The sequence below is a fragment of the Phocoena phocoena genome, chromosome 19 (genome assembly GCF_963924675.1).
Source record: "Phocoena phocoena chromosome 19, mPhoPho1.1, whole genome shotgun sequence".
NCBI classification, from domain to species: domain Eukaryota; kingdom Metazoa; phylum Chordata; class Mammalia; order Artiodactyla; family Phocoenidae; genus Phocoena; species Phocoena phocoena.
This window is the reverse complement of record NC_089237.1, coordinates 1,411,127-1,481,254: the sequence shown is the minus strand read 5'-3', so window position 1 is coordinate 1,481,254 and position 70,128 is coordinate 1,411,127. Positions and strand designations below refer to the sequence as shown.

At 55.3% G+C, this 70,128-nt stretch overlaps 1 protein-coding gene across 2 annotated transcripts; it reads right to left on the bottom strand.

Moving 5' to 3' along the window:
- Nucleotides 1-31,275: 31,275 nt before the first annotated feature.
- AXIN2 (axin 2) lies at nt 31,276-56,716 on the bottom strand. Of its 2 annotated transcripts, XM_065896971.1 has the most exons (10): nt 55,902-56,716; nt 47,755-47,916; nt 40,412-40,514; nt 38,059-38,199; nt 37,446-37,972; nt 37,070-37,267; nt 36,576-36,800; nt 36,065-36,160; nt 34,737-34,904; nt 31,276-31,402 (listed from the first exon to the last, which is right to left on the bottom strand). In XM_065896971.1, the coding sequence occupies exons 1-10, from the start codon at nt 56,714-56,716 to the stop codon at nt 31,276-31,278; spliced, it is 2,562 nt and encodes an 853-aa protein (XP_065753043.1). The 2 variants fall into 2 exon arrangements, with proteins under 2 accessions (XP_065753043.1, XP_065753044.1); XM_065896972.1 differs by lacking the exon at nt 37,070-37,267.
- Between the last annotated feature and the right edge of the window lie 13,412 nt (nt 56,717-70,128).

Below are 70,128 nucleotides of genomic sequence, written 5' to 3'. Positions count from 1 at the left end.
CTCTTGCTACTACAAAGCCCACCCACCTCCCAGAAAACCTTGGTCACTCAGGCTGTGCCCCCGTGACCCTGATTTGTGTGCGGTGTCCTCCTCTCCTGGGGTGAGGCTGTGTGACCCATGAGCAGTTGGTCTCATCTGTCAGGCGGTATGAATTCCTCCATCGCATTACGCTAGGGCATCGCGTACCCCTAGGCCAGGAATCCCTCCCTCACCGATGGCATGAACAGGAGGCAGTTAAAACACCGGTCTCTAGAGAAGGTTCTGGGGTCTCCTCAGCAGCAGCCTTGGTGGTGCTGGGAATATCAGTGCACCTTTGCTCGTCTTGGCCCCGGACCCCAGCTGCCCTTCTCCTCATGAAGCTCTTGGACATGGCCACCTCCCCTCTCCCGAGAGCTCCACATCTCTTCTCATCCACTCTCCCAGCAGCCCAAGGAGGCAGGAGGGAAAGGTAAGCACCAACCCCTATTTGACAGGTGAGGGCCTTGGGCTTGAAGAAGACTGTGGTCTTGGTGGAGGTCACACCCGTGACGTGGAGGAACTGGCCGTGTCGTCCAGTGTTGGCTCTGGGGACCCTTCATTGGTTCCTGAAGGGCATTTGGAGTTCAAGGCCAAGACAAGCAGAGGTGACTCATTCACTAATTCTTTCACTGTGGCTGCTCTTGGGGAATAAAGTCAGAGAATCTCACCCTCCTCTTCTTTGCAAAGTTCCCAGCCTTCCAGAGGGGAGGAAAGACTCAGGATTAGAACGTGTTGAAGCTAAAATACAGCTCCCAGTACCTTACTCTGTTCCGTTTACATTGTGTATTAGCTTCCATGGGCAGCTGGAACAATCACACAGTGGGCGGCTTGAAACAGCAGAAATGTGTTCATTCATAGTTCTGGAAGGTAGAAGTCTGAAGTCAATGTGTTGGCAGGGCTGTGCTCTCTCCGAAGGCTCTAGAGAAGAATCGTCCCCGCCTCTTCCAGCTTCTGGTGGCCCCAGCGGTCCTTGGCGTTTCTTGGCCTTCATCAGCACCACTCCAGTCTCCGCCTGTTCTCTGTGTCTCTCTGTGTCCTTTGCTCTCTTTAGAAGCCAGTCGTTGGATTCAGGGCCCACCCTGATCCAGTGTGACTTCGTCTTAATGAATTACATCTGCAAAGACCCTAATTCCAAATCAGATCACATCCCGAGACTCTGGGTGGACGTGAGTTTCGCGGGGGACACTCTTCAACCCACTGCCCGTGGTCCTTGTCGGTGTGGTTGATCAGCAGCTCTTGGGTCACCCCCACTGACTCCAGCCAATCCTGCAAGCGGGGTGCTGTTCCTGGTTCCCTGAGAACGCTCTCATCTCAACACTCCTAAACCCACCCTCTCCCTTCACAAGCCGCCCCTTCTCCTGCGGGGTGCTGTTCCTGGTTCCCTGAGAACACTCTCATCTCAACACTCCTAAACCCACCCTCTCCCTTCACAAGCCGCCCCTTCTCCTGCGTTCCCTAGGTTGGTGCATAGCACAGCCACGTATCCAGACATGACTCATGCCAGAAACTTGGAGGTCAGTCTCAACAGCTCGTACCCCTCACTTCCTCTGCCTCCAAACCTAAAAGCCACACAATCTCCTATGTGTTTATTCGCACACCTCTCACCTCCTCTCCACGCGTCTCATTTCTGCTTTCTGTCGTCATCACCTTTCACCTGGACCCTGCGAACATTTCTCACCCCCATCCGCCCTGCACCGGAATCAGCTAAAATATAAAACTGGCCGGGGCGTTCCCAACACCCCTTTGAAAATCCCTTGAAAGTGATGGACCCTCAGCTTCGGAAGAAGAGCACATGGGCGTGTATCACACAACTTCACACGGAATTTCAAGGGCCTCACAGATCCCATTACCCACAGGGCAAAGCTTCTCAAACCTTACATCACCTGGGGATCTGGGGAAAACGCTGGTTCCATCTCCATGCAACTGGGCAGGCCCAAGAGTCTGCATTTCTCCCAGCTCCCCGCTGAGGCAGATGTCGGTGGTTCTTGGACCACAATAGTGACCAGTTATTGTATCATCTTTAATCCCTCCAGCGACGCTCTACGGGTGGCATTATTAGGTTAAAAAACTGAGTTTTACAGACTTATGGTTACCAAAGGGGAAAGGGTCTGGGGCATAAATTAGGAGTATGGGATTAACAGATCCATGCTACTATATACTAAAATAGAATAGATAAACAACGAAGATTTACTGTAGAGCACAGGGAACGGTATTCAATAACTTGTAATAACTTATAATGGAAAAGAATCTGAAAAAATATGTTTATATAACTGACTCACTTTGCGGTACACTTGAAACGAACACAGAATTGTAAATCAGCTATGCTTAAATTAAAAAAAACTCGGAACAAAACTGAGTTTTAGCCAGAGTAAGTAAACTGCCTAAGATCGCACCACCACCACGAGCAGAGCCCAGATCTGTCCATCTCTAGGTTCTCTGCCTTTAACCCCACACGAAAACACCCCGCAAACCTTTCCCGTCTCTCGTCACCAAGGCAGACGGACTGTCCTCTCCTTGGGTGCCTCTGGGCCAAGAACTTCCTTAAAGGCACCTGTAAGGTTTTCATCATAAGGATCTGTTTACACGTCTGTCTTCTGTGGCTTTGAACTCCAGCCCTTGACTGGGGCTCCACAAAGCTTTGAGTGACTGGGTTGGTCTTGCCCCGCCAACCCGACCCCAGGCTGGGCACCCACTCTGGAAACTCAGCCTGAGACTGCTTTTACCTTCTTGTTAGGTCAGCGGGCACCCCCTGGCTGCAGGAGCCCGGAGAGGAGAGGCCGGGCGCTCTCCATCCCGCCAGAGGTAATTGTGTCTCTCGGCCGAGAGCCGGGCCCCTGCTCCTTGCCAACCATTCACGGGGGAGAAATGATGGAAAAGCTGGAGACACTGACTCGTGAGGAAATAAGAAAAACGCGCAACAGTCCCCAACTGTGTTTAGCTTGGCTCGCACACAAAGCGGGGGATGTGATAAGGGCTCCAAGTCAGAGGGCGGCTACATGGGAGAATCGTGAGAGTGTAGCTGGGAGGGACCCTGCGTGGGGGGCGGGAAGCGGGACGGAGGGGACCAAGCTCGGGATCTGAGCTCCGGGGGACCAGAGCCTAAGGCTCCCACACACCATGCTTCCTGCACGGGGGTTCTGGCCAGGGGAGTAAACGTCTTCCCTCCAGCAAACTCTCCAGCGCCCACCCTGGACCCGGCACCCCACCAGGCTGGAGGGGCAGCTGGTGAGGAAGCCAGGGTCCGCTCTCAGGCAGCTTCTAGTGCACCAGCCAGCAGCGGTTCTTGAGGCCTCTGTGCCGGCCGTTCCCTCTTTCTAGAATGTTCTTCCCCAGATATCCAGATGGTCAACTCACCACCGTCGTGTTGGGATGACGCCGACTTTATAACCGACCCTCTTTTTAACATGGTCAACCGCACAAAGTCCCCCCCGACTGCAGCCCCCCAAATCCCTCTCCTCTGTTCTGCCCACGTGCTCTGCGCTCCGGAGCGCTTGGCACTTTCAAACACACGTGTAGCTACTTGTTTATTCTGTCTATTGTGCTTCCTGACTCGTCCCCGTGGGAAGGACCGGGGCCCTCTCACTGTCCCCTGAGGCTGGGGGTCTGCGGAGCCCTCAAGGCAACAGGACCACGTGGACCGAGGCTCTGGCTCGGGGGTCCCTCTGGGGGTCCAAACACCCCTTCGCGTCTCTTCCATCCTGAGTCACCTCCTCTGAGCCTCCTTTCCTCCAGCTGCCCGTCAGGCGGGCTGGGTTGCCCACAACTGTAAAGAAAGAATTAAAAATCATCCGGCTACTGGGGAGGAGATGACTGTGGGGGCTCCCTGCCACGTGACCAGCCGCCCACACTGAGTTATCGTGGGAATGACGCAAACACCAGTCTCGCCCCCGAGCGGGAACACGTGTCCGTCGTGTAGTAGCTGCTGCAAACGCCCCATCGGGGGTTTCATACTCTACCGAGAATGGAGGGGGTCCGAGAGGCCCAGGCTTCACCTGGAGTGAGTGGTGTTTTAAAAAGAAGCAATAAGGGCTTGGTGGCGCAGTGGCTGGGAGTCTGCCTGCCGATGCAGGGGACGCGGGTTCGTGCCCCGGTCCGGGAAGATCCCACATGCCGCGGAGCGGCTGGGCCCGTGAGCCATGGCCGCTGAGCCTGCGTGTCCAGAGCCTGTGCTCTGCAACGGGAGAGGCCACAGCGGTGAGAGGGCTGCATACTGCAAAAAAAATACATAAATAAATAAAAAATGGAGCAACAAAACCAATTAAATAAGCCCGAATCACCAGCAGGGGGTCAGTGTGAGTTCTAGGGGCCAAAACTCAGGAGGTCAAATCCCAACAGCCTCTCAGGTCTCTGTGACCTCAGTTGAGTTGTTTAAAGACGCTGAGCCTCCGTTTTCTCATCTGAAAATGGGTTCATGACAGGACCGTCCTCACTGGCCGGCATGAAGCTCAGAAACGAGTGTCAAGCGCTGAGCACAACGCAGGCGTCGGGAGCGCAGCTGCATGGAGCGGCACGGAGAAGAGGAGGGTGGGAACGACAGGCACTGCTACCGGGGGCTCAGTGAGTGGTTGGGAAGACGAGGCAGGGCCCAGGGGCTTCGGGGGATGCTGCCGCCCGCGTCAGGGTACCCACCTCCTGATTTGGTCTTTGAGTCAGTCAGTGGCCTTCTCCAGCCCACCGAGAAGAGTCCCCCCAGCCCCTCCCTGCTTCACCGCATCTGGACGGCCTTTCTCTTCCTCTGGGGCAGGGACCTCGTCTCGTTCACGTCCCCCAGATCCTGGTCCAAAACCAGCACTGTGGCCAGCAAGCGCCCACTGCGTGCGTGTTAACGTAAAGTGAGACCCATGTAGACAGCTCATACGTACCACCTAAGCTGAGTGCTTCGTCATAGACGGAGGTCAGCTGAGGCCCCTGCAGGTTACGGGCCCAGCCCAGGACCGCCCACCCGTTTGTTCATGAGCAGAGCCAGGCTTGGCATGAGCCCCCTGACGCCTGGCTGCAGCCTCACCCACCAGCTTTTGAGGTCCTCACTGGAAGGGTTCTGCTGGCCGTATGCCCCGGCACCCAGAAACCCAAGCATTGTGGGTTGTCAGGAGGACGGAAGGATGGGGTTTACCGTGAAGGAGACCAGAGCTCAGTGGGAAAGGATCTACTGTCCTCTGAGCAAGAGAAACAGAAGAGAGAATTCTAGAGAACCCAGAAGTTCAGAACAAGAATGAAACGTTCGAGTCTTGGTAAATGCTGCGTGTCGCCATCCGGGCCGGGACTTTTGAGGCCTCAGGGGTTTTCCAGGGGCAGGTGGGGGGTGGGAGGGGGGACAGGAGTGTGTGGGAAGGAGGGGGTCCCGGTAGGGAGGCCTCCAGGCTCTCTCCACCCCTGCGCTAGCTTTAATCTGAGGGTGCTGCCTTTATCGGTTTTATTTGTGTATATTTCTGGGTACAATTTCCTTTGAACAAAGGGATCTGTGACTCAAAGAATGTTTGAAAACCACTTACTATTTCCAGTACAAGATCAAGGCGAAGAGCAATCAGGAATGGCTGGGAGAGACGGGGCAGGCTTCCAGGAGGGAGAGTTGGAATTCGGACAAGGAGAGGGGCCCTGGGTCAGGCCGATGACGATAGGATGGGGCATGGCGACCAGCCAGGTGACCGTGGGATAGCCAGGGGCCTTCTCGGATAAGAGCAAGAGGCGTCTTGATAAACAGCCAAGTGGGGAGGGTTAGAGGGGTTGGGGTGAGGGCTGCCCCGCTCTCTCTTTTGTTAGGAACCCCGAGTAGCAGGCCCAGGTTTTAAGGTCTAGGGCAGCAATTCCCGAAACCTGGTTCTAGAACGTTCTAGGCATCTCCCACTATCTTCATGAAGTCTACAGCACATGGTGTCATTGGAGAACTTCCAGCAGAGCCCAGTGCTCAGAAATGTCCTCCCTCCCCTGCTGTGTCTGACCCCCTTGCTCCTGGGTTTCACGGCCTCTGGTTTCAAAGGCGTTGATCCATGTTCACATACAAACATCCAACCCAGCAGTGGTACCCTTGGGCATTCAACCCAGAGACGTGAGACTCACGTTCACCCAAAAACCTGCACCCGGAAGTCCCTAGCAGATGTGTTTATACCAATGCAAAACTGGAAACCACCCAAATGTCCTTCAGTGGGTGAGCTGTGGTACATCCATTGCCTGGAATACAACTCGGTGATAAAAAGGAATGAATAATTGATGTGTAAACATCTTGGACGGATCTCTAGGGAATTATGCTGAATAGAAAACCCCCAGTTTTAATAGGTTACATGCTGTGATTCCGTTTACATGACACTCTTGATATAACAAAGTTACAGAGATGGGGAACAGATCACTGGTTGACAGGAGTTAGGTATGGGGAAGAGGGTTAGCCTGGCTATAAAGGGGTCGGGGGAACACCAGAAAGCCTTGTGCTCCAACAGGAGCAGTCCTGTGTCTTGATGGAGCTGGTGGCTATACCAACCTACACATGTGATAAAAGTGCATAGAACTACACATGCACAAAATGAATGCATGTGAAACTGGCAAAATCTGAATAAGCTTTAAGAATTGTACCAGCGTCACTTTTATCATTTTGATATTGCACTATAGTTATCCAAGGTGTGGTCATTGGGGAAAACTGGGTGAAGGGTACACAGGACCGCCTGTGGATTCCTTTCTTTCTTTCTCTTTCTTTTTCTTTTTCTTTCTTTCTTTCTTTCTTTCTTTCTTTCTTTCTTTCTTTCTTTCTTTCTTTCTTTCTTTCTTTCTTTTTCTTTCTTTCTTTCTTTCTTTCTTCTTTCTTTCTTTTCTTTTTTTTTGCAAGTTCTTCTGGATCTGTAATTATTTCAAAGTAGAAAGTCAAACAAAAACCCCAAGTATCACTGGGAGGGGTCTCTTGCGCTTCAGTTAAGTTGTTGGAAATCGGTCAGATCTTCGACAGCAGAGGAGGTGGCAGGGAAGGGAGGGCCGCTGAACCTCAGCCAGCATCTCAACTGTTTGCTCTGGCTCCAAAGCAAGTGTCAGGTTGCAAAATTAAAGCCAAACAGAACAACACCAACAGGATGTATCCTTGAAAAAGAAAGGTCCAGTGGTGTGCTGGGGCAGTCTGGTTGCACTTCTCCCCCATTTCATGTTCCTTGAGTCATGCTGTGGCTTAAAATCAGCCATGGTGGGAGTATTTACACCACAGAAATTGGCAAACACTACAAATCAGGTTTGTTTTGTTTTTAACGCAGGAAGCCAGTTGTTAAATATTCACCAGCACCCTGCTGAGAATACCTGGCCAGAACTGTCTTAGACATGAAAGGACACATATCAGCATCTACAGAGAGGCCCTGAGGCAGGGTGTCCAGGACTGGTTAGTGTGGTCAGCTGAATAACGGCCCTCTGAATATAGTTCCATCTGTGACTGTTGTAGTCACGTGAGCTATGTGAACTGCCACTGGACACTTCATCCTCTGAACCCCCGTTTCCCTTTCTGGAAATAGGTATGGTGCTAATGCTGGCTGCCCTGCCTACTGATGGCTTACTGGAATGAGATAAGAGGTGTAGAAATGAAAGGGCTTCGTGAACAGGCGGAGGCTCTGCTCCAAAATAGACCATCAGTACCCGATGCTCTGCTGGTCCCACGCAGCTGGTGTGTTTACGAGTGTGTCCCTGAAGATTAAGGGCAGGGGCAGATACTCCCCACGGACGTTAAAAGCCACCCTCTAGAGACCCTAGGTATAAACTCACCGAAGAGGCCATAATGCAGGTGTAACCTATTTGGTCTACGTGATGCTGGCAAATCGTCTCCTATCTCCAGACTCAGTCTCCCCACGTGCCAAATAAAGGCGTTAGTTGGCTGACGTACTTCTGTGAGTGCTGAGAGACACAAACCATGACGTCTACACTCGTAACCCCGTCTGAGCACCACTGAATTGTCCCTGCGAGCACTGCGTTCTGTCCTTAACCTGCTTCAACTCCAGTGTCCTCACAACAACCTATTTCACAGGTGAGGCATGAGAGGCTCAGAGAAGTTAACGTTCCCGATGCCACAGGTCACAGAGCACTGGGCCAGGACTTGAACTTGGGCCTGCTTGCTCTGACACCTACGTGACTTCCACTTTCCAAACTTGCCATGAGATATGTTCATGTTGTTTTGTAGGGAAACCAGATTTATTTTCAAAACACTTGAGAGGGTCAAGACTGTGGTCATATAACAGGGTGAAGAGTGAATCCCCCCGACGAACAACACCCTGTACATAAACTGCATCTACAATCCAGGCCTTTCCAGGGGGAGGGGGAGGGGCCTCGGGGAGGACGGACAGACACCCAGTGGCTCCTGCCAGGCCGGTGAAAGACACAGAGGTGGAAGAAGAAAGAGTAGGAAAGAGGTTTCTTCCCTGCTCAAGTTAGAAAGCGGGGAGAGACAGAGACAGAGCTCGAAAACCACTGGAAGTTCCCTCCTGTCAACCTCTCCCCGTCTTAATTAAGCAGCCAGTCCCCCCCCCCCCGCCCCCCCCCCGCCAAAACTGCTTTGCACTCAGCACGAGCCACTGCCCAGCAGGCCCCAGCTAAGCCTTCAAGTCCAACTGCCTCAGGAAATGCCAGCAGCCCACAGGTGTGGGCAGGGGGCCCTTCCCGCTCTCCTGCACCAGGCAGAACAGCCGCGAGGTGGCCCGAGAAGCTGCGAGAACATTCCCCAGACCCTCCCCCACGGGCTGGGACCCCCAACAGCATCCCACCGACTGTGACCACCCCTAGGGGGGAATGCATTGACCAGGGAAGCCCAGCCTACACCTGCGAGCGCCCATATGGGTAAAACTCAAACAAAACCTCCTATACTTAGCTCTATGATATGCAACGCACACGTGTTTTCTACCCTCTTTTTTTAATGCTGGTGGCAGCCTTCGACATTCATTTTACTGCTCATGGATGGCTTTTGAGTTTCTTTTTGGCTGCATTGGGTCTTCCTTGCAGCACACGGGCTTTCTCTAGTTGAGGCGAGCGGGGGCTACTCTTCGATGTGGTGCGCGGGCTTCTCACTGCGGTGGCTTCTCTTGTTGCGGAGCACGGGCTCTAGGCACGTGGGCTTCAGTAGTTGTGGCACACGGGCTTAGTTGCTCCGCGGCATATGGGATCTTCCCGGACCAGGGCTGGAACCCGTGTCCCCTGCATTGGCAGGCGGATTCTTAAACACTGTGCCACCAGGGAAGCCCCTTGAGTCTCATTTTTGAAAACCCAGCCCACTGGATGGAGGCACCAAGTCCTTTCTTTCTTTTCTTTTCTTTTTTTTTTTTTTTTTTGGTTAAATATAATTTTTATTTTTAAAAAATTCAACAGCTATCTTTATTTTAAAATTGCACCCAAGTTTGATTCTAAAAAAATGTTTCAGTTATGTGTACTTCCTTTTAACAAGCCAATCTGTAACTTTTTTTTAAAACTTATGTATACATTCTTTTTTTTATACATTCTTTTCCGTTATGGTCCATCCCAGGAGACTGAATCTAGTCCCCTGTGCTCTACAGTAGGACTTGCTGTTTCGCCATCCTGTATATAATAGCTTACATCTGCTGACCCCAAACTCCCACTCCATCCCTCCCCCACCCCCTCCCCCTTGGCAACCACCAGTCTGTTCTCTGTGTCTGTGAGTCTGTTTCTGCTTCATAGACAGGTTCACTTGTGCCATATTTTAGGTTCCACATATAGGAGGCACCCAGGCCTTTCAAGGAGGCCTGGCCCGGTCCCCAGGCTCACCGCTCCATTCCAGGGGCCCCGTGCTCCTGCAAACCCTGGCGGTTCCTGAATGTCTCCAGTCCTTCCACACGTCCGGGCCTTTGCCCACGCTCGTTGCTGAGCCTGGATGCCCGTCCTTCTGCCTGCTGATGTGTCCTACAGTTGCGACCACCTTGATGAAGCCTTTCCTGAAGCTCTCATTTGTGCCATGGGCCGTGTGCAAGCACCTCTGTTCTCCACTGATCACACGAGGTGTGGTCATCCCATGGGGCCCAGGCGTGAGCCCTCTGGGACCTGTTCCCCCTGCCTGGCCAGCATCCCACAGATCAAAGTTTCTCCATTAACGTTTGTGAATGAGAGAGAGTGGCGGGTTGCAGAGGGAGGGCCGGAGGGGTAGGATTCGGACCTCCTCCAACGGCAGGCCCAGCTCCTAAGGAAGGGGAGCAGGATTTATGGGTTCATCGCTGTGTCACGGACAGCGCCCACCTCTGTCTCCAGGTGGGGGCATGAGTCATCCTGCAGGTAAAATGTTTAAGAAAACCCTTAGAGATGCTTTGACAAACCTTCTTAGAAGAGAAAAGCACAACCCCTTGACTCAATCCAGAAAGGCAGGAATGAGGTAGAGATAGGGAGATTTGGGGGCAGGGGGCAGTGGGAGAGAGGAGAGAGGGGGCCCCATTTCTAGAGCAGTGATGCCTGACCTTGACTCTAGAGCCCCTCCCCCATGCCCACCCAGCCGAAAGACCCAGCCTTTAGTGTCAGTGGTCCTTCAGGGGACAGAAGGGAGATGGAAGGGAGACCTTCCCCACCGGCACGTGACGATAATAATAGGACCCGTCTCACAGGGTTTTGTGAGGACCCAGCGCGTTAACAGAAATAAAGCACTTAGGAAATGGCCTAGCATGGAGAAAGTGTTCCGTTCATCGTATTTCATCATCACATCAGCACTTCAAAGTGAATATTATTATTCCCAGTTTATAGAGAAGGAAACTAAAGCGGGAAGTTCTCCAGGAGAATCAGCTCAAGGAGAAATACATCACAGAATCAAGTCAGCGAAGAGTATTTCGTGAGCCTCTCTCACATGAAGGGCCCTGGGAGCGTTCCAGGAAACTAAAGGTCCTCCGTGCCCTGAAGGGCAGAGAAAACCCTGAGGGGAGGAAGGGGCTCATGGCTGTCAGGGAGAGCTTGACAGGAGCGACCACACCTGGAAAGTTCTAATCAGGGTGTGTGATTAGGTGGAGAGAAAAAACCATCAACAGCTCAGAGGCGGGGAGATGCTTTAGTTAGATTTACCTCCTCCACCCTCCAGCCCTGCACGAGAAGGTGCTGATTACAGAAAATAACATTGCTCTGCGTGAGAGCAGGTCACAGGACCCATTTATCACGGGCCTCAAAGGAGGCTTTTGATTTCCAAGTGAGGATGCTACCCCACCTCACTCCGCTAGGGTGGAAAAAAGTATCCACCCTCCATCCTCACCATTAGAGGTAAAGCCCTTCAACCTTGGGGGCACATTAGAATCCCCTGGGGGAGTCCCACTTCCCACCTCAATTAAGTCTGAATCCCCGGGGGTGGTGCCCAGGTATCAGCAGGGCTGATACCCATGGCTGCTCCAAAAGCAAGTTTGCAGCTCTGTTTCTTTGGCTTATTATTATTATTAATTATTATTTTTAATGGAAGTGGCCAGAACCTCTTTCCAGGTGAAGAACAGAAAGCAGGGAAGAACTGGCTTCTCCCTGTGACCTGCGTCCAAACCTCTTTTTCTCTTGCTGAGGGATTCTTCCCGGCAACCTCCAAGCAACCAGCCGAGAGATGCTGCCCTGCGTTTTCGGTCCTCAGCTATAGGACGAAGAACGCTTAGAGGCTTAGTAAGAGGCTTCTCAGCACTCTGGCCCCTGGGCTAGTAAGATCTAGAGTGAGAATCCGGTGGCCCCTTCTAGGACAGAGCAAGCCTCAGAACAGGGCTGGAGGACTGCAAAGGCGGCAGCATCTCTGCCACTACCTGCTGCCCACCAGTCCCAACCTGCGAGGGGAGCCTCAGTAAACACGGGGCTGCAGGATACAGCAGCTTCAGGCAGCGGGCCCCACCCCGAACCCCATCCCTTAAATCCACTTGAATTCGACTGGTTGGTGGGAATCTCTGTCGACAGACTATCTCCCAAGGCCCCTGCTCCCCGAGCTTTGTTCCTCGGGGACGCGACTGCAAGCTCGTCTGAAGTGGTCCTGACCCCCCTCGTGTTGGGGGTGGGAGGCTAGGCAGTGAGCGCTGAAAAGGACTTGGGTCACGTGAATGAGGCGAGGGGTGGAGGGGACATTGCGCCCACCTTTTCACTCTCTCCAGGAGATGCTGTGTGGCAGGTGGACCTCTCTGAACCCTAGCGTGGGACCTGTCAGTCATGCCTTCTCACCCCTGCGGTTACCTGGGTCCTCTGCGTTTACCTTTGTGAACATTTGTGTCTCTCCAGGGTCATCCTGCCGGAACCCACATCTCCTCCCGCCTCCCTTGCTCTTTCGGGGTCTTCACCTTCTGCTCCCGCCCAGTCCTTCCGCTGGGCTGGTCCCATCGGATGACTTCCCAGACCTAGTCCACTCCTTTTGCCCAACGTCTCACGGCCTTAGGTATTGCTGACCACACAATGTAGCTGTGGTGGTAGGGTGAAAATGACGATCTTGATAGATGGATGGACAAACAGACAGATAGATAGATAGTTGATAGATAAATAGATGGTAGATAGATAGGTAAATAGATAATAGATGGATAGACAGATGATAAATAGGCAGATAGATAACTGATAGATGGATGGATAGAGAGCGAGATGGTAGGTAGATAGATAATACATAGCTAATCAATAGATGGTAGATAGATGATAAATAAATGATAGATAATAGATGGATGGATAGATGGATATAGGTAGAAAGATAGCTAGCTAGCTAGTTAGATAGATAATAGATGGTAGGTAGATGATAGATAGATGATAAGTGATTGATAGATAACAGATGGATGGATAGATAGACATAGGTAGATAGAAATATAGATGATAGATAGAGATAGATAGATATAGGTAGATAGATAGATAATAGGTGGATGGATAAATAGGTATAGGTAGATAGAAAGATAGATGATAGATAGATATAGATAGATAGATACAGGTATCACCGAGTGCTTAAAGCGTGTTTGCTCTTTTTCCGCCATTTCTGCCTCCCCTCTTGAGGGTTTATGGTGCTGAGTTTACCTGGGGGGCTGGTGCTGTGTGGGTCAGCAGTGGCTGGAGGGGGCTACAGGGAGGAAGGTGTTCAGAGACGACAAATCACTGGTCTGAGGCCCCATGGAAGTGGCCATCCCCAGCCTTCTGGGGCCGCCATCCCTGGGGTGGAGAGAGTTAGTGAGATGGTCCCTGCCTCACCTTCCCATAGAAGCAGGACGACCAGGAGGTGGGACGCTCTTGCGACGGAAGTAGCTACAGCCCCGGCTTCTCCCGCGGCTGTGCTAATAAGGAGGCAATCTTTCTTTTCCTCTGTCCTTTGAAGATTTGGGTCTAATTTGCAAGGGAGCTGCTAGCCTGATTGTTCCATTTTAAGGACGTGTAGCCCTGGAGGAAAACACCAACTAAGAAAACGGATTATCTTACAGAGGCAGACAAAGGAAAGAGAAGAAATGGCGAAATTTATAATTTTTTAAAATTTGGTAAGAGAAACAGGAAAAATATTTGTGAATAGTTATGAGGTCAGGTAGGGAAGCGTTTCTAAGCATACACATATTAAGAACATATAGGATTTCCCTGGTGGCACAGTGGTTAAGAATCTGCCTGCCAATGCAGGGGCACAGGTTCGAGCCCTGGTCCGGGAAGATCCCACACACCACAGAGCAGCTAAGCCCGTGCGCCACAACTAGTGAGCCTGCACTCTAGAGCCCACGAGCCAAAACCACTGAGCCCGTAAGCCACAACTACTGATGCCTGCGTGCCTAGAGCCTGTGCTCTGCCACAAGAGAAGCCACCACAATGAGAAGCCCACACACCACAATGAAGAGTAGCCCCCGATCGCTGCTGCTAGAGAAAGCCTGTGCACAGCAATGAAGACCCAACGCAGCCAAAAAGAAAATAAATAAATAAATAAATATACATATTTAAAAAAAAGAACATATAATGGAAGGAGTGAAAGATTTGAATACTTTTTTTAAATGTAAAATTTTTCTATGTGAAACAGAACAATTTCTATAGGTAAAAAGAAAAATGTGTACAATTATAAATTATATAGGTTAACAAACAAAATATTAGAACATACATGACAAAGTAAATGCCCTTCATATATAAAGAGCTCTTAAAAGTGAATAAGGAAAAAATGGAAAATTCCAGTTAAAGAAAAATTCAATGAACATGTAATTTACAAATGAAGACATACAAGAATACAAAGTATATCCTGTCTAGTAATAAAAAAATACAAACTAAAATAACAGTGAAATTCTATTTTTTTCACTTAAGTAAATACTCAGTGTTGCTAAGAGTATGCGAAACAGGAATTCTGATTCAAAGCTACCAAAAATATAAATACATTTCTGGGGGCAGTTTGCTAATATGAATTAAACTCTTCACATCCCTTCACTTAGTCACTCTCACTTTTAGGAATGTCGCTTAAGAAAATAAATATGAAGCTTTGCATATGAAGATGTTAATCACAGAGTTCTTCATGAAGATTTTATTTATTTATTTATTTATTTATTTATTTTATTTTTTATTTTATTTTTTTTTTGCAGTACGCGGGCCTCTCACTGCTGTGGCCTCTCCCGTCGCGGAGCATGGGCTCCAGACGCACAGGCTCAGCAGCCATGGCCCACGGGCCCAGCCGCTCCGCGGCATGTGGGATCCTCCTGGACCGGGGCACGAACCCACGTCCCCTGCATTGGCAGGCGGACTCTCAATCACTGCGCCACCAGGGAAGCCCCTTATTTATTTTTTAAAAATTTGTATTGGAGTATAGTTGATTTACAATGTTGTGCTGGTTTCAGGTGTACAGCAAAGTGAATCAGTTACACTTATATATAATGTCCACTCTTTTTTAGATTCTTTTCCCATATAGGCCATTACAGAGTATTGAGTAGAGTTCCCTGTGTTCTACAGTAGGTCCATAAAGATCTTAAAATTAAGAACAACCTAAATGTCTGAAAATAGGAAATTGATTTAATATAGTTTAGCATAAATATATTGGATAAAATACAATACAGCCAACAAAACCCTATTTTCAAAGAATATTTGGAGATACACAAAAATGCTCACAATATACTATTAAATTTTTAAAAAGGCAGGCTACATTGACTTCCCTGGTGTTCCAGTGGTAAAGAATCCACCTTCCAATGCAGGGGACACATTTCCCTGGTCAGGGAACTAAGATCCCACATGCTGCAGAGCAACTAAGCCCATGCGCCACAGCTACAGAGAAGCCCACACACCACAACAAAGATCTCACGTGCTGCAACTAAGACCCGACACAACAAGAAATAAATTAAATAAATAAATAATACATCTTTTTTTAAGAATTGAAAAGTAAATTAAAAAGGCAGGCTACACACTTTGTATGCATTCGAAGGCAAATATGCCTTTTTAAAAAAACAAAAAAAACAAGCTAAAGGAGCTTGGGAAGCTCTGTGTATCCCTGAGCCAAGCATGGGGCCAGATAAACTGAGTGAGTGAGTGTTCCACCTGGACCCCTTACCCACGTCTTTTTCAGGGGAGGAATAGCCCTGTGATCGGCAGCTCACCAGAGTCACATGGAGTCGGGCAAGGAGATTCCCCACGGGAGGGACTGTGATGATGGCAGTGGCGAGAGGGGGAGGGGCTAGAGGGGCACTGAAGGGATGCCACCTGCCGTGCTGGGGTTCCCAGGGGCAGTCTAAGCATGTACTTGGTCACTGACAAAGCCGGGCACCAAAAACTAATTTTTAAATGTTTCCCAAAAGCTTTGAACTAGAGAAAGACCAGAAATGATTGATTTCTTTATATTTATTTTGTAGCTATTATATTGAATTTGCCCTTGAGTATTGTTTTTCTTTTGAATTAAATAGGGCAGGGAGGGGAGTGGGGCTCGTCTGGCCCTCATTATCACTCTGTGTCACCACCAGACTGCTGGGAGGGGTCTGATCTCCAGCCCACCCAGAGGAAGGGGGCTACTGGCTGCAGGACTGTGGCCCCTCCTGCCTGGGAAATGGACAAGGTCAGGAGAGCCTGCTGGTGGGCACCAAGGCTCCCAGACCAGAACTCAGTGCAGACCCTACTCAGTGCATAAGACAACTGTGCACCTAGAAGATATTCAGGAAGCTAAGAGAAATGAGTGAGTTCTGTAAGAGCACAGGATATGAGGTCCAAATTAATACTCAGTTATTGAGACTTCCCTGTGGTCCAGTGAAGACTTCACCTTCCAATGCAAGGCGTGAGGGTTTGATCTTCGGTCGGGGAGCTAAGATCCCACATGCCTTGCAGCCAAAAAACTAAAACATAAAACAGAAGCAGTATTGTAACAAATTCAATAAAGACTTTAAAAATGGTCCACACCAAAAAATCTTAAAAAAAAAACTCAGTTATTATCTATAGACTATCAAAGAACAACTGGAAAGTAACATTTTAAAATGCCATTTATAATAGCATTTAAAAAGAAAACCAAGAAATACCTAGGAGTATATTTAACAAAATATATCCCAAATATGAAATATGAATGTTTTGAAAACAACAAAACATTACTGAGAAAAATTAAAGACCTTAACAAATGGTAAATTATGCTGTGTTCATGGGTTGGAAGACTCAGAGTTTTTAAGATGTTAGTTTTACCCAAACTGATCTATGGATTCAACTCAGTCCCAATCAAAATCCCAGAGTCTCTGGTCGGAAATTGACAAGCTGATTATAAAATGTGTATAGAAATGTAAAGGACCTAAACGAGTCAAAAATATTTGAAAGAAGAATAAATTGGGAAGACATACCATCTGATTCCAAGACATTATAAAGCTACAGTAACCAAGACAGTGTGGGACTGGCATTAAAGGAAGACAAATTTATCAATAGAATAGACTAGAGAATCCAAAAATACACCCACAAATCTATGGTCAGTTGATTTTTCAATGAGTATGCTGGAAAAATGTCAACAGGGAAAGGAGGGCTTTGGAAAAACTGGGGATCCACATGAGAAGAAAAGAAGTGAAACGTAAATCTAAACTTACACCATAGACAAAAATTAACCCAACGTCAATCAGAGAGCTAAACTTTATAAAAGCTAAACCATAAAAATTTTTGGAGGAAAAAGTCTTTTTGACTTTGGCATAGGCAAAGATTTTTTTTTAGAAAAAACACAAAAAGCACTATCAAAAAAGGATAAATGGGGCTTCCCTGGTGGCGCAGTGGTTGAGAGTCCGCCTGCCGATGCAGGGGACGCGGGTTCGTGCCCCGGTCCGGGAAGATCCCACATGCCGCAGAGCAGCTGGGCCCGTGAGCCATGGCCACTGAGCCTGCGCGTCCGGAGCCTGTGCTCCACAACAGGAGAGGCCACAACAGTGAGAGGCCCGCGTACCGAAAAAAAAAAAAAAAAAAAGAATAAATGGATGTTTGACTCCATCAAAGTAAATACCTGGTCTTCAAAGATATTTCTTATTTTTCATTAAAGAATTGAAAACGAAAGCCACAGACTGGTAGAAAATGTTTGAAATACAAACATCTGACAAAGGACTTGTATCCAGGATATATGAAGAACTCTTATAACTCAATAATAAGAAAACGAATGACCTAATTTTAAAAATAGATAAAGATGCTATCAGATATTTCCCCAAAGAAGATGCATTAATAACCAATAAGCAGACTAAAAGCTGATCAATGTCATTAGTTGTCAGAGAAATACGATGGGATATACTATACAGGCACTAGAAGACTGAGAATTAAAAAGCCTTATCACTCCAAATGGCAGAGAGGACATGAAACTCTCACACATTTTCATCCATTGTTAGTAGAAATATAATATGACAAGACCACTGTGGAAAACAGTTTGGCCTTCTCTCATATGGTTACAAACATACTTATATAAACTAACGCAACATTTTAAATCAACTATAATCCAATATAAAGTAAAATTTTTTAAAAAGGGAAATTTAAAAAAACATATACAACTCAATGATTTCACTCCTTACTTAAGTGAAAACATATGTTCACACAACTTATCAATGGATATTGAAAGGAGACTTATGCATAATGTCCTCACACTGACAACAACTCAAATGTCCATCAACAAGTGAATGGACACACAAGTTGTGGTACGTCCATACAACGACTAAAACTCAGCAATAAGAAGAACGAACTAGACACATAACAGGGCTAAATCCTCAAAACTACCATGAGCAAAACAAGCGGACACAAAAGAGTACTTACTGGGTGATTCATTTATCTGAAATTCTGGAATTGTCAACTGTGGATGATTTTGTGCTCCCAGGGGACATTTAGAAATATCTGGAAACATTTTTGGTCTGTCTCAAGTTGGTGTATGCTACTGGCATCTGGTGAGTAGAGGCTAGGGTGTGCTAAACATCTTAAAATGCAAAGAATTATCTGACCCCAAATGCCCAAAGAAACCCGGGCAAAACCAACCTATAGTGACAGAAAGTGGATTGCTGATTGCTCCTGGCTAGGCAGTGGGAGAGGGAAGATTGACTGCAAAGAGGAGAGAGGATGTTTTATATCTTGATTGCAGTAAACAGAAGCATTTCATTTTATGCAAATTATACCTCAATAAAACTGATTTTAAAAAATGACCCTTAACACTACCTTGAAATACTTGTCTGTTGTTCTCACGCACCAGGTCACTAAAAAATGCATGGTTCTAAGTGTAAAGTACCCTGCGCAATCTCTTAGGTCTGAAGATACCCCTCCCATCCTACAAAACTGAACCTATGTTTCCTAACTAGAATTTGAGGAGGGTGAAACCAGGAGGAGAGGCAAGAACAAAGACGTCTGCGGTCAATCCATAGCATTATAATATTCGATTATTACACACACACATAGATGCGGATATGGACACATACACACATCCATTTCCACAAATGCCGTTTGCATGGCGCCTGACGTCAGGAAAATATATGTGTTAATAACCTTTGCTGCAACCCCACATTCTTTATGCTTTGATCTCTCCATCCATGGATGTTTTCATAAAGCCAAAAGACGCTTTAACCTTTTGGTGAGGGTGCAGGCTTTGGGAATGGAGGCAGGTGAGGAGAAAGCAGTTCTATGATAATCATCTCAGAAACGTTCATTTTGGAACCCTTTTCCGTGGTGTCCTGGGACCAGCTCACATAGGCTTGTGAAAGCTGACCTCAGGTTTCAGTCTCAAAGCAACCGTGGTGGGAGCATTTACACCATGGAAACTGGCCGATGCTACAAATCAGGGTTGACTCCCCGGAGAGCTGGTTGTTACACGTCTGCCGGCACGCCACTGCCTCTGACTCAGAAAGAAACGAAGTTCATACCAAAAAGAGGATGCCCACGGGGTGTGAACATGGACGCTGCGGTTTGGAATTTTTTGCCTCTTAGGTCATAAAGACAGTTGCAACTGCACTGAAGATCCATCTTCCTGGAAGACAGAGGGTGGGAGTGGGAGGTAGGGAGGAGCCTGGACCACATTCCATGCAGAGGTTTAAGTGAAAATTGTACTTGGTAGCATGGGGGTCTCCTGGTTAAGCAGAACACCGTGTTTATTTTACAAACCTGTTCTTTGTACTGCACTGAAGCTGGATGCAGCACAGATTTGGGTGGGATCTTGGCCGTGGCCTCAACGCGAGGGCAGAGAAGCCCTCATTTAGGGAGGGTCCCACCCCAGCCTCTGCTCACTGTGTTTTCCGACGGTTCATGATCCTGCAGTGAGGCCGAGGAGACAGGATTGCTCGAGGGACCACACGGTGAGCCCCAGGCAGAGCTGAGGCGTCCTGCGGGGCTTCTGGGGCCTGACTCACTGCTTTTCCACGCGAGTAAGGCCAGGAAGGAGAGAGCATCCCCAGGGAGCAGCTTCTGGGGAGCTGTGGCTCTGCCTCTGGCTTTCTGGGTGCCAGCCTGGCCCACGCGGAGAAGTTCATTTCTTCCTGGTGCGGGGAGCAGCGAGATGACCAGACGAGATCCCAAGTCCGTGCAGTCAGTGGCAGCCAACGGAGGCCTTGGGGGCGGGATCCATGCAGTCCTGTGGCTTGAGGGCCCTCCTAGCACGTATTTAAATCACCTTGAAAACGGGACCTCTATTTTTTTTTCATCAAGGAGCAGTTTGGTGTCCCGGCAAGATACTGGCCCATGTCCCTGGGCTTGGAAATCAGACCTGGAAAGCTGAAGACCTTCCTGCCCTTCTGAGGGCAGATGCCAGTGCCAGGTCCCCTCCGTCACGCTGGGACACAAGGAGGAGCGGAGGGGGGCGGAGACGCCCACCACCAGCAGCCCCGCTGGGCCACCAGAGCTGGGCACAGAGTCTAGCTGCGCCCCTGGCCTCCTAAAGGACCCTCGGCTACTTGGGCTCCCGTGGGACCTGGGATGGGGGGTGGGGAGTCTTCAGCTCCGTCCCCACCCTCCCAGCAGAACAGGATGGCAGGGCAACCTGCTCTCCTGCGTGAAACTGTTGGAGAAGACCCCCCAACCTCTCTGCTGCTGTCTGCCTCTGATAGCGGGATCTTAAAAACTTGATAAAAAAAAAAAAAAAAAGAAGAAGAAAGCAAGCATAAAGGATTGCAGGGGGGCAGGGGAGGCAGTTTGAGGAGTGGAGAGACCCTAGGTAGAAATCAATGAAGCCTTGAAGTCTTCTGCACTGAAAAAGCCTGCACTTCTCTGTTGTCTTTGGGAAGCCGCGGAATGGCTGGGAAACTGTTTTTAATAAACAAGAGTCCAAACGCTGAGGCTCCATCACCAACAGTCACGTCTTAAACTCTAAACTTTACATGAAAACTCTCGCAGTCCCTTTGAACTGGCCTCCCCTCTCCGGCAAGCATTCCAGTGTTTATGCATTTTTCGAGATTGCTGGCAGGATCTCGGGGCGCTTTGAATACTTTCTCTCTCTTTAGCAATCGTCTGCTTTCAGAACCCATTAATGCTCCACTCAGCAACATCAAGGTATTGCTTTGAAGTCCCTTCTGGCTACAGGCCTCTCACACTCTTTGGTTACTATGCAATCAAAGAATTAAATGGATTCTCAGGGAAAAAAAAAATCATTCTTTTCCTTGGTAATTAAACACTCCGGGTTGGACAGGAGTGCCGGCTTGCCAAGGAAGTGAGGCTCTGTAAAGACGTGGAGCCCAGCAGTCTTTTCTCGTGGTCCCTGGGGAGAAAAATAATCACAAGCACTCAGCTCGGTTCTCACTTCCCTTCTGCACAAGCAGCTTCCCTGGGCTCCGGGCTCTGGTCTCAGGACCTCCCTTCCAGGGCTGGGGGCGAGGGGATCCCCGCCGGGAGGCTCCCTTTGGGGGTGGGGGATGGCTGGGGTTGTGGGAGGGGCATCTAGAGGCCGAAATGGGCCTGTGAGAGATGGTAGGTGCAGGAGGGCAGGGACCGGGGCTGCCCCAAACCCCCTGTGAGTACTGGGAGGGGGAGACAGAAAGAGGAAGGGGAGAGGGGAGGGGGAGGGGGAGGAGGGGGAGGGGAAGCAGGGCACAGGGGCAGAAGAAAGCTGCTGCCACCGGTTCTGTGTCTCCATCTTCCATGTCTCCATCTTCTTCTCCCAGAAGAACCATCAACCCCCCACCTTTGATGGGGGTAGAGCCCCAACCTGGAAGACCCCAAGGTCCCCCTCATCACCTGCTCCACCTCTAGACCCTCCATTCTCACTTCTGTCCTACCTTCTGGCCTTGGCCAAAGTGGTCCCCTCTCCCATGACCACCCTCCCACTCTTTTTCTGATCAATTCCTAAGCCCCAGTGAGTCTCAGCCCCGAAGTGACCTTCCTCTGGGGAGGCCAAGCCAAGGTGTCCTCCTCTGCGTCTCCAGACAAGCTTCGTTCAGGCGACAGCTCACCCTGAATTACATCAGAACCAGGCCCTCCTCTAGGGCAGGGACCATGTCTTCACTGTCTGTGTCCCCCACCCCAGTACAGGTACAGAGTGGTTCTCACTAGGTGCCAGTGATGCTGGCCATGAGAAGGTCTAGCAGAAAAGAGCCAGCGTGGGCTTAGGTCCCAAGAGTCACTTTAAAAAAAGGCCATTACATACCCTAAGCCTCTGGTTGCAAGCATCTAAACGTGGCATCCTCTAGAACTTGAACTTGAGATATCTCTTCATCACTCCATCCTGTTTCTCAAAGTGGCAAGCGTCCCCCCCTCCAACCTCTCTCTCCCCATTTCGGACCATGTGGTGTGTGCTCTTGGTCTTGAGAACACATCCGCCCACTCCAGGGACAGGAGCTGTACTATTAGTCAGAAGTCTTCTGGTTGAGTAAAACAAAACCCAAGTCAAATTGAGTTAAGACAGAAAAGGGATGACAGGATTTACTGACTCACAAGGCCAAGTTTGGGGGCCGTTGAATCTGAGGATACAAGTGATGTCATGGAAGTTGGTCAGTCTTTCTCTCTGCCCCCCCATCCCTTTCTCTGTGGCTCTGAGTTCTTCTTTGTTGGTTTCAACCCTGGGGGTGGGGTTGGGTCACTCTGCACACTGTGGTCTCCAGGAGCTCAAGGATTCTGCGCCCATTGCAGAAGCCCCAGCAGAAGGAGAGCATTCTCTGAATTCCTGGCACGAGCCCGTGTCTGACTCTCACTGGATCCACATTAGTCACGTGTCCGTCCTCGGACCCGTCATGATAGCCAGAGGGATGGAATGTATTAATTGGCCAGATCCTGTGTCATTTGTATAGCTGAGGGGTGTTCCCCAAAGGAAAAACCAAGGTACTATTATCAGGAGACAAAAACATGGACGCGGAGCCAGCTAAAATAACAGCGGGGACAAATGCAAGAAAAACATCTCACCGGTGTCATTTATGGAGATTCTCCAAGGAAGTGGGGCCCAAAGGGGGGAAATCAGCCGGGATCAGAAACAAGACGTCATCAGATGTGGTACAAAGTGGGAGACGCAGAGCAGTGGAACCCGGCAAGCTGCCGAGGAATCAAGCAGGTGTGATCAAGAAGAAGGACCTCCCAACAGGTAAGGGGCGGGGCGAGGCAGGCAGGAACTGCAAGCCATTCCTTCCCCGTCCAAAAGTGAATTCCACAGTTCCTGGGGAGTCAGGAGCCTCTGCTGGGCTTAGCCTACCGCCTGCCTCCCAGCAGGAGAGCCTGTGAGATGGGCTCTCGTTGGAAGAGGAGGTCCAGGTGGCTGGTCTTCACAGTGACCAGGGAGGTCTGCAGAATGGCCACAAAGTTTGCTTGCGGCAATACAAGTCTTCACACGTGGGGATTTATCCTCAAAAACTGGGAGACGCTCAGAATACTGAGCAAGACATCGTGCCATATATCGGAAGGAAATGCACCAAAATATTATCAATTGGTGTCTATGGGTAGTGGGATTATAGATGGATTGGGAGGGTCTTTTCTTGTCATTCTATGTATTTTTCAAATTTTCTACCATGACTATTTATTTCTGTGGCTAGCAAAAAAAAAAAAAAAAGAAAAAATTTAAAGGAAAAATCTCTAAGTAACTCATATCAAATGTTCTATAAGCCAGACTTTTACTATCATAATCCACTCCCCCATTTAATTCATTTTCTCACCATCTCTCTGTCCCTTGCCCCGGGACCGGCGATCCCTCAGTCTGGATAATTGGCCTCCGGCTGACAGGGAAGCAGGTGGCCCGAGCAGCCTTGCCCCCTAAAGCAAGGCTGGGAGGCGTCTCTGCTTCTCCAGGTGGCCTGGCGCTGCCGCTGCTGAGGGGACAGGGCTCAGAGGCACAGCAGCTGCGCCCCTCCCCCAGCTCACGCCCCTCCCCGTTCTCTCACCCCCTGGGCGTTTTCAGGCGGGAGGAATGGAAGGCTAAGGCCTGCAGCCGTCTCATGTCTGCCAAGCAGTGAGTGTCATCTGGCGGCCCTTCCGCCCAAACCTTTTATGTTGACAAGCCGTGTCCATCAGAGGACTAATTGCCCCTTGCTGTCTCCAGCCCGGCCAAGGGCTCCACAATGATTCACAAACCATCTACACAACTGATGATTGCAAAAGACTTCACCTCTGTGGAAACAGATGCCCGAGCACCCACTGCCTGGTTGAGGATGGGAGCTGAGGCTCGTTTTACCGATGCAGGTCCCTGCCAGGACAGAAACCATCCCCTAAAAGTAAGACTCCCCTGCCACCAGCTCTACCTACCCCCATCCCTCCCAGCTGGCCCCCAGCAACCAGGGAGCCGACCGTTTCCCTTGGGAAAAATACAGTCACCCAGGCCTGTACCAAGCTCAGAATCCCATCTAGTCTCGGGCGCAGCCTTCGGGCCTAAAGATGACCACTGACGTCGTCTTCTCAACCTGGCAATCTGAGGAGACAGAAATTCCGCAATTTCTCCCAAGGGTTTTATATCTTGGTAGCCGAGAGGGTTTTTTGGAAAGATGGTGGCATCCTGCTTTTCGTCCTGTTGTGCCTTCCAGGAGAACAGAGGGAAAACGCCCAGATCCTGGCTTCATTTTCGGATGGTCAAGGATTCGGACAACCTGGATTTTCCAGCGTGACCCAGGCTGAGTGGAGATGAAAATCACAGGTGTGTGTAGTAGTCGGGATAGAGCGTGTGGACGAAAAGCCGGCGGTCTGCTGGGGTCTGTGACAGCAGGCAGGCTGGGAAGATGCAGTTACCAGGTTGACGGGCGGGCGGGGGGAGTGTGGAGGTCTTTCACGCGGTCAGAGGAAGTTTCTCCTTGAGACGATGCTTCAAGTTTTTCTCTTTGAAAGATGTGTGCTTTTCTTTTTCTGTTAGGACAAAATGGTAGGTGTCCCCATTCTATCGGTCGGGAGACAGCCATCACTCTAGGTATTTGTTATGGGTTGAAGTGTGTCCCCCCTACGGGGAAGTCCTAATCCTCGGTACCTCAGAATGGCACCTCATTTGGAAATAGGGTCTTTGCAAATGCAGTCAGATTAAGATGCGATGATGAAGGTGGGCCCTAACCTAAAATGACTGGTGTCCTGATCAAAATGGGACATTTGGGCTTAACCACAGACAAGTACAGAGGAAGGGCTGTGTGAAAAGACACAGGGAGATCGCCACGTGAAGACTGGGCTCATGCAACCACCAGAAGCTGGGAGAGGCAATGAAGCCCACTTCCCTCCAGGTTTCAAGGGGAGTCTGGTACTGCTGCCCCCTTGATTGGGGACTTCCAGCCTCCAGAACTGTGAGAGGATACATTCTGCTGTTCCCAACTACCCAGTTTGTGGTATTTTGTTACCGCACCCCAGACTAATGTAGCGTTTTAACATAAAGTAAACCCTGATACAGGGTAGGAGATGCTTAGAAATTTGGTGAACTCAGTAACAGGCCAGGCTGAGCCTGTGGTCACGACTTCCAAAGCTCCGCAGAGCTCACCTGCCCAGGCAGCGTTCCTGGGTCCACTGCTACGATCCTACACGTCCTACACGCACCACACACCCGCGAGCTGGTGGCCGGATGCCACCAAGGGGAGTCGGGCATCTCTCCCAGCTCCAAGCCCCTCGGGGACCAGGGAGCCGAGAAGGGGCGCCCACGAGGCTGCAACAAGCCCTGTGTCTCCACCACTTGGAAGTCATCCGACGAGCCAGAGGGAAGATACCTCTGCCTCCTACTGAGAGAAACAAAGAGGTGGAGCCCACTTCACATCCAGACACAGAGGCGTTGGGAGAATGCAGTGCTCAGCTTTCCAGCCTCTGCCGTACGAGAGAGCACGTCAGCAGCAAAACGGGAGGAGGACCAGGTGAGAGATTCACAGCACCCATCACAGCTGGACTGGCCAGGTTAAACGCCCGACGCCCCGCTACCTCTGAGTTTCAGACACGGTTTTAGTATAAGCATATCCCGACTGCTGTGTGAGCTACACTTACACCAAAAAATTATTCATTGTTTATCTGAGATTTAACTGGCGTCCTCTACTTTTATTTGCTAAATCTGGCAAACCCAAACAACGCCGTAGGGAGCCGACCCCCGGCTTCCTCTTGCTGGTAAGATCACTTGGAGAGGGTAGGAGACAAAGCCAACCCTCAACTTCCTGACCATCGGACTGTCCTCTGATCCTCTCCGTGCACCACGTCTGACACGTCCGGGGCTCCCGATGACATAATTGGCGCCAAAGCCGAGTTTGGGAAAACGGAGCGAAGTTGGATATGGGGTTCAGGAGGGTGGTGTGGTCATGGGACGTCTGGATGAACTTGCCCTCGCACTTTCTCTATCACTCCGGGTAACCTTCTATCCGTAAAGCTCTTGCACGTTGAGGTCTGAGCCACAGGCCTTGCTCTCCAAGTGGCTTATAGCTCAGGGGAGGAAAAAGAAAAAAATAGCCGATCTGAGCACTGGCTGAGCGAGTTCTGGGGTTCTGAGACGGAAGGCTGGGGAAGGGGGGAGCAACGGCAGGGGGACAGGGCTTCATTACAGGCAAGAGGAAGAAGGAAGAGGGCTGAGCAGAGTCAGGCCTGAACCCAGACGGCAGGGGACAATAGCAGCCGACGTGTACGAGACCCTTATCGTGGGCCAGACTCTCTCCTGAAAACCATGCACACCTCAGCAACTGCCATCAGCACACTGAAGGACGTTCGTGACTCTCGTTTTACAAAGAGGCAAAGCCAAGTAGAGGGAAATTCATTGCTCACGACTACCCAGCTCGCAAGTGGAAATCACGGCAGAGAAACGGGCTGGGCTCAGATTAAGGCGAGCCTCGACTATCCAGGCTTGAGAGGAAAATTGAAGCCACAAACCCGGCTTGAGTGTCGCCCGTGAGCCAGTCACTGGGGAGTCACAGTCAAGGGTTCACAGACAGGATGTGGCCAAAGCCCTAAAAAGGACCTTCCGGGCTTCCCTGGTGGCGCAGTGGTCGAGAGTCCGCCTGCCGATGCAGGGGACGTGGGTTCGTGTCCCGGTCCGGGAAGATCCCACGTGCCGCGGAGCGGCTGGGCCCGTGAGCCATGGCCACTGAGCCTGTGTGTCCGGAGCCTGTGCTCCGCAGCGGGAGAGGCCACAGCAGTGAGAGGCCCGTGTACCGCAAAAAAAAAAAAAAAAAAAAGGTTAAAAAAAGAGGAACTTTTTTTTTTTTCACAAAAGAAAGAAAACAAACAAACCAACAACCGCAAAAAACCCAGTCTTACTTGATTATTCAGATACACTGGACTACTTTCTTTGGGGTGATTTCCAATTTCCTTCCTTTTGACAATACGATTATGGTCCCTAAGGCTGGGGGAGAAGAAGACGGGATCCTTTTCCCCAAACCCCACATCTCCATGTGAACAGTACCCCTCGGTGAGGGTCCGCACAGATTTCCCAGGTACCGTGTAGGGTCAGACTTGATAAAAGAAAAGTTTAAAGACGCGCTGGGGCCAAAGCGAGGCTCCGGCTGAAAAGTCTCAGTTTCCGACTGCAGCAGCCTGCCAGTGCCTTGCCCCCCACTTCTAGGTTCTGTGCCAGGGCAGGAGAAGCCGGACGCCCACGCCCAGATGTTGCAGCAGGAAGAGGGACAGGGCTGGAATTTCCACGCGAGGAGCTAACTCACCCAGGGAGCGAGGATGGAGCTGTGAAACTCCAACAAGCACAGCCCAGAGTGGACTCAGCCCCGTGGTCCGTGCTGCCCCTCTGACGAGCTGGTCAGCAATTAACCAGGAAAATGAGGCCGGAGCGCCTAGGAAATGAAGATGAGGTTGGTGAGCCCGATTTACAGCTGGGGTTTCGAGAGGGAAGGTGGAAGAGGACCGGAGAGGTGAGGCTCCATCGCAGCCAGGCCCCCCCGGGGCGTGGACGGGGGGGGGGCGGGGGGGGGCGCTGGGGGCGGATCTGGGTGGGGGCAGCTGTGTCTCACCAGCTCCCCGCTGAGACCAGAGGGCCCGGAGGAGGCAGGGCTTGCGTTTTAGCTTTTTCTTTCGAATATTCTAGTAAAGCCATAGACCCTCTCGTCAGAGGAAGGCACAGGTGATTCTGCAAACAATGTCAAGCGTTCGGGGATCCCAGAAGCCCATCCCCGCCAGGTGAGGAGCCCCAGACGGTGAAAACAAGAAGCAGAGGTACGGGGCCCCTGCGAAGAGGTACAAGCACGAGTGGTCACCTCATCTGGTTTCTGTCCCACAGATGCTGCTGGGAAGGTGCCCACGTTTCCCCAGGAGGTCGTGGCACCGGGACTTGGGTTCAGGTTTGTCCGAACCCCAAGCCCGTGTTAGACCTCACTACTCTCATGAGATGAACCCAAAGGCCTGAAGACGAAAAGCCCTAACCCCCCACGCACCCCCAGGCACAATGGCTTGAGCCTCTTCATCCTTCCGGATTGGACAGAGCCTAACGATTCTGGGAGTGGGTCTGGGATACCCCGGTATGAGCCCCCATTCCAGCAGGAGGGGAAGGGTGCAGCCACCTGCATGCTGAGGACCAAGGTCACCGAATCCTGCAGCCCAGACTCTCTCGGACTCTCTCGCCAGCTCCCCTGGCAGCCGCCCCGTCACAACGCCACGCGAGGCTGCGCAGTGCAAGCCGGCCCCGCCCCCATCCCCGCGCGGGCCCCCATCCCCTGCCTTCCTCTGCCTCTTGGGCCCTGAACCAGCTTACAGAGGAGCAAAAAGTCAACCAGATCCCCCGCAGACCCCGCTCCTGAGAAGTGAAGTCCAGCTGCCATCACAGACACTTCTTAAATTTTATTGTAGTTGATTTTCAATGTTGTGTTAATTTCTGCTGTCCAGCAAAGTGGTTCAGTTATACACATATATACACTCTTATAATACATTCTTTTCCATTGTGGCTTATCAGAGGATGTCGAATATCGTTCCCTGTGCTCTACAGGAGCTTATTGTTTCTCCATCCTGTATACAATAGTTTGCATCTGCTAACCCCAAACCTCCCACCCCATCCCTCCCCCACCCCCTCCCCCTTGGCAACGGCAAGTCTGTCCTCTGTGAGTCTCTTTCTGTTTCGTAGATGAGTTCATCGTGTCGTATTTTAGATTCCACGTATAAGTGATATATGGTATTTGCCCTTCTGACTTACTTCACTTAGTATGACAATCTCTAGGTCCATCCATGTTTCTGCAGTGGCAAGATTTCATCCTTTTGTATGGCTGAGGAGTATTCCACTGTATAGATCTGTACCACACCTTCTTCATCCGTTCCTCTGCACATCTGTACGGCGGACATTTAGGTTGTTTCCAAGTCTTGGCTATTGTGAGTCACGCTGCTAGGAACACTGGGGTGCAGGTGTCTTTCTGAATTATAGTTTTGTCCAGGTATATGCCCAGGAGTGGGATTGCTGGATCATATGGCAACTCTATTCTTAGTTTTCTGAGGAACCTCCATACTGTTCTCCATAATGGTTGCACCAATGTACATTCCCACCGACAGTGTAGGAGGGTTCCCTTTTCTCCACACCATCTCCAGCATTTATTATTTGTAGACTTTCTTAAAGATTAAAATTTTTTTTTATTTTGAAGTATACTTGATTTACAATGTTGCGTTTCAGATGTACAGCGAAGTGATTGCCATATATACTTTTTCAGATTCTTTTACATTATAGGTTATTACAAGATAGTGAGCAGAGCTCCCTGTGCCATACAGTAGGTCCTTGTTTTTTTATCTATCTTATATATAGTCGTGTGTATCTGCTAACCCCAAACTCCTAATTTATCCCTCGCTCCCCCACCTTTTCCTCTTTGGACATTTATTTCAAAAAGCGTTCATCATAGGACTCCTTTACGTGGACTTGTCCTCCGGGATCTGAAATGCAGCCCAGCCCCGAGTGCTCCGAGCACGGGGACGGCACATGTGTTTGTTGGATGAACAATGGCCACACGAAACAAACTGCTGGTGAACAGTGCCCTCTTCTCACTGAACCAACCGTCTGGTCTACCCAGCCATTGGGCGGGTGGCTGAGTAGCACCGAGATCAAGGTTCACTGACCCCACTGGGCATTCACGACCTGCACACCATTTTCAGTGGCTTTTCACCCCCGAGACACCTATGAAAACACAAGTACTCCTGGGAGGACCCCATCCCAGCTCCTCACCTGTACCTACCTGGCCAGATGGCAGGCATCTGCCTGGGAGGAAGAGGGTGAATCCAGGTGGCAGACGGGGGGAGGACATCAGAGGGGATGCTGTCCACACCTGTCCCACGACGAGAAAATCCTCAGCCAGTCGGCAACCAGGTGATTTTGAAGAAATCGTTTTTCGAAACACCAGTAGGGTAAGAAGAGCTCCAGGTCAGACAGAAATGGGCTCGAGCAAAGTGGGAAAAATCAAGCGAAGGATGTTCACGTACAAAAGGGTGCCTCTAACCCACTTCCACCCCAGGGGAGTCAAAGACAAGGCCGATACTTTGAAAAATATAAAATTTTAATAAAGGCTACATCTCTTAATTACAATAGTTATTGTACCAAGTAATTTTCCTTAAATGAACTCTTTGTAATGCATAATTTACAGTACAAGTAGGACAAGATGCCATGGCAAAAGTCACCGAGTACAAGACTTGTAATAAAAAGGCATAAAATATATTTATACATAAACCCCTTTCAAAAAACAAGGGAAAGCTGGAGCCCTCAATATAGGGCGACACACGGCATGGACGCCGTGCAGGTACAGGTACTGTACTGGTTCAAGGTCAAGCACTAGAGATAGTGGATTAATACTCTTTTCCGTACAATATATACAGACGTATGGTACAAGGAACGACGGCAAACAGAATGCACAGATTAAGTTAATGTAAAAACCCGAACGTCACGACGAAGGTGTCTGCAGGAAAGGGGCAGCTAGGGCTTCCCACAACTGTTCGCTTCTTTGCCGGGCGGGGCGCAAGGGGAGGGGGTAGTTTCCAGAATGGCTGGGGTCCGAAGACTACTTTTAAAAGACTCCCAAGGAGTTGTCATCTCAAGAAAAGCAGGAGTCGAGCCACATGGCTCCAGAAGGCCTCAGCCGTCGGGGGCTGGGCCCTGATGGGGAGCTCCAGGAAGTCACAGGGTGAACCTGGGGCCCCGGGGAGGCTCCCCCTCCTCCACAGTGAACCATCCTGTCCGACAGGAGGGCCCCCAAATCAAACCTCAAGACCTTTATGACAAAATAGAGCAGCGCTGGGGAAAAAAGATGCACCAATTTCTGTGTGTGTCAACGGCAGGACACCATTGTTTAAAAGTCTACGTTCGCTTGGAGAAACGCACGGCACAGCTTAAATCCTCTTTCCGTGAAACAGAACCACGAAAACTTCCTCTCTCCCCCTTCCGTGTCTAAAGCAGCATATCCACAAACTGGGGGCGGGGGAGTCGACTGTCCAATAAATAGCAGGAAGGATTCCTGTCCAGGTGAGCTACACACAGTCTCTCCTAGCTGATGGATCTGGAGCCCTAGGAAGTCATAGGTTATGCACGGTGGTCTCTCCAATACCCTCAGCGTCTACAAGAGCCAGGAGTCGTCCTGTCCGAGGCCGGTGGCCCGAGCCAGACGCCGAGGCTCAGTCGATCCTCTCCACCTTCCCCAGGATCCGGCCCTCGTACGTGGGCAGCACCACCTCGTCGTCCCAGACCTCCTCAAACACGGCTCCACACGCGAACTCGTTGCTCGCTTTTTTGAAGTAATACCTTAAAAGGAAAACCCAACACGCGGCTTGGTAAAGCTGCATTTTCTACTGGGTTTGAGAGGAGAGTCTGTCAGCGCTGGGGGCGAAGGGGTCTGAGAATGCCGCTACCGCGGGCGGCAGGGAAGTCTCCGCCCGGGTGTCTGCTTCGTGCGGCCGGTGGGAGGGCAAAGCCAGGCAGGGACCCCGGAGGCGGTGGCGGCTGGGCACCCCCAGCTGCCAACAATGCTGAGGCCCAGCACCGTCACCCGACACACACGGTGAGAGGTACCCTTTGCAGAGGACGGCTGCTTCTTTCTCCCCACTTTATTTTTGGGGGGGAGGGGCGGGGGAGCGCAAGGCGTGCCTGGAGGGGTGGGTCCCTCAAAGAGACCCCCGACTCAGCCCCCCGACCCGGTAGGAGCCTGCGGAAGGCTGGCACCTCTCAGGCTCCCTGCCTTCCAGCGCCCAAGGGCCAGCCCTCCCGGCTGGTGTCGGGCACAGCTCGGGCTGGCGGGGCCAGGACAGGCTGCTTCCCCTGTGGTCACCGCAGGAGGCGGGCAGCCCACTGCTTCCCGGGGTTGCAGCCACCTGCTCTCCCCTCTGCCCGGCCCCTTCCCTCCCCTCCTCCAGGGCAAACGCTAAAGGCCCCTATTCTGCCCGCTGATTAAAAAAGCTCCTTCCATCCCACCCGGGCTTCTTGCTTGAAGCCTGTTTAGCTGTAAGGACGCAAACGACCAGCCTGTCCCAGGAGAGTCATGTGTGAAAACTGCTGTCCCGCTCGGCCAGGCCCACCCGAGACCCTTCCCAGGACACGAAGCCAAGGCCTATCCCTCCCCGTCCCAGGCCAGGGAGACCCCTCAGACGCTTTAAACTCGCCCCTGCAAGCTGTCATCTTCAGCCAATAAAGGCCACTCGTGGAGGGAGGGTCACGGTCCCCTGGGGGGAGGGTAATAGCTTCTCAAAAAAAAAAAAGTAATTGTGTCTCAGGGTTACAGTGGTTTTGTTTTTGTCTTTTCTCCTTAAAAAGTTTTTTTCAATTCCCCTTGGTTAGAGCTAAATTTCCTCTTTAATGAAGGCCAGCCAAGTACTTTCATAGGAGATAAGGCTAAACCCAGTGAAACAGCTGCATTTAGTCAAGGGTCTGGGTTTCTGGCGTTCCCGGCTGGGCTAAGGCATCGGGGTGACCGCCCAGCTCGAGGGGGTCAGCGGAGAAGACGCTCTGGCACGAGGAGGGACTCAGAGTCCCGGGGGGCCCGATGAGAGCTGGGGGAGGGGCGCCTGGGCAGCGGGGGGAGTTCTTTCTAAATGAGAGCTCCAATGCCTACGCCACCCCGGGTAGGCCTCGGGCCCAGCCTGGGGGCTCTCCCGGCCCCTCTGAGCAGAGACACGCAGCGAGTGACCTTGTCCCTGACTGCGACCTCCTCCCCGGCCCTCCCCTGCGCCCCCAGACTTCAAAGGCACCAAGCTGCCCTCAGCTTCTCCTCCACTGCGACCTGCTTTGTGGCAAACTCTGCTTCCTTCTGCCATCTGGCACGTCTGCAGGGGCTGCTCTGAAGCTCTGCCATGCTGAGATTGCCCAGCGCGGCCCAGGTCCCCGCTCCCCGCCCCCATCCTCGCTGGGCTCCGGATGGCGGGCGGCGGAGAGGGGTGTGAGGAGAGTGTCGCAGTGCCACCCCGCCGGGAGGACGAGGCGCGGCGTCCGGTGCCCTCCCGACCGGCGGGCAAAGGGTCCAGCTCCGGCCCGGGGAGCCGGTGGAGCCGCCTAAGGCGGCTGGGAAGGGCCGCAGCCCGACCCAATCAGCAAGGAATGTGCCAGTCGCCCATGCGTGCGAGTCTGTGTGCGTTAAAGGGGAGGCCGGGGCTTCAAAGCCAGGCTTGCGGAGTGTGCCTTAGAAAACACTCCGAGCCAGACGGGGCTCGAGTGGCTGCGTGTGGAGCCGTCCCTGCAGCCTCTGCTCAGCGCCCCTCGGCCCTGCTCCCCTGAAGGTCACCTGCGGTTCCAAAGTCCAGCCGAGCCAAAGCTGAGATCAAAATGAATCCCTGGGGGGCACACTTGTGTAATTAGTTTCACCTTGTGTCTGTTCAAGATTAAAAAAAAGAAGAAGAGGAAGAAGGAGCCAGGCCCGTTCCCCAGTCCCCTGGTTCATTTCCAGAACTGTCTCTGCCCGGGCGTGAAAGGGAAAGATCTCAGCCCAGCTCCGGGCCCCGCTGTCGGTCACCTGCAGGGTCCCGGCCCCGAGCCATGTCCCTTCCCTGCAAACAGAGTCACTCTGAGCCACTGCCCAAATCTGCACCTCCCCTCCCCCCGCACCGGCCCTGGTGGAAGGGCTGGGGTCACGGGCCCCGGGGGTGGGCTCGCTGGGGGTCCAGAGCCGGCACGCGCCCAGCAGGTGGTGAAGTGCGTTAGAGCTCTCCGTGCCATCCCTGCTCGGGGCAGCAGCAGGGGAGCACCTTCCGGGCCCGGGCTGTCTCCTCTCTAACCTCCTGCCTCTCCTGCCCCAGCCCTGCACACGGCACTCGGGACTCAGCGGGATGGAACCCACGGGTTCCCTTGGGACGAAGGCTGCCGAGAAGGGGCAGGTAGGACTCTGGTCATCACCTGCCCCACGTCGAGGGGAAAGTGACCGAGAGATGCCCAGGGCCAGCCCCCGGCTCTTGAATCCCCTCCAGGGTCCGGCAGGCCAGGGTGGGCATCTGGACCGTGTAGAGGGGAGAGGACGCCGGGAGGGAGGACGGGTTCCCGTCCCGAGGCCCCAGCAGGAGGAGCAGCCAGCCCTGACCCCGCCCCCCCGTGCCCACCCACGGGTCCTGCCCTTCCTCTGTTACAGGCAACCCTGTCCCACATGACTTGGGACACCGAGGCTGAGGGAAGAGGACGCCGCCACAGTGCAGGCAGTGGCCTCTGCCTGTCCCTGAGCCTTCGGTGAGGGCGGCCTCTCCCAGACGTGCCAGGAGGGCAGCCTTTCAGCCTTCTCATCAGGCAGTCTCTCCGTCTGCCTGTTCCCTCCCTAGCTTTCCCCCGCACCCCTCGCCCCTTTCAGGCAGAGCCTCCACGAGACGGCCCCAGCCCAGCTCTCCTTCTGGCAAAGCCAGCCGACCCCTTGCTCCTAACCCTAACCCTCAGGCTCATCCACCTGGTAAAAAGAGCCCACCCAGGTGCCCACAGAGCCCTCCCTGCCGCCGCTGCTGCCGTGTCATCTCGGGGAGGGGTGAGGGGACAGCGTCAGTGAGACAGAGTGAAGCATCGCGCAGCCCCTCCAGTGGCCCCTCCAGGTCTGGCCCGGCCAGGAAGCGACCCTGGCTCTTGGTTCTGAGCAAACCAAGTCCGGAGCAGAAAGAAGCCATGGGACGCTTACCTATAATTTCCCTTTTTGCTGAGCTGCTCTTTAAAGTGGCCCAGGGTCAGGCTCTGAGCCTTCAGCATCCGCCGGTACGGGATTTCCTCCCCGCAGAAGAAGTAGGTGACCACCAGCTCGCTGGCCTGGAGAGCATGCACCCCTGCCAGCTTCTTTGGCTCTTTGTGACTGAAAATAAGATGGAAAAGCAACAAGTCCCGCATTTGAAGGCAGCAAGCACGTGTGCACGTACGTGCACGTACACACCCGGGGGCGCTGTCTTCAGAGATAAAGTCGGGCTGCAGCTGTACACCACGAGGGTGCGGGTCCCGATTCACAGAGGCAGCCACCTCTGGTGGACACACGGTCCTCCCTCGGGTCATCTGTGTGGGGCAACCAGGAAGGGACCGTCTCCTTCCACCCAATGGGAGGACAGAGCAGTGTCCATCAGGGGGGCACCAATGGGGTGCTTGCCAAGGAAGATGAGAAAGAAGAAACCCACCCAGAGCCACAGGGACACACCCAGGAGTGGCATGAGCCCGGAAAGCCAGAGCCCACTGGCGGGGGGTGGGGTCCGCCCTCAGTCATCTCAACTTCTGCGTTTTTGTGGAGTGGCTTAAAAAAAAAAAAAAAAAGAGGCAGGCCCGGACAGCTGGTCAACTTAAGGTCCACCAGCTGTTAACAGGGTGGAGGTCTTCTCAGTTCGAACACTGTTCATTGCTCACAATGAACAAGCTAACCAAGAAAACTTTAATGATTTAGGCCACTTTAGATCTCTGCAACCTAACGCTTTTTCAACGCACCACCCTGGAGTGAGACGAAGCCTGGCTTCCCTGCCCAGTTTACAAGAGTGTAGGTTTAGGACAGGAATCATGGGACCAGTGGGGAAGATGTGCTGCTCCCCCCGCAAAACAGCAAAGATGGTCCCCTCTCCGTCCCTGCAATGGTGGAGAGGCACCCTCCCGCTCAGTGTGACACAAAGATGGTTTTCCAACTCGCTAACTTTCTGGGCTAATGGGGACAACTTTTCCATCTGGGTTTGGGGTCCCTCTACCCATCAGCTAAAGGCTTTCCCATCTGAGCTTGAGTCCAGGAACCCTGAGCCATCCACCACTTCAGGAGGGAACACTTGTGTACAAGTCATGATGCGTTTCTTGGTGCAGATGGGGTTTTTCGAGATCCTAATTTACGGCAACATCTGGGTTTACTGTTCCTTGTCGCTCATGTGAAAACGAAGGTGATTTTATAGACTAAAAAAAAGTTTTCAAAAACCACAGCCCCCGATAGAGAATTCCCCGAAAACGAAAGCCTCTGGGCAGATCTCAGCAACACCAGGTAAAGACACTCACTCTTCCGAAGCCAGGCTTGGGCTGGAGAAGGGCGTGGCTCCTGGCTGACCAGTGGCCGAGTGGTGCCTGTCCCTCTGCTGACTGGCCACGCAGCACCTGAGGACACCAAGGACTTAGACGGAAACCTGCCGTCCCCAGGGCCAGTGGGAAGCAGTCAGAGAAGCGCTCTCCCCGGCCTCCGACTTCCATCCCCGCGGAGACCCAGCCAAGGCCTTGTGTTGACGGCAGCCCCTGGAGGCCTGGCAGAGCTGTGCTCAGCCCCCCAGGAGCCCAGCACTGGGCGCTGCAGCCCAGGCAGAGGGCTGAAGGCTCTAGAAGCCCCATCGGCCACGGCTCCTCGCAAGCTCACCTCACCGTTAGGGACCTTAGGGACCTTCCTAAGGGAACGGGAGCTGTGAGGGCTGCCTCCTCCCACGCCTCGCCAGGTCCCGGGTAGCCCTTCGGCTAGCTCAGGGGAGCCGTTCCTAGAGGCCGGCGAGGGGACCCGCCACCGGCCGCCCCAGCCACTCACCGCTGCTTCGGGGGCTTGGACACCTCCGCCAGCCGGCGGCAGGCCTCCTCCAGCTGCGCCAGGGTGTTGGGTGGGGTCAGGGGAGGCACCGCAGGGTCCTGGGTGAACGGGTGGGCGCGGGGGGCGGCGCGGGGGTGCCCGCTGCTGCCCACCCACAGGTGGTGACGGCCGGCTGGGGACGCTCGGGCGCACTCCAAGGGATAGGCCCGCTTGGTGCTTTGGGCACTGAACGGGCAAGGGCGAGAGAGAGCCGAGGGGAGACACGGGATTAGGGGGCCGGAAAGCACGACTTCAAGAGAAATCACGGAGACAAGGGGAGAAAAGAAAACGCGACGGCAACACGGCTAGGCGCATGGCCCCAGCGCGGCACTCCTGCGGGCCGCCCAGTCGGACGCTCACGACTAGAAGGGCGGGAGCCGCCGGCCGTGGTCGCGCTCGGCGCAGAGGGCCCCCCACCCACACCCCGCCCCGGGGGGCGAGCCGGCCGTGTTCACCTGTGCGGCTTGGGCTTGCCCGGCCGCTCGCTCTCCAGCACCCACTGCCATACGTCCTGTGCCCGGTCTCCCTCCTCCCCGGGCGGCTGCAGCGGCCCCGCTCCGCCGGGGGCCCCTCCTTCCCAGGCTGGCCCAGCCGGGCCTGGCTCCGAGCCTCTCCCGCTCCGTCGGGGTGGGACGGCGCCTCGGCCACGGCCGCTGCGGGGAATGAGGAGCGCATCCATCCCGGGGACCCCGGCCGCCTCTGCCTCCGCAGCCCCTCCAAACCGGCGGGCAAAGGGCACCTGCTGCCCAGCCCCACGCCCCCGCCTGCCCCGCCGCCCTCCCTGCGGCCCAACGCCTCCGCCCCTCGACCCTCCGACCACGGGACACCTACCCAGCCTGCGCGGCCGCCGCGGGCTCCGGCGCCCCGGGGTGGCTCTTGCACTTGGCGCAGCAGGGGTAGTCGGCGCCCCCGGGGGTGGGGACGGGGCAGGGGCAGCGCGCGCGCTGGGCGGCCTCGGCCTCCACCTCCTCCCGGGTCCGGGGGCCGGCGTGGTGGTGGATGTAGTGGTGGTGGACGTGCTTCGTCGTCTGCCTGCTCACGAAGCCCCGGGCCCCGAGGAGGGGGCAGCCGGCTGGGGCGGCGGTGGGGGGGAGCAGCGGGCCCCCGGGGGGCGGGGGCGCGCGGTGCTGCAGGAGGTGGTGGCGGCGATGCTGGTCCGGGGAGCGCGCGCGGGGGCTGTAGCGGCCCACGCCCGGGGACTGGCAGCCGGGGGTCTTGAGGACCCTGGACAGGTGGTCGTCCAGGATGGTCTGCGGGTCCTCCTCGTAGCTGCCCGATGGCAGGAGGGAGAGGGGGTGCTGGGTGGGCCCCGCCTCCCGGGCGCTCAGCGCCAGCTCGGAGCCCTCCTTCTCCTCGTCCTGGAAGGCAAGGTAGCGGTCGGGGAGCGCCGGGGTCAGCAGGAGGGCCCCCCCCAACCTCGGGCAGGGGGCGGGGCGGCGCCCACCTCTCGGATCTGCTGCAGGCGCTCCTCCAGGCTGTGCCGCGTCTCCAGCTCCAGCTTCAGCTTCTCCAGCCGGGAGATGAGCTCGGCCGCGAAGGCAGCGGGCTCCACAGGGGTCATCTCCTTGGGCAGGCGGTGGGTTCTCTGCGGGGCGCGGGGAGGACACGGGGCGGACGCAGTCAGGGGGCTGCCCGGGCCTGGGGACGGCGCGCCCATGGCCGCGCGGAGAGCGGGTGGCGCGGGGCCTGAGCTGCTCGGCCGCTTTATGCGCCGCGGCCTCGGCCTCATGGAGAGCCATGGTCCCGGCAGCGCGTGCCGCAGGCAGGGGCAGTTGGTCGCACTGCGAGGGGCCCCGCTTGCCCTCCCTCTGGAGTACAACCAGCCCATCAGCCGCTACTCTGAACTAGAAAATCTTCAAAGACTGTTGTCAAACATCAAAAAAAAAAAAAAAAAAAAAAAGGCAGCTCTCTGCGATGGGGAGGGGAGAGAGCCCACCTCAAGGAATAAAAAGTAGAGCCTAAACAGAAAGGGAGCTGGAAATGTAAAAAATAAGATTGGAAGGGCGGTGCGCGGGGGGAGGAAAAAGGGGGAGGGGGAAGAAAAGAGGAGTCACAGGGCCCAGATCATACGCAGCGGTAACGTCTCTCCTGGCCGTACACTGCGCACCTCTGAGGCGGCGCTGTCTACCGCCGCCCCGGACCCCCTCGTGCTCCCCGCCCCTGCGCCCGTCTCTTTGCACAGAAAATGGAAAGCAAGCTGCTGCTGGCTGTAGCAGAACACTGCTGCACTCGGCTGCCTGAAGCGCATCTCCCGAGGGAAAAGGGCGCATCTCCCGAGGGAAAAGGGCGCATCTCCCGAGGGAAAAGGGCGCATCTCCAAACCGGGTATGGGATACAAACAGGCACGAGCACGCCGGCCACCGCCGCCAGCAGGGAGGACCCCCGCGGCCGGCTTTCTGTCCCCCTGCCGTCGTCTGGTACCCGCAGCCCCCGCCCCTCCTGGTTCTGCCCCCTAGCCCTCGTTTGCCTCCTGCTTTGGCCCTTTTCTTTGGGAGGGGGCGGGATGGGGGCAGCAGAGAACCAGCCTGCAGAGGCTAGCATCTCCCCACCCGAGCCGCACATGAGAAAACAATCGCACACCCCAGGACAGAATCACCTAATTCACAATCCTGGGGGGCCGTACAGCTTTCCTTGAACACACACACCTCTCCCCAGTGCCCCCACCAAATCAAAAAAATTATATATATATATATATATATATATATATATATACACACACACATATATGAATACATCATCGATACTGCTGTACGGGTGGGGGGGATGTTATTGAGGGGGGGATGCTGGAGGTCCCCAGAAAAGCAAACTTAGTAGGCTAATTTTACAAATTTAAGTCTTCCCTGGACTGTCTGAGGGGCTTCAGAGAGAAGTGGCAACAGTCCACACACTAACGCAACGTGGGATTAGCAACTCGACGTGTCCACTTCCGACGTGTGACATCACCGACGGACAAATCGGATTCTCTGAAGCCGGCAGGAAGGACTCTGCAGAGACGCTGCTCTAAGCTGGGCACTCTCTCCCCTCCCCAAAGAGCAGCTGGACCTCCGGGTACCACAAGAAGCACAGCTCCTGAGACGCAGATGGGGCAGCTCTCTATGTGTGGGGGCCACGGGCTGGCTGCCCCCCGGGACTTGGAAATCGTAGGGGAGGACCCGGAAAAGCCCTCCACACCACGCTGGGCTCTCATCTCAATCGCAGGAAGGAGCTGCTCACGGGATGCTCAGACACTTATTGGGAGTAGATTCAACAAGCAGGCACTAAGCCACGTGCTGGGGTTGGAAACAGACAAGAAGAGGGACAGCCGACCTCCAGGGCTTCGGAGGAGAAATGGCCGAGCACAGAGATGAACGGTGACTGAAACGACACAGCCACGCGGGCAACGCAAGGAGAACGTCCCAGGATGCGACCCTCACTCAGGGGGCAGATCCCTCCAGCCTCATCCTCTCTCTCTTTCCTTCATTCAGTCGACCAGCAAGTGTTCAGTGAGGCACTGTTCTCGCCTCCGTGGTGGGATGGACTTAACGGGATAGCCCAACGCAAAGCGCCGGTTCCTCCCACCCTCCCACCCTTCGCTGCTTCGCTTCTTTCTCATGGAGTTTTCTTTTTTGAATCGAGGAAATGGAAAAGGCCGACTAGGGCATCGTGGGCGCCCCTGCTCTGGGTTACACCCCAGTGAACCGCAGATCGCCCCTTGCGTGGCCCTCCCCTGCCCTCCCTCCCCCCCAGGTCCCAGGCGCGCCGGCCCCCAACCCTTCACTCTTCCTCCCAGAAAAGAGCTGCCGGCCGACCGTACTCACCGGGAAATGAGGTAGGCACACCTGGCCGTTGGCCTTCACGCTGCGATGCATTTCTCTCTGGAGCTGTTTCTTACTCCCCCCGAGGTAAGGAGGGATTCCATCTCTAAGGGAAAGGAAAGGGCAGAACCCACCGGCTCACGAGGAGGCCTTAGCGCACGGGCCGACTCACGCGCGCCCGCCTGAGACCCCGCCGACAGACGGGGCCGCGCACCTCCTGGAGCCGGGAGCGCCCCCAGACTCTGGGCGCTGTGGCCGTCCTTGCAGGGAAAGTGAGTCCAAGGCCCAACCGCCACATGTCCTGCCCCTCAAGCCTCTCTGGAAACGGCCCCCAGCTCCGATGCAGGAGTATCAACCTGGGAAGAGCTCGTGTCTCAGAACCACACCCACCGCAGAGTGAAGGTCCCCCTATTTTACAGGTGCCCCAAGCAGGAGACTAAGACCCCTCTGGTCCCTCCGACGGTCTGTTACCACAGCAACCAGGGACCAGACCCACAGAAGACTAAGCCAGGCGCCGGTGGAGGGTGTGCGTTACCCTCCAGCAGTCAACCTCCCAGGCGTTCCTGAATGTCTCCTTTTTATCAGCCACCGGCAGGCATCTCTGGGCTCCTTCCTTCCCTCAGCTCCAAACCCTACTGCCCCCAACCAATGGATTCTCAGATCCGTGACCAACGTGGGCATAAAGAGAAAGCCCCTACTCCACGGTACTCTGAGCAATTCATCCAAATATCTGAGTACCTACTATGTGCCAGACCTTGTTCTAGGCTCCAGGCAAGAGAGCAGCGAAGGAAGGGGATAAAAATGCAGACGACTGCCCCGAGGAAGCCTGTGTTCTAACGGAGCGGAACAGGTAATAGGCAAAAATTAAAAAGCAACATCTATGGCAAGTTTGAAGGTGGTAAAAGCACCGTGACGAAACACACTGCAGGAAATGGGGAGTGAGGACGGCTGGGGCGTGGAGCTGCATTTCGAACAGGAGGCGGTGGTCACTGAAATCCTCTCCATGGAGGTGATTCTGAGCAAAGACCAGAGGCCAGAAGGGCCCCTTAACGTTCTTCTTCACTATATTTTTAAAAAGCAAATGGAAGAAGTTTAAAAACAACTCTACCACCGCCACCTCCACTCCAGCTAGTCTGCACTAAAAACAGGACCCGGAGTTGCTATGGTTTTGTTTTAAACTTTTGTTCTTGAAAGCAGTCGGACAGTCAAGGTGTGATCATCTTCCCATTGCTGTTCCTTCCAGAAGCCACTTATGGACAAAAGCCTCAGGGTTCACACATTTCCACACGGAATCATCCTTCGAGGCTGTAAGTGTTGAAATTAGCTGCTTGGCTATTTCCCTTTCCCTGGTGTTTTGTTCATCAACGGGTGCTGGCTGACCAGCGGTAGGTGACGATCAGCTGTGCCTAAAAGATGCCAGGAGCGGCCTGGGCCAACTGGTCGACCTCCGGCTCCTCTGCATGGCCGCGGATTCCGGAAGGCTGCTGACCTGGGCGGGAGAAAAGGGCTGCCGCCTCAGGGATGCAGTACAGATACAGATGAACTGACCTACGAGCCAAACCTTGGAAAAGAAGCACTTTATAAAGTCCGATCGTACCGAGGGTACAGGCGGGGAAGACAGGTCAACGTAAGGCAAGGACTGACGCGCGCGTGTGAGTCCTGTGTCCCAGGGAAAGGCTGAGGGGGGTCAGACAGCGAGCGCTGTGGAAATGGTCAGCCCGTTGACCAGTGAGGTCAAGTCTCCTAGGCAGCCTCCTACTCACTAAGGCCTGGGACGGAACTGGGCCCGTGAAGGTCAAGTAGGAGAAAAGGTTCTAAGTCTAAAAACTTCCTGAACCACGTGGAGCTTCGTTACAACTTCTCACCCCAGGATCACTCACAAGACGTGGGCCGGTCGCAAGCAGGCCTGGCTTGACCAGCAACTAAGGGTCATGCCCGCCGACTCCAACCCAAGGCTGCCGGCCCCCCGTGGACTGAGTGATGTATAATCCAACCGCACCCTCACAAAACCCCTAAATCGCCACAGTTTATGGATGCGCAGAGATGCTCCAAAGCTCTCCTGGAATCAGCCGGCAGGTCAGATCCAGGCTTCTAATCCAAGCCACTGGTGGACTCCAGAACAGGCATCCTTAACTCAAACACGCACAGTCCAGGCCCAGCTGGAGAAGCCAAGCTTGCCGATGGTCTGAATGCGGGGGACACCACTTCCTACGCCCCCACGGGGTCACCTGGCATTCTGAAGGGGTGAATGGGGGGTTTGGGGAACATCCTGAAAGTCCTGCTGATCACTTAGTGTTCGCTGGCTATGGGGCGTGCCGGCCCCCCATCTCCCACCTAAAATCCCTTGTGGGGTGCGGGTAACGGCAGGGGACCAACAGACTGGGTCTCACGATGGTCTGAGCAACAACTTCTGCTGCCCCAGGGCTGCAAGACAAGGTCCACGTTCCAACCAGCAACTCTTCCAGGGCCGTAATAAGAGGATGGCTCTGGCTCCAGGCCTCTTCCAGGCAATCCTGGGGGTGGGAGTCAAGCACCCCGTGGATCCCACCGTGACACACACGGGGCTGCACGAGTCCCAGGAGGCCCCCGCCTGTCCCCTCCAAGACTCTGACCTTGAGTGTCCCCCAGAAGCCTTTGCTCCTTCCCCTTGCCTCCCAAGATGAAACGAGCGGTAAGGCTTTCACACCTCTCTCTCCTTCTCTGTATAAAGCAGGAGAAAGAAAAGTGAACTGGGGGAGGCAGAGGGAGCAGGTCCCTGGCCACTTGAAGGCAAGAGGAACAAATGCATTTTTAAACCACTCCTCCAACCAAGAACGTGCCCACCACAGCCAGGGCAGGTCAAGGGTCCAGCTGTAGGCAAGGAAACGCGAGACCAGCACAGAAAAGGGAGACCGACTCGCAGAGGCTCAGAGGCTCAAGAGGCACCTTCAAGGAAGCGTGCCTTTAATCCCACCCCCACCCCGACCCCCCCAGCCAAGAATCTTCTTCCAACACAGCCCCTCATTCCAGAAAGGGGCCTCTCTTCTTTGTATCCAGGCTCTGAAAGCCTGTGATCAGTTTCCTGGCTTCTCAGGACCATGAGCTGACCCGTGTCTGCGTCTCGGTCCCCGGACGGCCTCCTTTAATTATAAACATTTTAGTTAACGCGCCCGCTGCCGGGCCCAGCTGTTTCTGGGGAGCGCTGGTTTCGAAGTGTGGACTCCACTTAGTTGCCATTTAAGCCGAGCCAATTAGTTTAGCCTTTTGACTCGGCCGTGCCCAGCCTAACCTGAATGTCGCTTTCCGGTGGCTTTGAAATAGCGGGCTGACGTGCACACGCGTCCACTCGCAGTTTCGTTTGGCCACCACTCCGAAGGCGGCCTCTGATCACAGCCAACACCAAAAGGCCGGTTTGTAAGATAAGGCACTATTTGAAGTTCACTCAGATGCTTTCCCCGGGGTCCAAAGTAAACCCATAAGTAAGATATAAGGAAATAAAAATAAATATCATAAAATAACCTGGGCCACCCTCTGTGTGAAAGGCGACAAGAAGGTCTCGGGCTGATCTTGTGACACCCTGAGCAGAAGCACCCTCCGATCGCGCAGATGCTGATTTCAGGAGCAGCTCTGCGCAGAGAGAGGTGTCTGCCACCTCCATGCTGTCCTCCTGGCTTTCACTTCCTAACGGAGGCCACACCTGGGCGCCAGGAACCCGCTCCTTCTGATGTTTCTAGCGTGCCCCCAGCTCCCGCCACTGCAATCCTCCTACAGCCCCCCGCAGTCCTTCTGCCCAAGGGCTGGGGTTGAGGACTTGGCTGGGAGTCTAACTTTCCAAACAACAAAAACTAAAAAAGCCATTTCTTCTGACGATGTGGGTTTCAGAGCAACGGGCTCGTGAGAGGGCCTGCTCAGAGGCCTTGTACGAAGACTCAACTCCCCAGCCATCTGAGACGGGGCTTTCTGCATGGCGGGGAACCAGAAGTCGGCAGCGGGCCCTGGACTCGCCAAGGACAAGGCCCCTCGACCCAGCTTCTCCCGGGCTTCGTGCAAAGGCCCTGGGACTTCACTGCTTCCCTGGCAAGTGAGACGACTGCTTGTGTCCGATGAACTCCACCTTCTGGAGTCTACTGAAGGCGTCCCGTGACCCCCGCGCCTCCCGCCCCCCGCCCAGCTGTGCCCCTTCCCCAGCCCCCAGCAGGGCAGCCAGCCCCGCCCCCCGGCCTCTGTGCCCACGAGAAACGGCCAGGGCTCCTTTCATGCCTTACGGGGCGCTCCTATTCACTAGCGCCAGGAGGTTTCAAAGGGGCCTGCTGCCCTCTCGTCCCGCTAAGCTTCCCCGACTCGGTTCAGCTCCGCGTCCCCCTCGCATTCCATCGCTCGCTCGGGCTCTGCTCTGTGCCGGGCCCCAAACTGGCCCGGCCGAAGAGGGCTCTAATCCCGGCCCAGGACCCCGGGGGACCTGCCCGACGGGCCAGCCGGCCAGAAAGCACCTCGCCCGGCCCGGCTTTCAGTGCCTGCCAAGCCTGCGGGCCCGCTTGCGCACCGTCGGAATGGCTCTTGTGCCGAGACCCCTTTCCCACGCTGATGGGAAACGTGGGCCCGGTGGCACCAACATGCCCACGTGGGGTGTGGCTGCGCCGGCTGCATCCAATAAGCTGCCCTAGAGGCTGGGAGGAGGACCAGAGGCCCCCCAGCGCTGATGTCAGAAGACGGGCTCCAGCACACGAGCCCCAAGTCCCCAGGGACCCTCCCTTGCCCCTTGGGGTCCTGGTTTTCTCATCCCCAGCACGAGGCAGCTGCGCCGAGGGAAGGGCTGGCCACGCCCTGAGGTTCTGCCACCTGGGACCCGGGGGCACCTGCTGTGCCCCAGAGAAAAAGCTGCCGAACGAGGGATTTGCCCTCTGTCTCGATTACCAACACGGACCCTCCTGGCCCACACGCTGACCCTTGCCGCCCAGGACAGCTGGCTTCTCTGATCCCGGAACGCGGCTTCCCCGGGTGGTGAGGGCCTTAAGCCCACGATCGCTCTAGCTAAAGGCGGGAAGGGTGGGCAAGGGCTCTAAAGTCATCGTTCGATAGAACTGGGGGTTTTTCTTCTGGGCATAAAAGGGGGTTAAAAAAAAGAGGGGAGAAAGCATTACTTACTCCTCCCTCCCCCTCCCCCTTAAAAAAGAAAGCTGTGTGGTCACTAATAAATAAAAACAAAAGAGACTCAAGGTAGCTCAAAGGTCTCATTATCAACTACGGGGCCTCACGTTCACGTGGGGCCGGAGGGAGCAGGCCAAGGGCAGGGGCCTGTCCGGCCCGGATCTGAGTTCTGTCTGTGACGGGAGTAGTTACGGGAGCGCTGGGCGTTCCTCCCTCCTCTGTAAAAGTCACAAGCGTCGGCCACCTTTCCTACTGGGTCCTGCGGGGCTCACCCGGGTATGGGGACTACACCCGAGTTATCTCATCCTGAACCCAGAATCGCACGTCCGTGACGGGGAGTCGGAGGCCAGCCAAAAATAACCTCGCAGGAAACTCAACAGAGGCCTCCTCGCCTAAAGGAAACTACATCTGGTGAAGGAGGGTCGCTCGATGCCCTCGTTCAAGTCCAGCTCACTCTTACTTTACACGTGACGCTGACTACCTCGTCATCCAGACACTCGTTCAAAGCTAGAGGAATGGTGCTGCTGGAGACAAGCGCACGAGCGAGAAAACGACAGCAGGCAGAAGGGCAGAGAGAAGAGAGGAAAACCGTCATAAAAAGGGGGTGAGGCACCAGTATCTCCAGGGGCAGAAAGCCTTACACAATTTTGAATTCTGTGAGATGATATTACAATGGAGAATGAAAACAGACCTTGGGATTAATTATTTGAATCAAGAAACAAATTATGCCTTGCCTGATACTATTGGATAAACACAGAGCGAAAGCACGTTGCTTTAAGGAATACGTCCGCCAAAGGATAATATTTTTCAAGTACAGTAACTTAGAGTTCAGTCGATATGGAAAACTGACCCCTGTGGAAGCCCTCATTCCTTCACTTTGGATGAAAGGTGTGTTCCCTCCCTCCATTTTCACTCCTGCCAAAGGGCTATTCTCTTATTAAACTGGAACTTTTCACCTTAAACATCTCCCTCCTTTTACTAACAGGGGAATCTGAGGTAACACAATAAAAGCCACCAGGAAAATCAACAGTCGAGTCCCAAACCAAGCCGTCTACTTTCCTTTCAACTGGTTCCACACCGCAGGCCAAGCAACAGATCACCGGCCAATGGAAACCAGATCATTTCAAACAAACTGGGAGAAGAGCCGGTCCCGTTTTGGGACGCAAGCTAGAAGGAACAAACTCGACACAAGCATGCCAGAACTTACAGTGGCTCCACAGGCCTGCCTCGCAAAACGGTTCCCCTAGCAGAAGATCCTCCTCCAAAACGTTTGTAGAAAAGCCTCCAAAGACCACTTTTAGAACGGTGGTTCTCAACTGGGTGCTGGGAGACGTGCCCTGGGGAGTCTCGCCCAAGCCCAGGCCCTACCTCCTCCGAGCCTCCTGAATCAGAATCTCCAAAGTTGGCAGGAGACAGGGACGCCTGGTCCACCTCCCCACTCCACTCCCACCCACCTGAGACTCACAGGGGATCACTGTTCTCCATCCACAGAGGTCACCACTGCGTGACCTCAAATGACCTCCAACTCAAAGCACGACCCTGCCCCGTGGCCTGCTGACCACATCAGACCACCCTGATGGCTTGGATTGCATCCAGAAATGCCAGCCGTCCATCTGCAAAAGAGCTGAGGTCAGAAACTGCTTTGGAGAAAACCCCCAGTTAGGGGCAGAGCCCCGGCTGCAGAGGGAAGACGCCCGCCGACACCTGATGAGCTGAGCGACGGCCGCTTGAGCACATCCGTGAGCGAGCCTGGCACGCAGTGTCCTGGAGGGAACCCTGGCTTTCTGACCCCACCTTCACTGAGCCCCCAGACACATAACCTTCCCAGGCCACCCCACCTCCCCACCTGCTGGCTCTGCAGAGGGACACCTGGATTCAAGACCCTCTTCTGCCCACCGGGAAGGCAGGCGAAATGATAACCGGAAGAGGGTCTTTTAAACTCAGGGAATCTGTGGATATTCACCTTAACCTCCTACCTTAGTTTGGCTTTCTTCTGTGAAGGTACCGTTCAACCCCCTTCCAAGGCTCTAAGCTTCACTCCACCCAGGCGACCACAGGAGCCAGACCAGGCCCACCCCTGGGGCCTACTCCCCTCCCATCCAACCGACGTCCACGCGGACACGGGTGGGATCGGCAAAGCCAGGTGAGGACCCTGCCCCATGGCCTGGCGGGTCACACGGCCAGCCGCGTGCGTGGTGGGGAAGCCAGAATGTACTTACACGCTACTGTCCGTCAGGGACACGGAATCGTCGGCCAGTGCATCACTGGATATCTCGCTGTCGTTGGCGCTGGTGGCTGGCGCGAAGATGCAGCCGGAACCCACGTGGTACGGATTCACCGGATCGCTCCTCCTGAAGGACCACAGCACAGCATCACCGACTCTCACCCAAAACCCAGGGAACCGGGGGACCCCAGGACAATCCCACAACGTGCTCCAGGCCAGCCTGCTGCCCAGGGCTGGGTGCTCCTCTGGGCGGAAAGCAGGGGCCACAAAGGGGCCTGCTGAGCCGCGGCTCTGCCAGGGGACAGGGGACCCCAGGGGCTCTTACAGAGTTCTCGAGAGACACCTGGAGGGAGGACCCTGCTCTTAGAGGGGAGGCTAGGGAATGACCGACGGGATGGAGTGTCCTCTCTCCCTGCGCCCACCCCCAGGCCTGTACGGGGAAGGAGACAAGAGGACAGCGAAACTTCCACACTCCCCCCACCCCCCCCCCGGGCTCTGTTAGCAGGGATCTGAGAGGCAAACAACTAGCGGCTGGGCCTGGCGAGTGGACAGACGGACAGATAGGCAAGTTCAGGACGCGGTCTGGGGCTTCTGTCCTGCCCCGAGCTGGGCCTCGGCCCACAGCCAGGCTGCCCCCCCAGGGCCGCCGAGGAGCAGCACAGCGGTTTCCAAGGAAGGTCCAGGCCCTGCTCCGGTGCCTCTGCCCCGTTCTGCCCCCCCCACCCCCCCCCTCCTCCCAGAAACGCCAGTGTGCCGGCCCAGCTGGACTGCATTCCTCTTGTGTCACCTGCTGTGTCTCCGCGAGGGCCTCAGTGCGGGAGGGAAGGGAGAGGCAGAACCCGCCGTGGTCGGTGGGCTGCGGGAAGGGCCCTCGTCTGCAGAGAGCCAGGCCCGCTCTGCCGGGGCCACCGAGTCCAAGTAAGGGAACTTACTCCATCAGGCCGCAGCCGCCAGTCTGTAAAGACGGCCTTGGGGTTGGCGGATGAAAGGGGCCCCTGAAAGGTGACGGCACCTCCTGCCTGTGCTCACCGAGCCCCAACCCTTTCGTGAGGTGCACAGCCCCGGTCTCTGGTCCCCTGGCACCCATGGCTTGGCAGGCGGGTCCCTGTGACGGGGTTCGGGCAGGGGTACCAGAAGGAAGGCACGACGGCGCCCCTGACACACGCCACCTCCTCCGGCCCTCACTGCCCCTGGGCGGGGAGCGCGTGTGCCCGTTTGACAGATGTGCCCGGGTGGCCCCGCAAGCACAGCAGCCCTGGATGTCAGAGCTGGAAGCAGCGGTTGTGGGATGGACTCGTGCGGCTCCCATTCAGCCTCTCTCTCTGCCCCTGTTCAGAGACCAGCCTCGACGTTTCAAAAAGCTCTCGCATAAGAGGCAGGATGAGTGACCTGGAAGAGGAAGTCCTGGCCCTGCAGTGTCGGAGGGGGCGGGCCGGGAGGCCGGGTGGCTCCCCGGGACGGGTGGGAGCAGATGTGAGGACCAGGGATGGGAGAAGCGGTGGACAGTCCTCCCCAGCCTGGGGCAGGAGGGCGTCAAGCTGGCTGGGTGAGGGGGAGCCGGAGGCTCCCCCAGCGGCACAAGGGGTCTGGGGGGGCCACCAGGCTGCACTGAAGTGGCCGTGGGGCAGGCAGGCAGCCACTGCACAGTTTGGCGGGAGGGAGGGCAGCGGGGCTGGGAAAGGTGGGAGAACAGCTCGGTTGCTGTCCTCAGGGGGCCTATCCTCTAGCTGCAGCGACAAAACAAACAAGAGCGACACTAATTATCCAGCCCAACCCCACCGCCCCGAGATGTTAACGAAGCCCGAGGGCCACCAGGACTTAGGGCTCGCTGTGGGCAGGGCCTGGTTTACTCCCTGCCGCACCCTCCCCCGGCCCACGGCAGGGGCTCGAGGACTGTCTGTTGCCCGATCGTCTTCACGACCCCCCAGGGAGGTAACGGGCCCCAAGCAGGGGCCAAAAACCTTGTCGGAGGCCACCCGCTGGAGGCCCGGCCGCGTGGGACCCACCTCCGGTCACCTGGAGGAGGTGACGGCAGCAGGGACCCCGAGGCTGTTGGTCTGAGCTAGGACGGAACGTCAAGCCAGATTCCAGGAATGTGGCGTGGGTGGAGAAGTGACCAGAAAGTGCAAACGAGGAACATGGCGCTTGAACCCATTGACCGCCATGGCCCAGCGACCTTGACCTGTCACCTGGACACTCTGGTCATTGAATACCACGGGCCAGCGACCTTGACCTTGTCACCTGGATACTCTGCTCTCCCCCACCCCGCTCCGCCCCCAGGATTTTCTACGATGATGCAATGAGGCTGGTGAGATCTTCCATGACGTAGAACCGGTCCCCACGTCCTCAGTGTAGGATCTCCAGACACCAGGGCAAGAGAGAGAGGAGGGTGGTGAGAACCAAGGAGAGGCAGTTGGTCTTTCTGGAGAAGAGACGAGATGAGGGATGATTTAGCGAGAACAGTCTCCTAGCCGATAAGGAGGAGGGTGGCTCTGGTGGTATTGCCACTGAAGGTGGGACAAGAGGAAACGGCGTACAAGCCAGAAAGAAGAAATCACTTCTCCACGGCCAGGGCAGCCCCAAGGGGCGGGTGAGCGCAGGTCACGGGGTCGCCCAAGGCTTTAAAATGGCCCAAAGCCCCCAGCTGCCTCAGTGGGCCGCTGCCTCAAAGCAGGATGGAGAAGCTGATGGACTTCAGGAATCAAGTAACACAGAAATCAAGAGGCCGCGGGCTGGTGCCGGCCTGGCTCCCGGCCAGCTGGGTGACCCCAGGTGTCACAACCTCCGTGGACACAGGGCTCCACTAAAACAGCATGCAGCTCAAACACGGCCACCTGCACGGGGTCCGTATGTTCTCCGAAAGGCCCAACGAGGGCACTGTTTACGGGGTTGGCATAGGAACGCTCCAAAACACCACCCGCCAACAAAAACAAGACTTCTTGGGTGACACTGATCATGACAATTACACGTCGTCAGTGCGTTTCCATGGTGGAGGCCCGTCCCGTGTACGCGACTACACGCTCCACGAGGGCAGGGACAGGTCTGTCTTCCCCATCTGGGTCTCCCCAGCTGCAGGTAGCGTGGGGCTCGTGGCAGAAGCTCAAAGCTTTTTCCACTCAGGACCAAGCGGGCTGCTGAGGGGTGTTTTCGCCTAAGAGGCGTAGCATGGAGATCAAAAGAGCCAAAATGGCCTTAAACCGCCTTCACACACTCTTTGCATCCCTTCAGGGTTGCTATCTTCGTGGTATTAACACATTAACGGTGCCCCAAGCATGAGGGTTGTTAACTCAGCCTCTGCAGGGAGAAAATGATGCAACAGAAACCCCTCCCTCCCCAACAGAAAAAGGCACCTCGCTCAAATCCCAAGCGTGGACAGAGTTCTGTGCTCCCGGTCAGACACACGGGTCCCAAAATAAACTCGTCTCCCTCCCTTCCAAAATAGAGGGCTACTGTGTGACCGGTAATTAAAAATGGAATATACTGCTCTTAGCTCAGCTGCCTGCAATAAAGTATTGGGATTTTCCTACCATCATAACAGGACAAGGCAGACGAAGGTGGCAGCCTGTGGGGAGAGACAGAGACTCAATTTTTTAAGAACTCAGAACTTTGTCAAAATCATCACGTAATTTCAAGAAACTGAATTAGAGCTGCTTTCTTGTGATCGCTTTAAAAAAAAAAAAAAAAAAAAAGAAGAAGAAGGAGGGAAGAAACTCAACCACATTACAGTAATTGTGCCCAGATGCTCTGAGTATTTCTTCAGGGCTGTTGTGCTCCCAGTTGCTGCAAGGGTTTTAAATTCCTCTGGAGAGTAAAGGCCTATGTACAGATTTTGCACTGGGCATCCATCCACAGACCTGGTTTGCAATTTCAATAGGCAAAGGGCTTTCAGCTGTCAGGTAGCAGAGGCTCCTGGGACCTTAAGGGAAGGGAAATGTGGGCTCCTCCTCTGCCCCCCACCACCATTCTTATCTCTTATCTCACTGAGATGCTGCAGGCCCCCACCTGCTCCCCAGACACCAGGGCAAAGCCCATACAGAGAGCACAAAAGACGTGACCTTTGGGACCCCTTTCTGGGTCCCCTCTCACAAGAATGCAACTTAAAAAGTATTGGCTTCTAAGGCTGTGTGCTCTTCTTTTCAAAAGCCCTCTGACGGGGGCTTCCCTGGTGGCGCAGTGGTTGAGAGCCCGCCTGCCGATCCAGGGGACGCGGGTTCGTGCCCCGGTCCGGGAAGCTCCCACATGCCGCGGAGCGGCTGGGCCCGTGAGCCGTGGCCGCTGAGCCTGCACGTCCGGAGCCTGTGCTCCGCAACGGGAGAGGCCGCAACAGTGAGAGGCCCGCGTACCGCAAAAAAAATTTTTTTAAAAAAAACCCCTCTGCCTGGAGCGAGAGAGGCCAGGCACGCAGATGGCATCAGGCAACACCCTTCTGAGAGCAGGCAAACTTCAACAAGCGACAAGCGTGTCCCAGCAAAGCGCCCTCCTCAGAGCCTGCATCCGCTCGCCGTGGCCCGCTGCTTCCAGCACAGCTTTCCTCTCGCGTCATTTTCTTTGATGATGGAGGCCAAGCTCGATTCCAGTGGCTTCGCATAAACCGGCCCCATCAGCGAGCGCTCTGGGGGGACAGGAAGTGCTGGGAGCCGGCAGAGGGCCACCTGATGGGGCCCCCTGACTTTACGTGAGGCCAGAGCAGAGGGTCCAGTGAGAGACAGGTGAGACCGCCCAGGGAAGGACAAGGAGAGAATCCCAACCCCGGCTCCGAACTCCACAGCCCCTCTGCACACGCCTCCAGCTCCAGGTGTTGTGTGTGTCTGTGTGTAGTCTGTGTCTGTAGTCTGTGTGTGTGTGTAGTTCGTATGTACGTGTGTGTGTAGTCTGTGTGTGTGTCTATGACTGTGTCTGTGTGTGTCTGTGTGTGTGTAGTTTGTATGTACGTGTGTAGTCTGTGTGTGTGTGTCTATGCCTGTGTGTGTGCCTGTGTGTGTCTTGTGTAGTCTGTGTGCGTGTGTGTAGTCTGTGTCTGTGTGTAGTCTGTGGGTAATGTGTCTGTGTCTGTAGTCTCCGTGTGTGTAGAGCCTGTGTGTCTGTGTGTAGTCTGTGTGTACAGTCTCTGTGTGTGTCCGTGTGTAGCCTGTGTGTGTTGTCTGTGTGTGTCTGTGTGTAGTCTGTGTGTGTCCCCGTGTGTGTGCTGTCTGTGTGTGTGTCTGGGTATAGTCTGTGTGTGTAGTCTGTGTGTATAGTCTGTGTGTGTGTGTGTGTGTAGCCTGTGTGTCTGTGTAGTCTGTGTGTGCGTCCGTGTGTAGCCTGTGTGTGCCTGGGTGTGGTCTGTGTGTGTAGTGTGTGTGTGTGTCTGTGTGTAGTCTGTGTGTCTCACCCTGGCTCTGGGTTATTTACAGGGACCATGAGAAGCCCAGGCCTCCTGCCGGACCACTCTCCAACCTGAGCCCCTCCCTCTGAGGACCATGCCCGCTCTTAGGCTCCAACTCTTTACATGAAACCTGACACCACGTCAGCAAGGACACAAACAAGTCATTAAAACGAGGCTGCTCTAAGCGCTCAAGGAAATCAAAGGGCTTAAAGACCAGCCATGCCCTTGGCATCCAGCTGCCCAGACCGCTACTCAGCAGCTGGTGACAGGGACCGACCCCTCGGCAGGGCAGGACTCGGGGCTCCTGGTTCATTCACTGCACCTGGCCTGACAAGTGGCGGGGAGGCGGACTTGACTTGGGGCCGATCCCAGACCGAGCTGCGAACGCGAACGCGCTCAAGTTCCGCAAGCAGAGTAAAGCCGCGGCGTGGGGAGGGGACATGCTGAACCTTCACAGTGGACACGTGCTAGAACCCAAGGCTCACTCTCTGAAAGTGGGACCCGAACCTGCTTGGCCCTTCTCACACAACCGGTGATGAGTACCGTTCAGACATCTCCCTTCGCAACGGGCTTTCCTGTTTACTATTTTGGTCCTAATGTTATAGCAACCTGTGACATAAACTGAAGGGAGGGTTGTCCGCTCCCTTTACAGAGGGCACACGGGCTTCAGAAAGACTTCAGCCCAGGTGGTAAGAGGCGGTCCGGGCTGCAACTCGGGTCTCTGAATAACTCAGGGCAGCTCCTAATAACACACCTCAGGCACCCTTGAATACCTCGCATGTTAAAAAAAAATATCGGGGTGTGTCTTAATTTCTCTCTGATGACGCCCAGGTAAGACATGTGCAGTCCGGGTAAGATATGTCGTCTCTTCCCGACAGTGGGAGAAAACACACACACGAATCTAGTATGGAAAGCCCAGAGGCCAGCGAAAGGTGTCATTTGTATATGAAGACCCACGGTTCCCAACCAAAAGGCAAGCGCCGACACGCAAAGCACCCCAGGCCCTGCATCCAGGGTCTCCGATGCTCCCAAGGGCCCGCCCCATAAAGCTGAACCCTAGTGACAGCCCAGCCGGGGGGCTGTGGAAGGGGGAGGGGCTCGCCAAGGCTGGGTCCTACTGCCCACCCGCGAAGGGGAGGGGTCACAGCAGGGTCCCACCTGGGGAGCCTGTCTCGCTCCAAAACCACACGGGGCGCTGTTTACAAAGGTGGTGCTCTGGGCCCTGACACTGGGGGACACAGAAGCCCCACTGTCTGAAGGCTCCCGGAGAACCTGCCTGACCACAGGCCTTAAGTAGCCTTGGCGACCGCTGCCAACCTGGAGGGCATGGAGGCCAGCGGGGTTTACCCAAACGTCCACCTAACAACAGGGCAGGGGTGGCAGGTGGCCCCTGACTGCCAGCCACAGAAGCCAGAGCCAGTATCTTCCTCCAAAACAGCCTGAAGCCATAAGCTTAAAGATGCTGAAACAACTCCGTTCACGTGATCCTTGGCTCCCTCGCAAAAGCCAATCCGTTCCCACTTAAGGTGTGGACCAGAAGACTGCGCGCAGACGGTCGGCTCCCGAGGCTGCAGGCGCGCCCCCTGGTGGACCCAACACAATCCTTCCCTCCCTGCAGGGCCACCCCGAGATCCCAGGCTTCCAGGCTCAGACCCCGCTCCTCTGCCCCTCCTCCTGCCTCGGACCCTACAGAGGGAGGGTAACCTCCAGAGAGACAGCCGCCAGATCGCGTCTGCCGTTCCGAACCCACGGAGCCGGACACAATGGACAGCGAGATAAGCGGCTCCCGGCCAGGCCCTCCCCTGCATGCTGTCCGCAGCAACCTGGGATTGAGAGGCTCATTCTCTTTTTGGACATTTGGAAGGGGAGAGCGAGAAAGAGACAGAAAAACTCATTCTAACAGGAGGTCTGAAGTTGCCTCCAAAGGTCAAGAATCTTGAGACTTGGCCATTCTATAAAGAACCATTTGTCTTTGAAGCCTCGAAGGGGAAGGTACTCTTCCCTTCTCCAGTCTTCTCCGGCCAAGACCTCTTCTCCATCAGCACCAAGCAACGCAATAATCAACTGGGGTCTGATCCTCGGGCCGCAAGCATTGAAAACCCAGAATAATGTACCAGCAGGCTCCAAAGCTAAGGGCCCTGCATTCGGGAAAGTCACAGGGCCTCCCCTCCTTAGGAGGGTTTCTTGCAGGGTTAATATCTCATTCCACAAAGAGAACCGCAAGCCCAGCTGTTACGCCAATCGCTGGCTCTTATCTGAACTTAAAGCTCAATGGATCCCACTTATCCCCACGGTCGGTGGGCACGCACGTTATTTCCTGGGGCTCCGCCACAAGCCAGGTGCCTCCCTGGCCACGTCCATCCTACTCCCTATGTCTTAGCTGTGAACAACCCCTTCCCAAACCGGTGCCTGGTAGCTGGTGAGTCATCCGCCTCAAAAGCTGCTGTCCTCTCTCCACGCGCCCCCCCCAAGACTGGCCCAGGATGGTAAGTGACCCGCATTAACGCACACTGCCTGCCCCTGTGTGAAGCCAGCACTGGAAGACTGCAGGTATTTAGCTGTGTGTGCATCGCTTTCCCGCCCCTTTCAACAGCAAAACGCAAGATCGAAGCGTTCGTGGCCGGCGGTCCGAGCTCAGGACAGGCCTCTGTCAGCCTCAGCAGTACATGCATCCGTCCATGCATCCGTCCATCCACCCTACTTAACTCAAGACATCTGCAAAGGCCATCTCATCCTCCAAGCTCCCCCCAGCCCCTCACCCTCCACCAAAGGCTCACCTGTATCCATTCTCCACAGTTTCTGTGGACCTCACACCGACTGTGGCCCTCAGGGTTTTGCTGGACAAGCCGACCACGCTGGGGGACAGTTTGCACTTGAAGTCAGCGCAAGTCCACTCTTCCTCCTCATTCAGCGTGGGGAGGTAGCCACACACGAGCTTCAGGCTCCCCAGCCCCCCGCCGCCCACGCAGGCTGGGTTTTCACCCCCACTCCTCACGTATTCGAGGTATATATCAGAAGTCAGAAACATCTGGTAGGCATTGTCCTCCATCACCGCCTGGATCTCAGTCTGCGCCTGGTCAAACATGACAGAATCGATCTGCTGCTTCTTGATGCCATCTCTGATGTAGGTCTTGGTGGCAGGTTTCAGCTGCTTGGAGACAATGCTGTTGTTCTCGATGTACCTCTTGTAGATCGCTTTGGCTACTCGTAAAGTTTTGGCATCCTTCAGGTTCATCTGCCTGAATCCATTGCAGGCAAACCAGAAGTCTAAGGTATCCACGCATTTCTCCCTCTCCAGGAAAGTCCGGAAGAGATAAGCACCGTCTTGGTCACCCAGCAAGGAGTGCAGGGACTTGGTCCACCTGGTCAGAGGGGAATCCGGAGACGCCCGCCCCTCCGGCTCCCCCAACCCGTCCTCATTCCGCCTGGCATTGGAGGAGACAGGCAGGGGTTTGGCGACCGGGCCCTTTCCCACCCCGGGCTGGCACGGTGGCGTCTCCCCTTCTTCGCCCGGCACTGGGGGCCGCGGGGCATCCTCGCGGAAGCTGCTGCTGGGGTCTGGGAGGCGAGGCACCAACACAGCGCTGCTCATGGCGAGTGAGTTCTTCTCGCTGAGTTGAGGAATTTTTTTTTCTCCTTCCAGTTCCTCTCAGCAATCAGCGTGGTCTCTTTCTCTCTCAAGTCAGCAGGGACTCATCTGAGCCTCCTTTCTGGGAAGAAAAGGAAAGGGGGGGGAGGTAGAGGGAGAGAAAAGGGTATTGATATAATCAAAACCAGATCTACCCAACATCAAAGCAAGAAAGTAAACAGGCTTTTCAACTCCTCAAATTCAAATCAAGCAACCCAGCTATCTGCGAGGTGCTCATCTAAAGTATCAGACGCTGCTTTTTCAAAGGCGAAATCTGAGCTCCCTGCACGCTTCGGGGGGAGGAGGGAGGAGGAAGGGGCGGGGAAGGGGCGCGGGGAGGGGAGCGGGGGCGGAGGGCTCGGGAGGTAGAAGACACCAGCTTCCAAAAACCCACCGGCCCGGGCGCACGCAGGGCGGCCCTCCCCTCCCCTGCCCTCCCCTCGCCCCGACAGCATCCACTCCAAAGACGCGCAACCCCGCGCCGCTGGGCCGTGTGCAGGTGAAACCAATTTCGGTAAATTTCCCCACTCGGCTCTCCGCACAGATAACTCGAGCTCCAAACGCGCCCGTCCCCGGCATCTGGTTCCCATTCCCCCCACCCACCCCTTCCCCCTGCGCCCCCTCCCACTCCTTAAAAATTCAGAAGAGCCTCGACCGAGGAGGAAAGCCCGCCCAGCACAGGGCGGAACGGGCGCCCGGACTCCCGGCTGCAGCCCCCGCCCCGCAACCCAGATGGAAGCGTTCGCTGCGCCCCCACCTCCCGCCAAGAATCCGGCTCAGTCTACACCTCGGTCTTCTGGGCTCCCCCAAACCAGAAATCCACTCACTCAGACAAGGCTTTGATCTTCCAACTTTGCCAGGGAGCAGAGAAGCCTCACGACCCGTCGCCCCCGCGCCCCCCGCCTCCTGGAGCCGCAAACCCTACAAAACCGGATCAGAGACCATCTCACGCTAACACTGCCTGTGCCAGGAATCCCAGACTCGGCTGACCTCAAGCCTCTTATTCCCAAAAGCAAAAAGTCTTATCTAACCAGTAAACCAGCCGCTTTCCCCAGCAAGGGGAGGATCAAACTCGGGAGAGGGCAGGGGCGGGGCGGGGGGCGCGACCCCCAACCGGGGGCGGGAACCCTGGGCTCCGGGTGGGCGCGCGTGGCCCCCGTGCGGGGCCTCAGGCCGCCGGTAGCGCCGCGTTCCCCGGGCGGAGAGGAGGTGGGGCGGCCCCGTTACCTGGAAGACCAAGGCGGCCCGAGGCCCGGCTCTCATCTCCGCCGAGCCCCCCCGGCCCGCCCCCCGGCCCCAATCCACCACGGCACGTCCAGAGCCCCGGTGGGCGCTCGCAGACCCCGAGCCCGGGTCGGAGGCGCCCGCAGGAGAAGCGCGGAAAGCGGCAGCCGGTCCAGCAATGGCGACGCGCGGAGGCTCGGCCTCTCTGCACGAGGGGCCGGGGCGGCCGGGGGCGCGGGGCCGGGCGGCAGGAGAGACACGGGGGACGCGGGCGCCCCGGGCTCGGGCCGCTCGGGCGCGCAGACTGAGCCTCGGCCGGCGCTCGGGGCCCCTCTGCGCGGACCGGGGCTGGGAGGGGAGGAGAGGAGGGGAGGAGAGAGAGGCGGGAGGGGGAGGGGGGAGGGGAGGGGGCGGGGGGCGCCGCCACCCTTTCATCCCACCTCCCAAAGGCACTCCGGCGCACACTCGCACCCAGACTCCCATCCAGCACCGCCCCGGCGCGGCGCCCCCGGGGGAGGGGATCTGCCCCCGCTCCGCCCCCGCCGCGGCCGCCACTCGCACAAGTCTCTCCGCCGGGCCCCCGCCACCCCGGCCGAGCCCCCCGGAGCGCCGGGCGCCGCGCCCGCCGCCCCTCTCCGCGCCCGCCCGGAGCGCGCCCCGAAATAGCCGGCCTGCCCACTTCAAAGGGCCGCCCGGCACATCAAAGCGCGCGGGCCGCCCGCCGCCTCGGCCTCGCACTCACCAGGGGTCCGCGCGCGCGCTCAGCGCCCAGACCTCGCGGGCGCCCTGGGCAGGGCCTCGGCCCCGGCCCCCGGATCGGCTCGCCGCCGCGGCCCCGGGCCCCCCCGGGCCGGTCCCGGCGTCGGGGAACATGGGGTAGTCGCGCGGCCGGGGAGGGAGTGCGGGGAACCCGGCGGCGAGGGAGGGGGCAGAGGCGCGCCCCGCCGCCCCTCTTTCTGCGGAAGATCCGAGTGGGCCTCGCCCCCGCCGCGGCCGCCCTCGGCCCCTCCGGCCCCCGCCCGGCCCGGCTTTCGACTCGGGCCCCGCTTCCAGCAACCACTCCAGGCACCCAACGTCCTCCGGGCGCTTCCAACAAAAACTGCGCCGTGGATTTCACTGTGCACTTCAAAGGCGCGAGCCGGCGCACGGTCCTGAAAGGGAGGTACGCGCCCGCCGCGCTCCGGGCCGCCCCCGGCGCCCCGGCCGCCCCTCTCCGGGGCCGTCCGGCTCGCGGCCGCCCTCCCGGCCGCCTCTCGGCCGGGCCGGACCCTCTCCCGCGCCCTGCGCCCGCGACGCGGCCGGGCGCGACCTCGCCCCCGGCCCGGGGGGGACCCGGCTCGGAAGCGGCTCGGCCGGGGCCGCGCCTCCGCCCCCACCTTTTACAGCACAGCTTTCGCCGGGGGAGACGGGCGCCTTGGACGCCCGGCGGCCCGGCGATCCATGACTGCGAGGGGTTATTTTTATTTCCCGGCGCTCGGGTGGTTACCGAGTTGCCAGGACCTTATCAAAGCGCAGCCGGCTCCAGCCGACTCCCCCGGGCCGGGCCCGGGCCGCCAGTGATCCCGCCGCGCCAATCACTGCCGCGCTCGGCCGGCCCGCGCCTCCCGCCTTAAAGGAACAGCGCCCCGCGCTCGCCCCGGCCCGGCCCAGCCCGCCCCCGCCCCCCGCCAGGCCCCCGAGGCCACCCGGGCGCTCCCGGCCCGAGTTCTGATTCCGCCTTTCAAGTGCTCTGGCTTCCTCCCTCGGCCTGCTCCGTCCTCCCCAGCTCGGGAAAGCAACAGTTTATTGTGGCATCCCGGCCATCGCAAGAACTGCAAGCAGGCAGGTTTTTTTGTTTGTTTTTTTGTTTTGTTTTTTTCTATCATCGAACACTTTTCTACCTCTGTTCAAGTTTCCCTGGGACTTTGGGCTTGGAGTGGCTAGTCCCCGGATGGGATGGCCAAGTGTCACAGGAGGGACGCGGACCTGGACGCAGAAGGCAGGGACGTGCTTGTGCGCTCCTGCCTCCGAGTGTGAGTTAGGGTCAAGGTGCGTGTAGTTTGTGGATGTGTGAAGATGGGGGTGTGACTCTGCCAGCAGAGGCCTGAGTGCTGGAGAGGGGCCCTGACACCTCGCTGGGAAGCAAGCCTCAGTGTCCTGAAGATGTAACCCCAAATTCCCAACCTGGCCATCAGGACTCTGCCAGCACGTACATCGACCGTCTTTCTGTATCAACTGCATAGGCAACGCTCTCTTGGAAGCATCCCCCCATCCTCCCATACGTTACATATTAAACAGACATGGGATGTCTTTTTTCCCCATCGACTCTCAGTTTTAATGTATTGAAAACTCTTCACCCCACTGCCACCTTTGAATCCTTCCCAACATCCATCCAATAACGTTTAGGAGGTACCACCTTCTCACTTAAAGTAATAAGAAAACATACCACAAACCCAGAACATTATTTACTTGTCTGTTGCTATAGAATGAGCTCTCATATGATGAGCTAATAATTGATTTTTCCTCCTCTTAAAAAACATAAAGGTGCAGGCCAAGTTTGTCCCAGAGGTGAGAGGAAGAGCCTGGCATCCTCAGAGCTGCGGCTTTCAACCCTACTCACTTTTTCTTTATTTACTTCCTTGGTGAACTGAATGGGCGACAAACCCTTTTCAAATGCAGAGGTGCCGCGAACCTTCATTAGGCCTTTAGGACTTTAAAACATGCAAGAAGTGTGTTTCTTTGTCTGTTTAGGTTTCCGTAGGAAAAGGGGAAGAGGACGCACCACCCCGTGACCTGCTGGAACACGACAAGCAGCAGGGAAGATGCTGTCCTGGCTGTGACAAGGGACCAGAGCTCTGGAAAGCCACGCTGCCGGACTTGTCAGCTCCTGGGCACCGTGGGGGGGTGGCATCTCCCTCCCCGAGACCTGCCTCTCTGTGTCCATGCTCTGCTCCTTGGCTCACCTCCCCAGGTGGCCAGGCTGGCATAAAGCCAGTGGTCCAGGCTATGAAACACATGGCCACCTTGGGGCAAACCAGGCAGGCCAGTGAGCGGGTGTGGCCAGATGACTCAGCCCTGCCTTGGGACAGCTGCTGGGTGCAAGGAAACTGGAAGCCGGTCCACTTGAGGTCAGCTCCCTCCAACAGCCCAGCCTTTCAGACCGCTGCACACCCACCCCCTTGGGTGACCCGGGAGAGCCAGGAGCAAAGCTGTCCCTGTGGTTCCCAGGAGTCTTTCAGCCACAGAGGGTGTGATCCTAGGGCCCAAAGTGTATACAGAAGGGGATGAATGGCCATAAAAGCGTCTGCAATATAAACAACAACAGCATGTGTGTGTGTGTGTGTGTGTGTACACGCACACACACGCGCACACACGTACACGCACACACGTGCGCACGCAATGTGAGGGAGGGGAGGTTGCCAACTCCAAACGTCCAAAATCAAAATAAACAATGATCAGAAAGAGGAGGCTTTCGAAAAGGAAGTGGAAAGCTGGTCTTCATGGGTGGTTTTCCTCCCCTCCACTGCCCCCCGCCCAGCCCTAACCATCACAGGCTCAGCTGTAACCCAAGGGCTCGCCTTCTGCTCCCTCGTTAGCCCAGGGCTGTAGTGACAAGAAGGGCGGATGGAGATAGCGTCACAGGAGCAAGGCTGAGTTCAGTTTGGTCCTCTCAGTGATAACTCTTCGGAGAGCCTGGTTTCCAGAACAGGTGCTCGGTCACCTTGGGCCAGTGACTCCCCTCCCCCCAGTTTACCCATCGCCTGTCCCCTGGTGGTACATTTGCCACCCAGCAGTGGGGCTGGACTGGGGACCCAGAAGCCGGGAGCCCTCTCAAGCCTCCAGGTCTCCGACTACTTGTTGATAACATTTCTGGAGGAGAATCCAAAGGCTTTGCTCATACCCGGCCCCTTTCTCAAGATAGCACAGTTTTCCATTCTCCCCTTCTTCCTGGCAGCCGCGAGGTCACGTGACTTGTTGTAATCCTGTGCGGTTGCCTGGAAACGGCAAAGCAAGGTGATGGATTTCTGCACATGCTTGCTCCCCCCTCCTTTAGAGACAAACCCTACCCAGGATCAACAGCCCACTTGGCCTAAGTGCAGACAAGTTTAATAAAGCAGAGAGTAATTCTTTTCTGCAATTACGTACTGGGCTGAAATCCTAGAATCCTAGAAAACTCAGGGCTCCCTGAGAGGCATCTGGCCAGATCTCCAATCTTTAGTCAGCCCGACAAAAACCCCTCTGGAGGGGAAGTCACACCAGCTGCGACTTCAGAGGAGCTCGGACCCAGGACATCACTCTTTAAGACTCCATGACTTTGTCTTTTATTTCTTTGGAAAAGTGGCACCTTAGACAATGTAGCTTTGTTTGGGGAGGTGGGGGTGGGGGTGGAGAGACACTCAGGTAGCCTTTCTAGAGACTGCAAGTCACCTAAACGCTCTGAGGCCCTGCCCCGTGTGTTTACCTGTGACGTGCAGGGAACACCCCTCAAAAGGCTGCCGTGAGGTGAACACGCAGAACCATGCTTAACACATCGCAGGTGCTCAGAACCCGGCAGTCATTCCTGTGCAGTCACCCCATTTCCTCAATAGCCTGTTAGCTGTTCTGGGAAGAAACTCCCATCTCCGCAGCAAAGATGCCCTCCAGTTAGAAGCCACACTCTGGGCTGGAGGCCTGGAAGCTGAGCAGGGGGGTCCTGCTGAGGTGACACCCCCCCACCCCCCGCGGACTTCCCAGGGGAGAGGGGCAGAGCTGGGTGGCACAGGGGACTGTGCTGTCTGCCGGCTCTTCCTATCCAGTACTCCCCCAATATATCAGCATCTTCTAGCCAGGGGAGCCCTTAAAATGTCATCGAACCCAACCCATCATTTAAGAGATGAGGAAAATTAAGCAAAGAGGAGGTGAGATTTCCCCAAGATTTCTTGGCCCATTTCCCAGCTGAGCTAGAACCTCCGGGGGCCCGCACTCCTGCTGCACCCTCTTTCCTCCCATCCTATGGTGAGGAGACCCAAGGCAGGGCTGTCTAAGAGGGGGTCCTGAGCATCTTGAGTCTTTGGCTGCCATGGCAGGGCTGATAAATAGAATTTAGCTAACACAACATTGTAAATCAACTATACGCCAATAAAATTTTAAAAAAGAAATCGCCAAGTTAAATGATCACAAAAAAAGGTGAAAAAAGTCACCAGCCATCTTAATTACTACAATTATGAAGGTAATCAAATATTCTCAAGTGAGTTAAATAAAGGAAGGTTGCTACTTTAAAGAATAATTTGGGATGCTTTCCTAAAAGCATCATCACAGGGCTTGAGCTGGAAATTCCGCAGAAGCACATGTCATTCAGCACCGACCAATGAACAGCCTCGACCCCCGGAAGTGGGCTCCCTTCAGCCGGCTCCGGGGGGAGGGGGGTTCCACCAAGTCTTTAATGGTGACAGACGTTTCCACGTGCATCTCAGTGGGGTTGGTGCACCTAAGGGAGAATTGGCTTTTACAGAGTCTGGGAGGAGGAAAAGAACAGGAAAAGACGGGTTCAGCTTCCTGCCACCCTCTCCCTACTTCCTCCCACTTGGAGAGGGGTGGGGGAGGAGTGGGGATGTCAAGGTGGAGACTTTGAAGCCACAATCGAAAAAGTGAGGTTTCCTTAGGAAATCCCATCCCTAGCAGTACTGGGCGGGGGAAGCATTTTTTTTTTGCGGTACGCGGGCCTCTCACTGCTGTGGCCTCTCCCGTTGCGGAGCACAGGCCTCGGACGCGCAGGCTCAGCGGCCATGGCTCACGGGCCCAGCCGCTCCGCGGCATGTGGGATCTTCCCGGACCGGGACGTGAACCCGCGTCCACTGCATCGGCAGGCGGACTCTCAACCACTGCGCCACCAGGGAAGCATATTTTTAATAAAAATGCCTCGTCTCCGGTCTGTTCAATTTAAAACACAGTTAACCAAAACGATCATTTCAAACTTCCTAATCTGATTTACCTTCAAGTGCTTTTAATACTTATTATAAATGGAGCTACAAACGGCTGGCATTGTTGGTGTCCCACCAGGAATCATTGCGGAGTTTGACTTTCAGGGGTTGGTCTGCGTGCGGAGCAAGAAGAGACCATCGATATTCAAACAAATCCAGAAAGAGGTTCTGGTTTCCGCACTTATCTTCTCCAAAGGGTCAAGCACGTGCACACACACACAGGTTATTTTCAGAAAAGGAAGTAAAAGACAGATAGGAAAAAAAAATCCCTGAAGTCAGCACTCCAGCTGGCAACATGGGAAACTTTGCAGATAACCAGGCCTGTGCGCCTAAGCTCTCTCCGCAGACGTTTCTGTTTTCTGCTCCTGAGGTTTCGTCCTGCTCCTTTTCAACCGCGTCTGGAAAGCGAAGTTGTGCCACAGGCTTGACATCGGCTCCTTTCACATCAGGGCTTCTGGACTGGTTCTCAGCATCTCTGCCAGCTACGGTGCCTCCCCGGCTCAGAGGATGGGCCGCGGTGGCCCAGCACGCTTGGCAGGGCCCCAGGCTGCCCCAGAACACCTGGGAGGGTCTGGACTTTGCTCCCTGTGGAATCTTCCCTCCGTCAGGTCTGCGCTGATGCTCTAGCGAGGTCCTCATCCCCTGCCCCCCTGGCATGAAAGCACTGGGAGTAAAAGGTGGCTGACGGACATCTTTCAAGAGGCGTCTACACTTGCGTCTACACTTCCTCCCCCTCACGGTCTCCTCCACCCGCAAAAACCCTTGGCAGCCAGGTAGAAGGCGTCCCACGTGAATCACGTGGGCCCACCTGGATCTGTGTATGTGGCTTGGCTTGCCTGCAGCTCCCCTACTTATCAAGTCCCTTGCGCTTCTCTGCAGGACTTTCTACCAAGGACCGACTCCCTCTCCTGCCTCTCTGGGTCAGTCTTCTGTCCCCATCCACGGCTCCGAGGCCCGCTCTCCCGAGACCCGGACCTCCTAGCCCTCTAGCCCCACCTCTTTCATGAGCCTCCTTTATCCTGCCCACTGTGGACTGCCGGCCACAGGTTCTCGAATCTAAGGCCCTTGAAACAAAAGGAACTTCCTTTGTGCCTCGTGGAAGCCAGGCGTCCTCCGTCAGGCAGTGCCCAGCATCCCCGCCGCCTCGGCGAGCAGCCCGGGCTGCGTCCAGACTCCTTGTCCCTCATGCACCCCCATCCAGCGCCCAGCCCTGATCATTCTGCCTCCTAAAAATCGCCTGAAAGCACCACCCTCTCCCCATACCTGCAGCCACCACTGGGCTCTGACCCTTCTCATCAGGAAGAACGGAATGTCCTAACCGTCCTCCCCACCTGCAGTTTACAGCCCCCCGGTCCCAGGGCCGCCTTCCGTGATGCTACCGCGGAGAGCGCTCTGTACTCCCAAGTCGACCGCGGCCTTCCTGGCTTCAGATCCTCTCCTGGCTGCACATGACCTTCAGGATGAGGCCCAGAGCTCTGATCATGGCGCCTGGGGGGGTCGGCCGGGCTGACCGCCGCTCAGTCTCCTGCTGCCCCCCACGCCCACCAAGAGCAGCCCACACGGAGCCACCGCTATCCTTCCTCGGCGCCTTTACGCTTAAGGGTCCCCCGGCCACCCAGCCACCCTCTTAGGCTTCCTCACTCCTCGCCCGACCCCTCCCGCCCAGACTGGGAGCATCTCTTCCTGCCTCCACGGCACTCGGGCTGCGCCTCTCAGCAGAACATCCAGGTTGCTCTGCTCTGGCTCCACCACTCCACCATGAACCCCAGGACGAAGGGGCCGTGTTTTATACTTGCACCCCAGCCCCTGGCACAAGGTCGGGACTTAATAAATGGTTGAACTGCTCTGTGGGCAGAGGTGACCTGTGAAATAGTGAACAATTGGGGAAACACGTGCATAGGCCGAGCAGTGCGGATGCTGGCCTGGGCGCTGGAGCCGGGTCTCGGAAGCGCCCCCGTCAGAGTCAAGCCTTTAGTTGCTGCGTCAAGGACAGCCGTGGTCGGCAGCCTCTAAGGTGGCCCCCGATGACCCCTGCGTCTTGGCCTTCAAGCCCTGTGTAATTCCTTCCCACCGAGTCCTTCAAGTGGGACTTACTGACTCACTTCCAACAAATAGAATATGGCAGACGTGACAGGATGTCCCTTCTGAGATTAGGTTATGAAAAGACGAGGACTTCTGTCTCGGATACATTTTTAGGATTATAAGGCAGCCCTGCGGAGTGGAGAGGCCCATGTGGAGAGAGACGAGGCCTGCTACCTACCAACCTAGTGATCTTGGAAGAGGATTCCTACCCAGCCAAGCCTGGAGATGCCTGGAGGCCCAATTGGTAGCTGATCCGGAACTCCATGGGACACCTCAAGCCAGAGGCAGCCAGCCAAGCCATGCCCAGATTCTGGACCCACAGACTGAGATGCATTCTTTGCGAAGGGGAATGGCAAAAACAGACCCGCTGATAAGACTTTTGCCCTGTCAGTCAACATTGCTGATGCTAAGAACCCAGTTGCAATATACACAGGTGACAGGAATCTGTTTTGCACCTCATTACATAACAGCACATTGATGGGGGGCGGTGACCAGCATGAATTGGCCATAATTATAACATGTTAGAAGTTCTTCAAAGGTCTCTGGAAGTTTCTATAAGAAATATATCAGATTTCTCCAAGAAGTTTATGAAATGAACACCAAAATCATTTTGAGATTTCAGTGGATTATGGGATAGTGACATTTGATCACACTCAGAAACATTTACTTTGTTGTCACATTTTCCCAAGAATGTTCTCCCCTAAATGGAGACACAGAACTTATTGGTCTAGAAGGTAAATATGAACGTTACTGGTTAGTTGTCACATTCGAATTTAGAAGAGGGAAATGAATCTTCCCTCTGGAGTGATGGGAACCTCGAAGAGAGATGCTAATGAGAATATCTTTGGGATTAAAAACGCTGCCAAATGTAGCAGGGACTTGGGGCTAATTCTTTGAACGATGACGTTCTTTACAGAGTAATTCTCAGAATTCCTGTCGATGAACTTAGGTGGGGGTGAGGGGCCATTCCTGAATGGCGTGGCCCAGAACTACCTTGGAGAAGTCTTTTTTTGTTCTTTGATGATCACCTTAACGATGTACCGTGAAGAGTAGGTCCCCTGAACAGACCAGGAGAAATCATCCGCACATTAGATATGGCTTCTTAGCAAAAGCATTAGTATCCCAAACGTAAATTAAAATGCGTGAATTGGACTTCACTCCTCTTACTAACGCTCTCTTGACATAACCACTTTCCCCAATAACTCGAGCACAGAACAAGATACAGTCATGACTGAAACTGGCAATCCGTCTTGACAATCTCGAGGAACCACCCCAACACTGAGAAAATGTTAGGGAAGAATTAAGTGGAATATTCGATCTTCTTGAAAAAAAAACTCAATTCTGCAAAGAAGAAATACTCAGTCCAGGGGGAGGGGACTAGATATTATCAGCTACAAGCCTGGTGTCCGGGCCTCAGGCTTCTGCTGAAGTTGGTGGAATCTCACTCCCTATCTTCCTGTCTGAAGAGTTGGGTCAGAACTGAGTTTGTTTTTTCAAGAAGACCAAAACTTTTCACGTGAATCCATTAATTCACAAATCAGAAAATGATCAAGACCTCTTACAGAAGAGTCAGTTTTAAAATGATCATTTGTGAGACCAAAATATAAATTTAAAAAGTTTCAAGAATCTAAAACAACACAAAAGAAAATGACCAAGACCTGGTGGCTTGATTTGGGGGCCAGAAAATATGGTCACCAATCGGGAGTGAGTGAGGGGCTCCGTCCCCTCCCCCCATCTCTATTCCAAGCTCAGAGAAGACCTGAGAACAGTGGGCCAGGTGTTCAGGCAGGTGTGAGACGGCTGCCTGCTGAGTGGAGAAGCCGGGGGTGGGGGGGGGGGGGAGGACGGGAGGGGGGTGTCAGGGTCTTCCTGGTGGATGCTCGGCCCCCGGGGGAGCCCCCAGCTTCAGGAAGGCTTCCAGAGGCCAAGACCGTGAAACTGGCGAGGGCGAGCTCTGCCACCAGGGCGGGCAGGGCGGCGGGTGGCCTCGAGGGCTTTATCCACTTGGGCATTTCCTAGGCAGCCAGCGGCTTCGTGTAGGTCGGGCAGCTGCTTCACCCAAACTTGGCTTTTCTGCGACCGACCCGGCCCTCCCCAGCCCCCCACCCTGAGCGCCGACCTTTGCGGCCCGACCTGGGCCACGCCCCTCCCCCGCTCCAGCCCGCCCCAGGGCGTCCGGACTCTGGATTTCCCTGTGAAAAGGTGTCAACCTTAAACTCTACAAGACAATGGAGGTCCTGCGTGCCCTTGGCCTGCCCCAGAAGCCGGGCCTGCTCTCTGGATCCAGGACGGGAAGAGGAAGGCGGGCGTCCACCCCTGGGCAACGAGGCCCCGGAGTGGAAGGGAGGCCGTGGTGCCGGCCCTGAGCGGCCTGTCTGGGGGCGTCAGGGAAGAGGGGACTTCATAACCCGACAGCTGGGTCGGTATTTTTTGTGCAGGCGCCGGGCAGGAGAAACCAGGGGCACAAGATGGGGCTCTGATCGCCCTGGGAGGCGAAGCCGGGGTGGGGGTGGGGGTTGGAAGAGCCGGGGCCCCAGAATCTTCCCCGGAGTCGGTGAACTGCAGCCCAGGGGTGGCTGGAGCTGGGACAGCCGGAGCGGGACCCGCACAGGCCCCGGGCAGCGGGATGCCGCCCTTTTCCGGAAGCCCCTAGAAAGCAAGAGCAACGTGGGCAGACTGGCCTCGCGGGCCCCGGGGAGGGGCTTTTCCTTAACCCTGAAGTGTCACTGTGAACCAGGAGAGTGTGGCTCACAGGTCAACACGGAGGCTCTGAAAGTCCCCAGCTCCCCGCCACCGGAGAGCAGTCGCGTCCCCAGGCCTCAGTTTCCCCAAGCATGGAATGAGAGGAGCGAAGTCCCTGTCATGAGGATGAAGTGAGGTGATACAGTGAAGTGGTGAGAACCCCGGTCGGGGACACGGAGCCCTGGCTGAGAATTAGTCCTGTGGGCGGCTGGGGAGGGCAGCCTGGGCTGGGCCCGGATCCCCGACGAGGACGGCCTACAAGTCTTTGGGGCTGAGACTCTTCCCTTAACTCTCAAATGGGAATAAAATCCTGGCACAGCTAAGGTGGCGTTTGCGCGGACACATTCTAGCTGGTCAGTGTAGCTTCTGAAAGACGTACGTGCTCCGCTTCCCGGCGCAGAGGTTTCCCGAGGTGGACACATCTCATCTGCCCAGCTCAGGGCCGCAGCCAGCTGACTTCCTACTGCGGCGACCGTGTGCTTTCCTGCCGCTTGAAAACGGTGCCTCCTTCTTTGTACAGCCTTGCACGGCATCAGCGCCCACGGCTCTGCCGTGTGTTGACGTGTTATATGATTCTTGCTGCTCGTCCCAAGAGCAGGGAGATGGGCCCCACGGGGTGAGGTCGGGGAGCCCGGGGACCAGCTTCAAGCCGCGCCTTCCACAGAGCTTCGCATAATTGGCAGCAGATACCCACCTCAGCCTGCTGGATCTCTTCACTTTAACAATTTTTTAATGATCGAGGTTAAAATCCTGCGGGATGCTGTGTGTCATGGAACCTTTTCGGTGGAGATTCCAGCCTCCTTCATTTTCTGCGTTAGAAAAAAGGCCTGTCTCACTAGAACCCTCGGGTGAGTGTCTTGGTGGCCATCGACGTGTCACGTCTTCCTGCCAGGGCGCACGTCCTGCCGCTGGCGCAGCCGGTGGGATGCAGGCGGGTCTCACCCACCCAAGGCCTCGAGTGCCTCTGGGGCTCCTCTCCGGCCCTCTGTGCTCTCCTCCTGCTACAGGTGCCTGGTCTACGCGTCCTGGCCCTTGGTTTCCCAGAGGCCTCTGGGCAGAGCCTTGTCCACAGACACCATAGTGGGTACGCAAGCCCACCTGCATCTCCCGCCGTCTTTGAAGCCAGCCCAGTGCCCTGCATGGCGGGCGTTTACTGCTGCCCCTTGGAGGGAAGGGAGGTGGGAGGGAGGCCCTGAAGGGATGTCTGGCTGCCCTGCGGTGACCACCGGCCAGCAGTTGTCAGATTTCAGTTCCCTCTCTAGGGAGAGGGGCTGGGTGACCTTACCGGGTGCAGTGGGCCCAGTGCGGGGATTCACTGTTTTTCTGACTCTGGAGGGACGTGCGGGGAGGGGGGGCAAGGGGGACAGCTTTGGGTTTTCCATGCGTGGC

Coding starts and splice junctions, on each gene's coding strand:
- AXIN2 (XM_065896971.1), bottom strand. CDS start 56,716: ATGAGCAGCGCTGTGTTGGTGCCTCGCCTCCCAGACCCCAGCAGCAGC. Junction 47,917..55,901: donor ACTGTGGAGAATGGATACAG/GTGAGCCTTTGG, acceptor GTTTTGGGTGAG/AGTCGGTGATGCTGTGCTGT. Junction 40,515..47,754: donor TCCCTGACGGACAGTAGCGT/GTAAGTACATTC, acceptor CCTTTCCCTTAG/AGATGGAATCCCTCCTTACC.